Below are 72089 nucleotides of genomic sequence, written 5' to 3'. Positions count from 1 at the left end.
TCTGTAAAGTCCACAACTGTGGTGCGGTGCCTGATGATACAGAGGCCCTCGATTTTCTCCACTGTCCTCTCATTTGTCTTCTTTGTCCTCTTCGTTCTTTTCGTTCTCTTCTTAAGAAGAGCTTGCAGAGGGAAACGTCAGGGTGAAAATCTACCTCAATCTCCCAAATTTTGCCAAAATCAGTCCATTACAGCTCGAATTTTTCTCTAATATGGCCTCCTCTCGTTCTTTTACCCTTTTCCATGACCTCAACCAAACTCTAGACAAGGTACTTGACATGGTTCCTCAGAGCCTCCTTAGAGTGCCCCTACCCTTGTTTTCAACTTCCTGCATTGTCAGTCAAGCAACTGCTGGCAACAAAATCCGATGTTGATGCCAACTCCACACATTGAACTCGTGTGGAAACCGTGACCGTGGTATCTAATATATCGTGTTGGCTGCAGAGAAAAACAAATGAGGTGTAGCGGTTGAGTGCACAACTCTCCCTTTACAAGTGTATGTACGAAGACGCTCGATAGGAGATAAGCCAGCTGAAGAAACAGAACAAGGAGTTGAAGTGGCAAGCAACGACTATATCCAGACTAGTGTTGCGGATCGTGGGCACACCAGGGGACACTCACAAGCAAAAACACAAGAGTTTTAACGTGGTTCGGCAAACCGGCCTACGTCCACGGGAGCGATGTTGTTATATATCAACAAATGGAGGAGATTACACACTCTCAACTCACTGTCTCTCTATATAACACACTCACTCACACTCTCTGACAAACAGAAAATAGCTCTCACTAGCTCTCTCTGTTTTGTGCCTTCCTCTCAGCAATGTGTTTTGCCATTTGCCCTGTCTACAACTCACCATCACCATTCCATTTTTATACACCTTGGAGTAGGTGGGAGTGCCATTGGGTAGCCTCCATGCTTGACTTCGGCAGCCTCCTTCTTTGACATGGTTGGTAGCCTACTTCCTTGTTGACCAACCAAGGTGTGTTCACAAGACAATTTCCCCTTCACATGGGGTGAATTCAACAAATCACCCCCTCAACCCATGTGAGGTGATCCACTGCACACACTGCTGCTAATCTTGTCACGCCCAAATTCAACAAAGTCTGCATCTCTTCACTGAGATGCTTGCACCCCCTTGCCTGGAGTGCCCGGCACCCCCTCACTGGGGTGCCATGCAAAGCTTTACTTTGCAACTCTTTGAGATGGCATCTCTCCCTTCCATCCAGTCTTGGAGAGATCCCAATATGTCTCTAATTCAGGAGCAAAAGAAACTTTCTTTCCTGGGACATGCTTTGCTGTCTTGGTCTCTTTGCTCTGAGCTGTCTTTAGAATTGGCCGCAATGGCTCCGTCTTGTGCACCTCCGAACTGCCTCCATGCGTTCTTGTACACTTTGGTTGCCATGTCTGCTGGGCCCTATGTCTCTTCTGTGCATGTCTTGTACGTCTTGCCCGGTAAGTGACAGTAGCTCCGTCTGTCACAACCTTCTCCACAAGCCTGTACAGATTCCCCTCCAGTCGTCCATGTAGCATCACCGTATCTCCATGGATGACTTTGAGATTTCCTTTGCTAGATGTGAAGCTATAACCTTTCATGTCTAGCATACTTAAGGAAATTAGATTCTTCTTCAGTCTTGGCACGTGTCGGACTCCATCCAACGTGAAAATTTTTCCATCTTCCATTCTCAGCCGTACTGTTCCCATGCCAACAATCTTACTCACAGTGTTGTTAGCCACTCGAACAATACCTCCATCCTTGGCTTGGTAGGTAGAAAAAAGTTTCTTATCCATGCATATATGATATGTGCTTCCGGAATCTAAGATCCAGTCAGGTTTCGTCATACTCGACGAAACTGTAAATGCATACTCATCCTTAGCATTTACTGCAGCAGCGACATTTGATGAGCTTGCCTGTTCCTTTTGTGCTTTGTCCTCCTTGAGCTTTGCACAGTCTTTTATGAGGTGATCCTCCTGATCACAGTAATAACACTTTCTCCTGAAGCCTGACCTTGATTGCGAACGTCCTCTTGATTTGGATCTACCCCGTCTATCATTGGACCTACCTCTGCCTTGCTCATTTTCTGAGGCAACCATGGCATTTCCTTCTGGGTGTTTGCTACTGCTACCTTCCTGTTTCTTCATCGACTCATGAGAAATGAGCGTAGCAATCACCTCATCCAGTCCAAGAGCATCCTTCCCGTATAATAGAGTTGTCCTGAGATGCTCATATGATGCAGGTAGAGAGACCAGCAAGATCATAGCCCTATCTTCCTCCTGGGTCTTGTCTCCAATGGTGTCCAATTCCATTGTGATCCTATTGAACTCGTCCAGATGTTCTGTGAGGTTCGCACCTTCTGGCATTCTAAGTGTATATAGCTGCCTCTTTAGAGATAACCGGTTTGTCAAAGATTTTGACTTGTACCTCATCTCTAACTTTGCCCATAGCTCCGCCGGATCTACTTCACTGATGACTTCCCGGAGTGTGTTGTTCCCGAGATACAACTGAATTGTACTGTTTGCCAATTCCCTCAACTCCTCCCACTTGTCATCCTTTATGTCTTCCGGTTTGTTGGACTTTTTGAGAAGAGCTTTCACCAGACCTTCTCGTGTTAAAATGTTTTTCACCCTTTGCTGCCACAGGGTAAAGTCATTACTACCATTAAAAGGCTCAATCATGAAACTTGCGCCTTTTCCTGCCATTGTAAATTTCTTCCCTTTTTAAAGAAATTTCGATGTAAGAATCTGACCGTACGGATGGGTCCGGAATATTTCAAATAGTTGGAACGCACTATTGGGTCGCCAAAAACGGACTCCGAATGGCCTAGATCTAGCCAAAAGAGTTTGAATGCCTCCGATTCAAAAACTAACCGTACGGATGTGTCCGGAATACTCCAAATAGTTGGGACTCACTATTGGATCGCCAAAAACGGACTCCGAATGGCCTAGATCTAGCCAAAACAGTTTCAACGGTTCAGATTTGCTGAATCTGGTGCGCCTGAGAAGCACCAGATAATTCCTCCGGATTGGCAGGTCAACGGCTCGGTCAACGGCGCAGGCGGTGCGGTCAACGGCGGCTTGACGGCTGGTCAACCCGGCTTGGTCAGCGGCTCAGGCTGACTGGGGCTGACACGTGTCTGACACGTGTCTGACACGTGGCTGACGTGTCGGCTGACGTGGTACGCGCGTGTATTACACGCGCCTTCCCCCACTCGTCTTCTTCCTCCGTCAGCGCGTGTGGCGCGTGGATGAGAGTGGGACCACGCGCCGGGTGCCTTACGGCGCGTGTGGGCGCGTGTCGAGACTGTGACTCACGCGCCAACTTCTAGGAGCGCGTGAGGGCGCGTGGAGAGGCTTCTGGGCTCTGTTTTTGCTGTTCTGGACTCCTCTCCTCCTGACCTTCCTCCTGGTATGCTCAAAAGTGGATTTCGACCACTTCGAAATCTGGACACTTTCGGAAAAAACTCGATTTTTCTCCACCCGGGCTCTGATACCAATTGTTGCGGATCGTGGGCACACCAGGGGACACTCACAAGCAAAAACACAAGAGTTTTAACGTGGTTCGGCAAACCGGCCTACGTCCACGGGAGCGATGTTGTTATATATCAACAAATGGAGGAGATTACACACTCTCAACTCACTGTCTCTCTATATAACACACTCACTCACACTCTCTGACAAACAGAAAATAGCTCTCACTAGCTCTCTCTGTTTTGTGCCTTCCTCTCAGCAATGTGTTTTGCCATTTGCCCTGTCTACAACTCACCATCACCATTCCATTTTTATACACCTTGGAGTAGGTGGGAGTGCCATTGGGTAGCCTCCATGCTTGACTTCGGCAGCCTCCTTCTTTGACATGGTTGGTAGCCTACTTCCTTGTTGACCAACCAAGGTGTGTTCACAAGACAATTTCCCCTTCACATGGGGTGAATTCAACAACTAGCCCCCTAGTTCCTCATTCGATGGCCAATGGGGAATGATTTCCTTCGGAAATCCAGCAAACTTTGAGGCAGGGCCTTCTTGGAGTTCCCCAGAAGGAACTCCAAGGCGAGGCAATCGGCAATAGAGGTGAGCAGTGAAGCCATCGGCAAGTGAGATTGGCCTAGGATCTTTGTCACCGTGATCTCACACGTTGCCAGAAGTTGAGACAGACCCTCTGTTTTCTTTTTCTTTTTTTTTTCCTACGTATTTTTTTGTATTGTAAATCTTTGATTGGGGTTTCACCCTAAATGAAATAAATTTTATCACGGCATAAATAGCTCAGCACTTGAGTGTGAAAATTTCTATTGGTTTTTATTCATCAGTTTTCCAATTATTTTAAGTCTTGCTCACATTCTTCTAATTTTAACAATCTCGGATCAAGTTGCAAATATCCAAGTAAATGGATCCTATATTTATCAATTGTTGAACAAATTTAAATAAAGGCATATATACACTTATTATCCCATACATATACTTGTAATACCCGTATTAACTTCGTTACATATATAGGTAGGTTAGATATTAACCTTTAAAGAGACCAAGTAATTTGATATATACGTATAGCAAATGTAGGGGGATTTGGTGATAGCCCCCTCATTATCTAATTTGTCTTTCAAAAGAACAAGAATTATATAAGTACTTTCAAAACTCCCTAATATTTTAAAACTTGTTTCTTTTACTATATTATCCTCATATCTATCAGCTCTCCTATTAAGTCATCTTCACTATATATTTCAGAGTAAAATTTTACTCTGTATGAAAGTAAAATTTTACTCTGTATAAAAGTAAAATTTTACATTCTGAAACTAAAAGTAAAATTTTACTCTGTATGAAAGTAAAATTTTACTGTATGAAAGTAAAATTTTATTCTGTATGAAAGTAAAATTTTACATTCTGAAACTAAAAGTAAAATTTTACTCTGAATAAGAGTAAAATGTTACACTCTGAAACTAAAAGTAAAATTTTACTCTGTATAAAAGTAAAATTTTACTCTGAAAAACTAGTAAAATGTTAGACTCTACACAAAAGTAAAATTTTACTTTGTATAAAAGTAAAATTTTACTCTGAAAAATGAGTAAAATGTTAGACTCTACACAAAAGTAAAATTTTACTCTGTATAAAAGTAAAATTTTACTCTGATTCTGTCAAATGAAAAAAACAGAGCAATAGAACCAGAGTAAAATTTTACTCTGGTTCTGTCAAATGAAATTAGATACAAAACAACAAAAATAAATAAAAAACAAACAAACAAACAAAAACAAAACAAATTAATCAACAAATCAACATATCTAATTGAGAAGAAAAACTTCTAAAACTCGATCAACAATCACAAATCTCAATGAAAAGAATACATGTGTTCAACAACACTCATACACACAAATATATATATATATATATATATACATATATTCAAAACTCAAATCTGTGTTTAAAAAAATATGTATAACCAAACAACTCCACCCGCACTCTTCTCCACGTGGTCATTGCGAACTTGATGGATCTTCAAATTGCAATAGAAGCTTCAAATTGAGTCTAATTTCCCTTCAAGATAGCAAACACAAGTCTGATTTCGATTCAGTTAGCGAAGTCGATCTGCAAGTCGTTCGAACTTAGAGTTTGCAACCTTTAAGCCAGATGCAAACTGAAATCGCAATTCCAATTAGAACTTGAAATCCAAAGTTCTCATCGAAGTTGAGTCAAAGAACAACGAGTCACAAGAGAGAACCCAAGGTCAGATCGCGAAGGACTCCAGTTCGTAATCGCGAGTTCCAGAAGCTTGAATTTGGGTTGATTGTCGAATCGGATCAATTTTGCGATGAAGTCATTGGTTTCTTAACAGACGCAAATTAGATTAAAGCTTCAAACTAAGCTTCAATTTAAATGCACAGGTCAGATTGTGATTGCTTGAACCATGTCAGTGTTCTAGGTCAAAGATTGAATGAATTTAGGCTTAGATGAACTCGATTTTGGCTGGCCAGAGTCATAGAGACCAAGAAGGTGGAGAGAGAGTGGGTGGAGAAGGTGGGAAGATTTAGTTGAGGGTATAATAGTCTGAAAAAATATTTAAATAATAAATTTTGTCCTTTATGCAAGATTTTATAATTACGAAGGGGTTTAGAAAATTTAATTTTTTTTCTTAGTCCTTTTAACAATGAAAGGAAGGTAAATGAGATTTATAGCCAAATTTCTCAATAATACCAGTTTAGAACATAACACATAACACATATACTTTCACAACTTTGGTAGGAAAGCCTATTCATTCCCAAGGAATTTACCCAAATTTCGATTCGAAATTACGCCGGTCAAATGTGATTCCAATCAGACTTTTATAGTCATTCAATATGGGTATAAAACTCTATGGTTCAACATCCCAAACTATAGATCACTTACCAAAAACAATAAACAATTTTACACACCAAACACTCATCATACCTCACAATCACCACGACTCCAAACACTATCTATACTGATTCGACCTTTTGAAAAACAATTTGATTAGCAAGATAAAAAAAAAAAAAAAAAAAAAAAAAAAAAAAAAAAAAACATACCCTCAGCTTTTCTTTACTTTTAACAAAGTAGTGATTAAACGAGAACAAAAACATTCATATATGTCAACTTTTAGCATTGTCCACGTGGTTGAGGTAGTAGCCGAGGTGCCACGTGGATGGACTGAGATGTCGAGATATGATGCTATCATATCGGAATCCGAGATATCTGGATGGAGGACAAGAGTCCTAGATGATTTGAAGTTTTTTGTTTGGATAGAGATGACACTCTTGAGGGAGTTCATTCTAATTTGAATAGGGGGAGTCCTAGATGAATGTTATCCTTATAAATGATAAAAGTCCTAGATGAATGTTATCCTTATAAATGATAAAGTCCCACGAAGTAAGATTTCTAGAAGATGAGGGCACTATTAGCTATAAAAATAAAGCACCCTAATATATCTAAAGTACACTTTTCTTTATGAGTGATTTACTTTTATTATCTTCTTATATGCAGATGTTTGGCTTAATCTATTCTTCCGTGTGCTTTACTGCTAAGTTCCCTAGATCTCAGCAAGAAGATCTATTTGGTTATGAGGCCAAAAATCAAACACCCATAGGTTTCAAGTTTCAATTTTTTTTTTTTTTTTGTTCATCAACTCAAAAATAGTATTTTCATTTGATGTAACGACTACAAAATCATAAATAGATCACTTTTTTTTATGTGATGTATGTTATTTAATCACACTTTTTAAGTTTTATTAAAATGTGATAATTGAGAGTGTGATTAAAAAATCATTTTTAACACACCTTTTAAGTGTCACTAAAAAATGATTTCATCACATGTTTTGAGTGTGATAATAAATATTTAAATCACATATTTTAAGTGTGATTAATAACTACTAAAATATGTGATAATAAATATTTAGATCACAAATTTTAAGTGTGATCAATATCTAATAAAATCAGCAATTAATAATAAAATATGATCACACTTTATATGCATTTCTCATCACAGTTAATGCGTGTGATAAAAAAAAAAATTCGACATATTTGACTTATAATCAATATTATTTTTGTACACACATTTTAAGAATATAATGCACACTATATACTATCTTTTGAATCACAACCACATATTGAATGAAATAACGTCATATATTTTATAAATGAAAGTTGAATGTTCAAAAGTATACAAAAAAGAATTAATAAAAAGTTTATAACTGTAATTACATATATTAAAAAATGAAAAAACTTGAAACACAAAGTTCTTGAATTCTTTGACCATATTTTGTATCTCTCCAAGCAATTTCTGACTTGAAAAATAAAAAAACAAATTAATTCAAAAGCCGCTAGAAGCATATGAATAAGCTTACTATTTGTGAGGCTTAGCCCGGCTTGGCTCAAATACATTTGTTTCTAATAGTTTGACTACAAGATGTATTTTTTTTAAAAGGAAGCATTACCCAAGATGAACAAATGGGAAAAAATTCCTATATCATGAAAATTAACCCAAACCCAAGCCAATTTAACCTAAGCTCCCAAAAAACCAATCACTGAAAATCATTACCCCTGCCTCCTAGCTGCAAAAGAATTCAGCAAATAAAGCATATTTTACTTCTTTAGCAACAACCTTTATAGACCATGGAAAAACCTGAAAGTACCTTGTCTAACTACAAGAACTTTAAAAATTGGTCACTAAACCAATGCCTGAAGCAGAAAATTTAGGACGTATATAAAAAATTGAATGTGTAAGATAATCAGACATGAAATAAACCCATATTCTCATTTTTCGCTATCATTTGACTACATAAGATAAACCAAGCACCAAGCACCGAAAAGTGTTCTTCACTCACTGTCATTTTCCATTGTACCACATGTAAAAAATGTTTTCCACCCTAACAAACAAAATGCAAGTTATTTGTTAATCTCTAAATCACGTAAGCTCTGGCTAAGCTTCATGTTCCCATTTTATTATTCTCCAAACGCATGAAGTACAACTATATATCACTACAACAAAAAAGGCCTTTGGTGACAGACTGATTTTGTCTCCAAACATCAAAATTTTGTCACTAAAGTGATCTGTGACGAAAAAAATTTGTCACTACGTTCGTGGTCTATACGTCGTCACAAAAAGTACCTGGTGACGAAAAACAGTTTCGTCACCTATTTTTCATTTTTGGCGACGAAATGTTTCGTCTCCAAATGTTGAATTTTTCGTCCTTTAAAACACCAATTTCGTCACCAAAACTAAATAATATTTTATTTAATTGTTTTTTGTGACGAAATATTTCGTCACCAAATATATTTTAGTGACGAAAGTTTTCCTCACCAATGATATGCATTAAGGTGACAAAAAAATTCGTCACTAAAATGAGCAAAAAAGAAAATTATTCAATGACAAAAAAAATTGTCACCAAATATTTCAATTTAGCGACGAAATATTCAACAAATGTGACGAAATTATTTGTTTCGTACTATATCATTAGTGACAAAATTATTCGTCATGTTTTTTGAAAACTAATAGCGACATTTTTTTATTTCGTCAATAATAAAAATTAAAAATTTTGAAAATGGGAGTACTATTTTCTTCCGAAATTTTTTCTTTTCAGTAACAAGTCCCTGCGCATTTCAATAACCTGTTCAATAAAATATCTATTACAAATCAATACAAAAATCTGTTCATTTTCATAAACATCACAATCGAATTTTAGCACTATCCACAAAAATACAATATGAACTGCATGCGGATTATAAACATGTCTCCTAATATCCTCAAAAATATAATATCAACCGTATGTAGACTACCAAATACATCTTCTAATATCCAACAAAAAACATGTCTACTAATATCAACAAAAATAAAATATCAATGGCGGATTACCAAACATGCCCCGTAATACTAACAAAAATATAAAATTTACAACACAACCAAAATACATGTAAGGTAATATGAACAAAAACACAAAATGAGCTACCATCAACCCCCCAAATTACCAAACACGTCCATATCAAATCTCGAATCTGCAAAAAAATGAAACAAAAAAAAAAAAAATGTCAGTTAGACAATTATTATCTTATCCATAACATATACAATTTAACATGCATTTTTGGACATAGTCTTCAAACCGGGAGTCTCGTGCTAGTTCCGTAAGTTTTCATAACTCACATTGGTCCATCCCGAGGTGTTTGAGGTGTTTCCCGGGCCGTCTCGTGGCTGTCGCACGATTTTGGCCCCCGAAGACCTATTTTCAAGCTTAAGTGTAAAAAAGTGCATTTTTGGACTTAGTTTTCAAACCAGGAGTCCCGTGCTAGTTCTGTTAGATTCCACAACTCAAATTGGTCCCTCCCGAGGTGTTTGAGGTGTTCCCCGGGCCGTCTCATGGCTGTTGCACGAGTTTGGCCCCCGAAGGCCTATTTTCAAGCTTAAGTGTGGAAAAGTGCATTTTTGGACTTAGTTTTCAAACGGGGAGTCCTGTGCTAGTTCCATAAGTTTCCACAACACACCTTGGTCCATCCTGAGGTGTTTGAGGTGTTTCCCAGGCCGTCTCGTGGCTGTTGCACGATTTTGGCCCCCGAAGGCCTATTTTCAAGCTTAAGTGTGGAAGAGTGCATTTTTGGACTTAGTTTTCAAACGGGGAGTCCTATGCTAGTTCCGTAAGTTTCCACAACACACCTTGGTCCGTCCCGAGGTGTTTGAGGTGTTTCCCGGGCCGTCTCGTGGCTGTTGCACGATTTTGGCCCCCGAAAGCCTATTTTCAAGCTTAAGTGTGGAAGAGTGCATTTTTGGACTTAGTTTTCAAATCGGGAGTCCCGTGCTAGTTCCGTAAGTTTCCACAACTCACATTGGTCCGTCCCGAGGTGTTTGAGGTTTTTTCCCGGCCGTCTCATGGTTGTTGCACGATTTTGGCTCCCGAAAGCCTATTTTCAAGCTTAAGTGTGGAAAAATGCATTTTTGGACTTAGTTTTCAAATCGGGAGTCCCGTGCTAGTTCCGTAAGTTTCCACAACTCACATTGGTCCATCCCGAGGTGTTTGAAGTGTTTCCCGGGCCCTCTCATTGTTGTTGCACAATTTTGGCCCCCGAAGACCTATTTTCAAGCTTAAGTGTAAAAAAGTGCATTTTAAGACTTAGTTTTCAAACCGGGAGTCCCGTGCTAGTTTCGTTAGTTTTCATAACTCACATCGGTCCCTCCCGAGGTGTTTGAGGTGTTTCCCAGGCCGTCTCATGGCTGTTGCACGATTTTGGCCCCCGAAGGCCTATTTTCAAGCTTAAGTGTGGAAGAGTGCATTTTTGGACTTAGTTTTCAAACCGGGAGTCCCGTGCTAGTTTTGTAAGTTTCCACAATACACATTGGTCCGTCCCGAGGTGTTTGAGGTGTTTCCCGGGCCGTCTCGTGGCTGTTGCATGATTTTGGCCCCCGAAGGCCTATTTTCAAGCTTTAGTGTGGAAAAGTGCATTTTTGGACTTAGTTTTCAAACCGGGAGTCCCGTGCTAGTTCCGTAAGTTTCCACAACTCACATTAGTCCGTCCCGAGGTGTTTGAGGTGTTTCCCGGGCCATCTCATGGCTGTTGCACGATTTTGGCCCCCGAAGGCCTATTTTCAAGCTTAAGTGTGGAAAAGTGCATTTTTTGACTTAGTTTTCAAAGCGGGAGTCCCGTGCTAGTTCGGTAAGTTTCCACAACTCACATTGGTCCGTCCCGAGGTGTTTGAGGTGCTTCCTGGGCCGTCTCGTGGCTGTTGCACGATTTTGGCTCCTGAAGGCCTATTTTCAAGCTTAAGTGTGGAAAAGTACATTTTTGGACTTAGTTTTCAAATCGGGAGTCCCGTGCTAGTTTCATTAGTTTCCACAACTCACATTGGTCCATCCCGAGGTGTTTGAGGTGTTTCCCGAGCCGTCTCATGGCTATTGCACGATTTTGGCCCCCGAAGACCTATTTTCAAGCTTAAGTGTAAAAAAGTGCATTTTTGGACTTAGTTTTCAAATCGGGAGTCCCGTGCTAATTTCGTTAGTTTCCACAATTCACATTGGTCCCTCCCGAGGTGTTTGAGGTGTTTTCTGAGCCGTCTTGTGCCTGTTGCACGATTTTGGCCCCCGATGGCCTATTTTCAAGCTCAAATGTTAGAAAAGTGTATTTTTTTACATAGTTTTCAAACCGGCAGTCCCATGCTACTTCCGTAAGATTCCACAAATTACATTGGTCACTCCCGAGGTGTTGGAAGTGTTCCCCATGCCTTTTCGTGACTGTTACACGATTTTGGCTCCCGATGGCCTATTTTCAATCTTAAGTGTGGAAAAAGTGCATTTTTTGAGTTAGTTTTCAAACCGGGAGTCCCATGCTAGTTCTGTAAGTTTCCGCAACTTACATTCATCTCTCCCGAGGTGTTTGAGGTGTTCCTCAGTCCTTCTCATGACTATTACATTATTTTGGCCCCCGATGGCCTATTTTCAAGCTTAAATGTGAAAAATGTGTATTTTTCAACTTAGTTTTCAAACCGGAAGTCCCGTGCTACCAGTTGATCTCTTTCAAGCATTTAAATTGATACTCACATCACTAATTGAACTCACAAGGCAGGACCATGCTGTCATGTCAGAGTGTCTTCCATGAAAATGGAAGAATGAAGATGTTCATCTAGTATAAATGAGGACATAAAAACATTTCATTAATAAAAGAACCATTTAATATACCTATCCTATTTATATCCATGAATACAAACACAAACAAAAAGAACATAATATTTTGGTTGAATCCAATCTGAAAATGAGATGGATGCATATTGGCAGAACCAAAAATACCCTACAGTATTCTTCTCTTATCAACACCCATCCTATAGTAGAAGTGCTAGAACAGAACACTTGGTACATGCCAATGAGACTCAACACGATGGAGTGAAGGTTAGGTCTTCAGTTTAAGTCCTCCCTATGGATAATGCCAAATGGAGATGAAAAGAGAAAAGACATCATATATTTCACAAAGTACCTCAGAAAGACATCATGCTAAGGTTTTACCATTGAACCAATGGTCACTCCTAAACAATGTAAATGAGAAAATGTAAAATTCAGTAAGACTTACTCTCGCTTTGCATCAATATCTTTGCCAAAATCAATGTTTGGTTCGCAGTCCAGAACCAAAGCAGGAACCTGTCCATAATCAAACCAAGTTAAGCAAAACATTTTATATGTTTTCCCAAACATAAAGTAAAATGATAATGAGTAATACCTTTTGAATGCTCAAAAGCATATGATCACCCTCCAAATAGAATACACGGTCCCTTACATCAGGATGTAAGGAGCAGTCCATATGGTGAGGTAGCTTGACAGAAACTACCCCATGATCTCCACTCTGGAAAGGGAAAAGCCAACTCTCATGTTTTTCATGCAAGTCGCGAAGATACTCAAGGGAGACTCCACCTTCCTCTGCTCTCTTCCGTAGCAACATCCGTTTGTGGCAAGTATCAGGGGTTGCTCTAAGATAGATAAAACCATTAGGAATAAGCCCAGGTAAACAAGAAACAACTGGATCAAACCACGAGTCATAAATACTGATCTCCATCTCATTCATCCAATTAGCTTCATAAACAGCTCGCACAAAGACCTTAAATCAAGTAATGAGATAAATGTATCAGCCTTGAAACTCTCATAACATCTTCTTCTTTTCTTTTTTCTTGAAAAAAAAAAACCAAGTAATGAGATAAATGTATCAGCCTTGAAACTCTAATAACAGCTTCTTCTTCTCCCCCCCCCCTCCGAATGGCATCAACAAAATGGAGAGAAGGAGAGAATTGCAACATTTTAGTCAATCGGTTTCAGTCATGGTCAAAATCAAAACACAAATACCAAATAAATTTGCATTTTACTGAAATTTTATAACTTGCAATCAAGACAAAATGTGGAACTTTATGAAGCCACACCAAAGTTCAAAATATTAAACACTTCATCATTATTAAAAAAGAAACTAATACATAGAGGGATGCATACCATCCTATCGCTGAAAACACTCATTTCCATCAATCTGAGAGGCTTAATTCCACCAGAAGACTCCCTTTCCTGCATAACTCTTATAACAAAAACATAGTTTTGGAAGGTATATGCATATCTTTGTGGCTCAGCATAAAAAGCATCCAATATGTTAAAATGATCTGGTCCAACATCCTGCCACTTGTTAATAGGTTCTAGAACAATCTCAACAAGATCCTGCCACTTGTTAATATGTTAAAATGTCTTCCTGCATGCTTCAAGTAATTCTTTGTTCACTATTAACCCTTTAAAAGAAATGTGTACAAAACCAAGTTTAAAAAGAAAATGATAAGGTGGAAGAAAGTAACAATAATCATAGTTTCAAATGGAACATGGAATTCAGTCTAGATGTATTATGATTTAACATTAGATTTATAATATTCAAAAGAAGATACTTATGTAGATGTCACACACACACACACACACACACACACACACAAATGTGTGATATTTATGAAATTTAAATAGTAGAAGGATAGCAAAGAGAAAGTTCTTAAGTTGTAGTTGTGTCTCAACTAAAATTTTCCCCCCATATAGTGAAATTACTTGTGACCCTGTGGTCCAAACACCCTAATCCTCTTAATTTATCTGTCCAAATCAAACAAGATCTTAAGTCAAATGCATATACTTTGAGCTTACTCTTCCAAGTAGAAATCCTTCATGAAGAATGGAATATGACTCAATTGAAATAAGATAAATTGTTAGTGGCCACTACTTGCATATTATAGCTTTGTCAATTATTAGAACATATTGTTGTACATGTTTACATTGTTCCCATCCTCGATATTCACAATCACACAACTCAGCAGGTAAAGAAAGAATTACGTTTTAACTGGTTGACAGATAAATAAATGTTACACAGCAATGATTATTTCTAAAAAATCATAAATGAAGAACATTTAGACTTCTGCAAATACAAAGAACAGAAATTTGTTATAAAAATGAGAAGTTATACAATCGAAATAATACCTTCAAAGAGCAACACATCACAGCAACTGAGTGATGCCAAAGTGTCTTGAGAATCGATTCACGTCCTTCATTAACAAACCTAAAAAGCACCTGCCAAAGAAGCAATCAATGAACCTAGAATGTAAGAAATTTGTTAACTGGTGTCCTTAACTATCATGTACACTAACACTTGTCATGTACATCGAATGTCCAAAGTGCATCTATAACTTAAGTATCAGAAGATATGTTGCTAGTAAGTCCAGTTCACTCACAAATAATAAGTTGCGTCAGAGGTGGTCAAATGTACCAAAGCAGTGTTGTCCAAGCTTCTAAGAAAAACTACGGAGATTTGATAAGGATGGTCTAAACAGTCCTATATTATTTTAGTGTTACCTTAACAACATATTTTCTTAACCACATATTACCAATTCAAATTAAAACATACTGGAATATTTTTCTGAATAAAATTATCATTGCTTCCACATAAAAACCAAACCAGCCTCTTCACGTATACATGTATATATCCATCATAGAAGTACCAAAAAAAATCAATAAACTCCAAAGAAAGGAACTTTATAACCAAAAAATAGATTTGATCTAATCTTTCCTTATTGAATCTAGCATGACTCAACTTAATTACGAAAGTCAAACTGAAATTCTCATCACCATAAAATAGCTTCCATGCATGATTTTATAAAGGACTGAATATCAGTTTCCTTATGGTAAATTTCACTATTCTGGTCAGCATGCATAATGTCAATTGTAAGCAATGTTTCTCACCTCACACTCATAGGAAAATGTATTCAAATATGAATTATAATTATGACATGGACTCCAACATGTTGGACTCAAGTAAGAACCATTTCTAAGTTGCAAAATAAATGATCTGAAAACACACCTGTAGCTGAGACAGATCCAACGAGCAAGTGTGGGTGCTTCTGGAGGGACTGGGGTGGCCACAAACCAACATCATAAATAAAATGAGAAGGGTAGAGTGCCAATGCCACCCTCTGAACAGATGCTATGAGTGAATATAAAGGACGGAAAGGTGTCCTCAAAGTCGAAGACCAAATGGAGTCTAGAGAAACTACGAAATGGATAAAATAAAATAAATTTTTTTTTTAAAATCCTAGATAAAAAACAGAGTATATGGGTGTAGTGAATACCTTCACGAGTAATCAATGGTCCAAGAGAGCCCGACGAGCATGCGAACTCAACCACCACAACCATAGATGAGAGGACAATAATCAAGATAACTAGTTAGTTGTGCAAGGTCATCAAAGTTACGGAAAAGAACATATGATTTAAATTTCTCAAATACTAGATGTCGATAAACGTGTACAGAATTTGAACCACCATAAAAAGGTATTTGGTTGTCCATCATATTAACAATCATTCAGCCTCACAATAGTAAAACCAAGCAACACCAGTAACAAACCAGCCTCACCAAACTTGGCATATGGAGACCAACCAGTTGCATTCCCATTTTCTACATAAAACCAAGCAACACCAATAACAACAGAGATAACCACCAAGCCTCACAGTAGCTAATCAATTAAACCACAACCTCAAAACAAAGTAGGAACAAATCGCATTCAACAATTTACCCAATTGGAAATCGAAAAAAAAATGAGGGAAATCGCATACAAATCTTTATTCACAAAAAGTGTACATATATATTTAGAAAAGAAGATACCTGGTGCGAAATTGATGGAGAAGAGCACTTCCGGTGTTGCCGCATCAGTGAAGCAAAACAAATGGAGAAGAGGGCTTTCGGTGGTGCGATTCGAACGAAGAGAGAGGGCTTCCGGTGGTGCGATTCAGACAGAGAGAGAGGGTTTTCGGCAGTGCTCGTGTGCATGTGAGAGGGCAAGGAAGAGATCAGTGAGAGGGTTTCACGAGCTCAGACCAGAGAGAGAGACAGACAGACAGACTGGGTGAGAGAGTGAGAGAAATAGCGCGAGAGAGAAGAATGATTTGGGTAGAGTGATTTGGGAAGACAAAACGGCGTCGTTTATAGGTGACGAAAATAAGTTTGTCCCTGAAAATTTTTATAATAGTGACGAAACTTTTCGTCTCTAATATGGACGCCAAAATTTTCCCACAAATTTTTAAGGGTGGGAATTTGTTTTGTGACGAAAAATAAAATTTAGCGATGAAAAAAAATTTCGTCACCTATTATTTTATTTATTTTATGCATTTGGTGACGAAATTTTGTTTTCGTCTCTAAAAATAGTATAATTAGAGACGAAATCTTATTTTCATCACTAAAACATGTATATTTGGAGACGAAATAGTTTTTGTCATAAGTTTTCGTCACCATAGACCTTTTTTGTTGTAGTGTATATAACTATACCAAACATATAGAGAGATAGAGAAAATGATAAAAACATACTTGAAAGTAGTTCTATGGCAAAACCCAAATGGTCTTTGTCAATTGCCATTGCAACCACAAGAACCAATTTTGCCTTCGAAAATGTCATCTGAATTGTATCAGCCAAAGCTTTGGCAGATTCCTTGGTATGTGCTGGAAAACATAAATCATATAAGCTATAACCCTTAAAATTTCGTTTATAAAAGATTGAGGCTGTGTTTGGATCTTTGATACTAGCCTCAAACCAACCCTTACAAATTTCGTTTATAAAAGATTGAGATTGTGTTTTTGGATCCTTGATTTGAGGAGGGATTTGTGAAGGGAAAAGAAAAGGCAGGGAAAGTGAAAAAAAATAATCTTATATTTCTTGTTCTTTTTGTTCTATAAATTCCTCTGCAAATCCAAGATCCAAGCATAACCTGGAAGACAAAAATGTTTATATGGGCCACATCCCCTTGATGCTCGTTCATACAATTGTTTTACTTGACAAAAAAGAGAGGCAAAAAAGAGAGCAACTTGGATACAGCAAAATTTTATGGTAGTATATATAGCAATTTTGTTCTAATGTTCTAGGGAAAATGGAAAATAGAAACATAAGGTCCGCACCGCAGTTGCAGCATTTTCGAGTTGGTAAGATCCAAGCATTGAGAGTTTTACACCAAACAACTCAATGACCTGCATAATTTGATAGAAGTTCATAGTTCATATAACAACCAAATATATCAATGAACATTAGACATATAAGAAAGCAAAGCATTAAACTACTTGGAAAAGATACCGTATGGCGGGTGGCAGATAGACAAAATTGACATTAGAAATTATTGTTTTGTTTATCAAAAACCGACGGTTCGATTGACAAATAATAGCGGGTTTAAGGGAGTCTCACAGTTAAAGAGAGCAATAGCTGCATATCTATTTTATAAATCAAATAAGGAACAAAACAATAGAAATAAAGGAGGAAGAGGAAGATAGGATATAAGAAGATGATAATGAAGAAGAAACTTTGTTTCCTACCTTTATCATCAACAAAGATAAGGTTTTTTAGGCCTCCTGTTCATAAATGTCCAAAGGGAAAAAGATATGATCAGCTACTGAGTTGCAAATTTTGAAAATAAACAAGGTAACATAGAATTCACATATCTTCAACGAGAAAAATGTGATGAAACCAAAAAGTCATTTGCAATGTCACCAAACCATTCCAAACATCAAATCTAGAACAAGCAAATTATTTTTCAATATGATGCAACAAAACCTCACTTTGCAATCAAGTCTATATTATTTAAAAACAAAAAATGAAAAGTCTTAAGTTTCGGACTAATAAGAATATCTTGTTTCATTAGCGCATACAGTGCATATTTCTAAGGCAAGGGATCTGCTTAAGGAGTGCCGAGCCTCTAGGTGTTATGCTGGGATGCAATTTTGAACTCTGATCCAGAAACAAACCAGAGCAAACCAATGGAAGAAAATAAAGATGCGTACGGTAAACAAGCTGTAAACCTAATAAGATGGCATAATAAACAAAATAATTGACAGTTTCTCACACTTGATTCGGGGATGAAAATTACATCTCCAGCATAAATAAGCCTTGGGTTGTCCAACTTATTCAACTCTTATATTTTCTATTCATATAAAAATAAAATAGATTAAAAAAATTAAAAAATTTATTTTTTACTAATTTTTCAAAACACCACATAGATTTGAAAAAAAAAAAATTTAAAAAATAATATGAACTGAATTGTGCTGTGTTGTGTGTGTGGGGCTGCTCTGGTACTGTGCAATAAAAATAAAAAATGTAAAAGTTATGGCCGGTTTGAATTTTTACGGATCAGAGAATCTGAAATTATTTTATATAAAATCAAAATTAAAAAAATACATACAATCACACTTATTTAGAAAATATGGTTTAAAAAAAAAATATATAATCACACTTATTTAAAAAATGAGATTAAAAATAAATATTATCACACTCACTCAAATTAAATGTGATTAAAATATCAATCTAATTTTTTTATCACACTTTCAATAAAAATGAGATAATTTTATTTGTAAAAGTGTGATCTTTAACTGTTTTTATAGCAGTATATTTTATATAAAAGAAAAAAACAACATTTGTATCATTAAAATATAATTATTTAATTATAAAATTTTGACACCAGAATATATCATAATTGAATTTTTTGAGATGTTCTAAAAAAGTACACTTTTTGACTTATTGGCTTATATGGGTTTGGTTTGAGTTGGGTTTGATGTAATGTGTTAGGGAGGTGATGTGATTTAAATAAGATGATGTGACTTAAATACGATAGTGACTTTTTGACTTTTTGTATTATTTAGGTCAAGTTTGACATACTTCAAATAATCCATCTTTTTATCTTTTTTCTATCACATCACCTCTCTACTTTTTTACACATTATTTTGTAAAAAGACAAAAAATATACTTATTTAAATCATCCCAAACAACCCCTTAGTGTACCCCAAACCAAGCCTTAATATTTTGTCATTTTTGCATGACGCTGTTAGCGATTGAGACTCTTAAATGTTAGTTCAATTCTAACAATTTTATCCCTCTCCCTTCTCAAGTCTTGTTCATAAGCATTGCATGGGTATTAGTTAATAAAATTTAAAATAATTATACATTTTTTATGACACACATTTTTATAGTTATTAAAAACATTTATTTATGTCAACTTTATTAACAAACGCCAATAATTCATAAAATAATAGAAATGTCAATTATTATTTGAAAAATGTGGATGATATACTATGAGATTGTCTTTAATCTCAATTTATATGTAAAAAATATAGTTATTTTTATGGGATGTTCTTTAAAATTATTTTTATTTTATATTTTTTGAAAAAATATTTTGTTTATTTTCATTTTTGAAGAAAAATGGTTTTTATTTTTTTATTTTTTCAAAAATAATTTTTGCAATTTTTTTAACTATTGGCCAAATAATTTGTCATGATTTAGATATATATGGCGATCTAAATTTTTTAAAATATAAAAAAATTAAATATTTAAAAAAAGTAAAAAAATATTTAAAATACTAAAAAATTAAAATAAAAATTACATATCTAACATAAAAATAATAATTTTAAAAAAAAATTAAATATTTAAAATATTTTTAAAAAAAAAGGTTAATTGGTGATAAATTCAATATAAGAAGGGTATAAAACATTAAGTCCCAGAGATATTTTTTTTATTGATGAGAGGTCCGCACTTTGCGTAATAATTTGGTAAAAAAATCCTAGAGAACAGTTTGTTTCCAATTTTACCCTTTGACTTTTTTTTATCTGTTTCACTTTTCGTTGACTATCTGTTGAAATTATTTTTATCTGTTAAAACCCCTATCTGTTCAAATTTTTTTTTATTTAAAGTTTTTATCTATTGAATTTTTTTATCTGTTCAAATTCTTTATTTGTTAAAATTTCTATCTGTTCAAATTCTTTTATCTATTCATTTTTTATTTGTCCAACGAAACCTTGTCTTCCCTCTCTGGCTACCCCTTGTAAAAAAATTGCCCACAAAATTAGGTTCCACCAAGTCTTATCAACCATTTTAGAACACATGTTTATTCAAATCCATTAACAATTCCCAACATATATATATATATATATATATGTGTGTGTGTATATAGTGTATGAATTTTATCCACGCACTCATACAGTTGCACATACATATATACACTTACAAATATACATACATACACTCACACAAGCACCTATCTGTTCCAAATCTGTCTCATACATACATACACTCACAGATACACATACATATACCAACACCTATCTGTTGCAATCCAAACCAAACCCTATATGTTCTAATTTTTTTTCTTCTCTCTCTATTCAAATCCAAACCAAACCCAGGGGCGTAGCTATCTTGATGGCAGTGGTGTCAGTTGACACCACTAAACTTCAAAATTTTGTTAAAGAATATATGTAAATTTCATATAAAAGTTTTGAGTATTAACAAATTGAACCCAATAGATCTAGAAATAAAATACCAAGTTTTGAAAGTTTACAAATTGACTTCAGTGGAGTTAGAAACAAAAATCAAACCTTATGCTGCATTTTTAATCTTCTATAAATAAATTCATAATTTGTTCATGTTAGACACTTATTCCATAGCATTTTTTTTTAAACCATTTAAGTTGAGTTCATATAATCTAGCAACTACTCCATTTATGGCCAATTAATGTCATAACGCAATCTAATTTGTTTGTCTTTGTACCCTTTATTTGTTGATTTGTTGGCCTATTTATTTGAGATTTCTCCCACATCACTTTTCTAAACTATCCAAAATTTGATTCATCCACATCTTTTGTAAATCACCCAAGTTCGAATTACATAATTTAAAGGCTACTCTACACATAACCAATTGATTTTATGTTTGCTGTCTCAAATAATTCTGAGAGTTAGTTATGTTGCATTTATCCTCGAATAATTCTAACAATTTGTTCTCACTCAAGTCTCAACAATATAGTTCTCTAACGACCATTGTAGTGTCTATTCTTATAATTTTTTTTTTTGGTTGAAATATTAAGATTTTTTTAAATTAGTAATTTGAATTATTCTTTTCAATGTAATCGAAAATATATATGTAATTTACAACTATCATGTGAATGCTAATATTATTAATAGGTTTTGTAGAACTAAAAATACAAAATAATAACAATGTTGACTGGTTAAATGACACTACTAACTGAAATTCCTAACTACGTCCCTGCAAACCTTATCTGTTTAGATGTACAAATCACGAACACCACAATCCAAAACAAATAGCAAATAAACCCAAACACCACACAGACCACCACAATAACAAACAAACCAAAACAAACAAATCACAATCCATCTCTCTCACCCTACCTTTTACTCTCTTTCTCTCTCTACTCCTCCGCACCACCACCACTGCCGTGACACTAGCGTCGTTGTCCGTTTTGCGCCGCTATCTTCTTCCATTATCGCTGTAGCCCTTCGTCTTTCGTTGTTGTTATCATCGCCGCCGAAGGCCACTCAGATTTGCAGATCGATCGTCGTCAGTCCTCCACTCCACAGATCCGTCACCGTCTATCCTTGTCAAATCTACAAATCAGCGAGAGGACTGCTCTGTGTAGAGCCGATCTGAGATCTAGATCAAACAGTTATGGATGAGGTGGAGGCTAAGGTTTTTGTGTGTGTGTGTAACGAACCCATCACCTAAAATGGTTAACACTTAATTAATTAAGGAGATTTGGATTTTAATTGCTAATTATTTTAATTTAATCCGAGATTTATGAAAATTATGGAGACGGATTCGTATGTGATTCTATTGATAATTTATTTTGGAATTAGAAATTGAAAGCCTAAATGGCGATAATACAAATGGTGAATTGAATTATTTTAATTTCGAGTATCAGACCATATGGGAGTTCAATTAAATTTTCGATTTAGATTTATAAAATTAAAGATTTGATCAATTGGGTCCGAATTGGAGTTAATTAAGTTATGAGGATTGAGAATTAAGATTATTATGAATTAAATTTATTAATGAGACACTCAATTTTTAATATGTAATTTATAAAGCGAAGATTTTGAAGTTTAATCTGAAATTAAAGACCTTAATAATTTTAGGAACCAAAATTGATGATGAAAATAAGTTTAATTTGATGTTTAGGGCCTTTTGGGAGTTTGATTAAAAATTTGATTCAGACTGATAAATTTAAATATAATTAATTGGGCTCTAATGGAATTCAAATTAGATTAATTAAATTATGAGAGATTGTGATTAGTTGTAACTAATTTAATTATGTGTTAATTAAGATTTATTAAGACTAAGTGTTATCTAAATTAAGCTAATCTTATTCATGAATTAAATTAAGAAGGAATCTAGAATTGTGAGTGTGTGGGTGTAGAGAGAAACCTGTGTGGGTGTGCTGAGAATTCTGGTTATACCAGTGTGTGTATACACGTGTGATGTTGAGACAAAGGTGTGTGTGTGCTGGTGAGTTTTAGAATCAATGAAAAAAAAAAAAAAAAAAAAAAAAAAAAAAAGTGGTGAACTCAATATATATGTTGAGTAGGAACGCAATGGAAGCAAAAAGGACCAAGAGAGAGAAAGAGGAGGACCAAGAGAGAGAGAGTTAGCTGCTGGAAATCCAACTCAAGAGTTCAAGAAGAAGAAGAAGAAATAAGGAAGGAAAAGCAAGGAAAGGTGTGGAATTAAAGGGGAGTTTAAGAATTTATCAAAGATTCATCAAATTCAAGAGTTTAGGTAAGAAATTCAAGCTTAATCCTTATAGATTGATTACTTAACAACCAAAATCAAGAAGCAAACGGGTTGAATTTCATGGAAATAGAAAGAATTAGGAAAAGAATGAAGAAAATTTGAGTTAGGTTTGATAATTAAGAAATTGATGTTGTAATTTAATTTTTGAGTTTGATATTTGTCATCCTTCATAAATTTGAAGTCTAACCTTACATGCATGTGGATTTCCAAGATTCTAGACTTTAATTCATGATTTAAAGGTTTATGAGCTTAAATTAAGTTTGATATGAAGAAAAGTAATAAAAACCTAAATTAGAACAATTCAAGAAATAAAATTATGATTTGAAAATATAAAATAGTTAGTTTTGATCTTAATTTCATACATGCAAATGATTATTTATGAAGTTTATAATTTTAATTTCATGTCTTGAAGGAAGATAGAAAAGGGTTTGAAGTCAATTTTATATAAACAAAAAAATAAATTAACAAGAAAATGAGTTTGGTTCATGATTACGAAAATTAACTTAGAAATTAATTATTTTGAGTTTGATTTTGAATATCTTATATGAATTTGAGCCTTATTTTTACATGCATGTAATTTGGAGAAATTAAGGAATTAATTAATGAACATGGTTAAGGTTAATCAATATGAAAACAATTATAATTCTTCAAATGAGCTTGGGTTTGGAAACCTTGATATATATGAGATGTAAAATCTACATGCATCATAGATTTCTTGGAATTGATTTCATGTTTTGATGAAATAAGAACTAAGCTTTGGAAAATTATTAAATTATGAACAAATGAGTTCAATTTTTAAATTAAAGGAGTTTTGATGTAAATGATTTAAAATTGATCATATTTTCTTAATTCTTTAAGAGTTGTATGTTTTTAGATAAGCTATGTCTGAACCCAAGTCTTGAAATTATTTTGAAAGCTCAATTCAAGTTTTAGAATTGTGAACTTGGAGTTGGGCTTGATACGAAGAACATGAATTGAGTTGAATTTGATGAATTTGAAGTTGTGTGTACATGGATGTAAAGGATTGTCATGAGTTTCATATTTGAGTACAGACATGCATTTCATAATGATTTGAAGGCTATTTGGCACATGCAAGCATGATAATGTTGAATTTCATGAAATTGGTCATCAATTGTACTATTTAAGATGAAAATGAAGCCTATATTTCACATGCATGTATATTTCAAAATGATATGGAAATTAATTTGCATGAGCTTTGAAGTTATGAAGTGAGCTTGATATGATTCGAGTTTATGAGATGGATTTATGTAAATTTGAGATTCAAATCTTGTAAAATTGGCCCTTATATTCATGTTAAAAGTTATATGGTAGAAATATGAGTCTTATGATATTACTTACATTGGTTGGAACCAAGTTTTGAAGCTCAAACATAATCTAGGAAAACCTAGAATTCAACATGTCCGCTCGAGCGTGGAGACTCTCGCTCTAGCGTATCCTGTTTTACTAGACTCCTCGCTCGAGCGTCAAAAGTCTCGCTCAAGCGTAATTTGCAAGCAACCAGTACTTTTGCAGACAAAAGGGGTTCGCTCGAGCAAACAAAGCTACGCTCGAGCGGAGCGCCTTGTTTCAGAAATTTTGAAAAGATGTTTTATCCTTCTTTTTCCGTTCTCTTTCATTTCTAAGCACTCTTAGGCATATATTGAGCATTATAAAGGGATTAAAAGAGTAGGAAAGAAGCCTAAGAGAACTAAACAAGTTAAGAATTGAATAAATTGTATTGTGACTTGATTTCTATGTGTATGATGAATTGTGTAGGGTCAACCACAAGGGCGAACCAGGCATTTGAACACTGTGAGTAATAACTCTGTCAAGCTCTGTTTACAAGTATTTTCTGATTGATATGATACGATCTGTTTTCTGAAATGCTATTTTATGAATTATGAATGAATGCCCATTTTTCTGAAATGTATTTGTGGCATCCTTAGTTCATGTGGCCCTCGCTCGGGGGTAACAATACCGTAGCCAATATATACGTGGCCCTCGCCCAGGGGTAACAATACCGAGGCCTATATTCACGTGGCCCTTGCCCGGGGGTAACAATACCGAGGCCTATATTCACGTGGCCCTCACCTGGGGGTAACAATACCATGGCTACTTGCATGAAGGTCGTCGGTACCGACTATACTTGTGGGTCTCAGGACCAAGTTGATATGATAGCTAATGGGTGTACCACGTATGATCTTATGCAAAATATGAGTATGAACATGCATCTGAATCTATTTCTGATTTGAAATCTAAATATGCATAAGACTCTGTTTCCGATAAGAATATGTTTATGATATAAACTCCAATTTTCTGACTCTGTGATAGACATCATTCATTAAAACCCTTTATTCTGTTATTATTCACTGGGCTCTAGCTCACTGTATTATTTATGTATGTAGGTGATCAGGTGCGTGACCAGGCTTAGAGGCATCTGCTTGGAATCTGTTTTTGTCAACCAACCTGTGTGCCTCTCATGGAGGTTCCGGAAATGTCAAGTGGTTTTGGGTATGTGATTAAAGTTCAAGTTTTGTTTTCTTGTTTGGTTAAACAAGTCTTTGTTTATTTTGTAAATAGGGCTAAGTCCCTTTTTGTCTAATCTGTATTTATAGAATGACGTAAAGATGATGTGTATATATGTATATAAAAAGTTAAAAAATTTTCTGTCTCATATAAGTCTGCACAGTTCAATGGACGTTGTATATTTGTTATTTGCTTCCGCTAGCCCCTAATATTATGTTAATTTGTCTCAGAGGCCTTCGGTAATCCCAGGATTACTGGCCGGTTACAATGCTAAATGTCACGACCCCAAACCGCCCTTAGTAGGATGGTGCCGTGATGGCCTGTAATCCGAGATTACCGAAGGCCAATTTCCAAAATTCACACACAACAGAGTATAAATGTATGGGGCTCACGAGTACGGAAGCAATATATTAAATCAGATTAGTCCATAAGAGCTGTGCGTAAGTCAAATGAAATGGCAAACATCTTCACATGGGTTACAACTTAATTACAATGAAGCAAAGTACAAATTACATCTTGGTCAAAAGGCTTCTCAAGCCGATGTGTGCAAAATACAAGTATTACAAATCGAGAAGCATAATTTTCAAGACTGCCGACGTGAATTACAAGTCAAGCCGACATAATCAAAAATCCAAAACAAGCTCCAGAATCACATCTAGGCGTCATCGCCTTCTTACTCATCACCTACATATATATAGAGAGGGTGAGCTTGGACACTCAGTGAATGATACAAATAATAAAGGGGTTTGCATGAATAATAAGCCAAAGTCTTTTCAAAACAATGCAAGTCAAAACTTATATAACAAGGGATGGACCTCGTCCATCTAACAAATCATCAAAGCTTCGAGGGATGCTTACTAGCATCAACATATTACAATCGATAACATTCCGGCAGGCAAATCCACGCGGTAAACCGTCAGTGGCAAAACAAAACGAAGCAAGAGAGATATTTCGAATAAGGGTGCTACAAAAGTTTAGAGTCCTCTAGCACAAAGGACCTATGTTACGAAGGCCCGTAGCCCCCTAACACGAGAGTACTGCGAAAGTTTAGAGTCCTCCAGCACAAGTGACTTTCAAAACAAGATGTGCTGTGAAAGTTTAGAGTCCTCCAGCACAAGGGACTTTCAAAACAAGGTGTGTTGCGAAAGTTTAGAGTCCTCCAGCACAAGGGACTTTCAAAACAAGGTGTGTTGCGAAAGTTTAGAGTCCTCCAACACAAGGGACTTTCAAAACAAGATGTGCAGTTGCATTATAGTCCCCTAGCACTAAGGACTTTCCGAGAAGGTCATCAAAACAAGACAATGCTTGATATACAAAATAGGGACAATTATTCATGCTTAACAAATATTTTCAAAACAAAGCAAAGCAAAGTCTTCATCAAAACATATAACATAGCTTTATTAAAAATACCACTCATATAGTTCTGCAAACGTCGGGGTCAAGGCAAGTCCAAGTCCTACAAACACATGGCAAAGTCTATTGAATGCACTTCTCAAAACAAGTCTGGCATGCATGCAAATGACCTCGGCATTCTCCAAAAGCTAAGTCAAATCAAATCAAAACATAGTTTTTCATCGCTGGAAAACAAGCTGGGCAACTACTAGGTCTAGGCCGAGGTCCCACACCTCCTTGCCGAGGTGTGGCCTCGATGGCCACAGTCAAAGAAATGAAGTCGGGAAAAATCTGGGTTTCCCTCTCTTGAAGAATATGACGAACATGAAGAACATGAACATGAGAAAGATGAATGCAAAGATTAAAACTTGCTATTACAAAATTTGAGATTTCATGCTAAGAATCCGAAATCATGGACCTGGGTACCCATATTCAAAGATCTTGAGAGAACAAACATAAAAACATAGTTATAGATGCAAACTTTTCGGATCAAACAAGGCTTTTCTTCAAGAACACATGAAGACCGTTTTCTCTTTCTAAAGCCAACTTTAAATCAATGCATGACGTGCAAAACAAGTTTGATCGTGCAATGCAGCTAGATGATCGATAAGAACAACAAGAGTAGGTTAAGATTCTAACCTCAAAACTCGAATCTAACGGTTCAAGCTCCAACGATCAAGCTTGGAACTTCACTCTCTCTCTTACTCAAAACTTCTCCTCCTCCTTCGTAGAGCTTATCTCTCTAAAAGACAAGATTTGATACAAAAATGATATGTTTTCTCGACAGTCACTGACTTAACCCTCTGCTGGGACACGTGGCATCGGCTGATTGGCTCTACTAAAAAAGGTGACTGACTTATAAGACAAGACCATGACAAAGTGTATCTAACAAGCTACCCGGCAAGGCACTCCGGCAAGCGATGACATCGGCTAACAACAAGACTCCGCCAAGCAAGTGGCAAGAACATCGGCTTGGAAGGACATCACTTGACTAAGCTGTGCCACACCTTGGCCTAGATGTGCCACACCTCGGTCTAGGTCATACCATTCTAGGAACAAAATTGCTAGTGCAAGGATCAAGGATCTAGAACGCCTAGATAATAACATCTCGGCCTAGATGAAGCACATCTCGGCCTAGGCAACGAGCACCTCGGCCTAGATGGTGACATCTTGGCCAATATGCCAGGGTGAAGATGGAGGTCAACCGAAGGGGTTCCAAGATAGTTCTAAGTGTGGAAAGGTTCCAAGGTGTCTAGGCTCAAGATTACCTCGGCAACACACCAGGCAAGAACAAAGCATGCAAGCAACATTCGAGCAAAACAAGACAAGATTTGCAAATGCACATATCAAAACAAGATCATACATGAATGTATGCAAGTATGACTAAGTTGAAATGAGGGTTGTTACATCCTACCCCTCTTAAAGAAGTTTGGTCCCCCAAACTTGAGTTACCTTGTTCCGAAAACAATTCTGGATGTCGGATTTTCATTTCCTCTTCCATTTCCCATGTAGCATCTTCACCGTAATGCTCCTTCCATTCAACTTTCACCATTGGTATCGACTTACTTCTCAACTGTTTCACCTGCCTATCGACAATCCATATCGGCTTCTCTTCGTAGCCTAAATCTTCGTTAATTGCAATTCCGAAATAGTCGATCACATGTAGTGGATCTCGAATATACTTCCTCAACACCGAAATATGAAAACATTATGAACTTGGCTCAATCCTGGCGGCAAAGCGAGTCTGTAGGCAGCGAGGTTAACCTTCTCAAGAACTTCAAAAGGCCCGATATAATGGGGTGCTAACTTACCCTTCTTCCCAAATCTTGTAACTCCTTTCATCGGCGAAATCTTTAGGAACACATGGTCCCCGACTTCAAATTCCAACTCTCTTCTTCTCTGGTCGGCATAACTCTTTTGTCGACTCTGTGCGGTTTTGATTCTTTGCTGGACGAGCTTAATCTTCTCGGTTGTTACTTGAATTAACTCGGGACCAAACAGAGCTTTGTCTCCTACCTCGGTCCAACATATCGGCGACCTACACTTCCTTCCATACAACGCTTCATACGGCGCCATGCCAATACTAGCTTGATAATTGTTGTTGTAGGTAAATTCCACCCATGGGAAATGTACTCCCCAACTTCCCTGGAGGTCCAATACGCAGTCTAAGCATATCTTCAAGTGTTTGAATCGTCCTCTCTGTTTGCCCATCAGTCTGGGGATGAAAAGTTGTGCTAAACCTCAACTCGGCTCCGAAAGCTCTTTGTAGGCTCTGCCAAAATCTGGAAACCAACTTCGGATCTCGGTCTGACACAATTGACATCAGCACTCCATGAAGTCTAACAATCTCATTCACATATAACAAAGCAAGTTTATCGGCGTTGAAGGTGGTCTTAACAGGCAAGAAGTGTGCCGACTTAGTTAGTCTATCCACGATAACCCAAATCGAATCCATACCCTTTTGTGTCTTCGGCAAACCAACCAAAAAGTCCATGGAGATGTGCTCTCATTTCCACTCAGGAATCGGTAAGGGTTGAAGAAGTCCTGCTGGCCTTTGATGTTCTGCTTTCACTTGTTGACAATACAAACACTGCGACACGAATTCGGCTATTTCTCTTTTCATATTCGGCCACCAAAACGTCTGCTTCACATCCTGATACATTTTGGTGTTCCCTGGGTGAACAGCAAACTTGGAACCATGAGTTTCCTGCAAAATTTTCCTTTTTAACTCTGGGATGTCGGCCACACACAATCTTCCTTCAAATTTGAGCACTTGATTTTCTATGGTGTACCTTGATCTCGGCTTTGTGATAATCTCATCGGCTACCTTCTTGAAGAATTCATCCTCCATCTGTCTTGTCTTTACTTCATTAACAATAGTCGGCTCCACTAAGGTCGTGGTTAGACATGCCAGATTTCCAACCATCTTTCTGCTCAAAGCGTCGGCTACGGTGTTAGCTTTACCTGGATGATATTGAATCTGCATATCGTAATCTTTCAACAACTCAAGCCATCTTCTCTGCCTCATATTCAATTCCTTCTGAGTGAACAAGTACTTTAAACTTTTATGATCTGTAAAAACCTGACAAGAAGCTCCATACAAGTAGTGGCGCCAAATCTTCAAAGCAAATACCATGACTGTTAATTCTAAATCATGGGTGGGATAGTTCTTTTCATGTGGCTTCAATTGACGAGATGCATATGCTATGACCTTACCTCTTTGCATTAATACACAACCCAGACCCTTATGCGAAGCATCACTATAACACATGAAACTCTTCATTACCTGATGGTAGTACAAGAACTGGTGCTGCGACTAACCTCGTCTTCAACTCCTGGAAGGCTGCTTCCCTATCCTTAGTCCATTTGTAAGTTGCTCCCTTCTTAGTCAGTTGTGTCAACGGAATTGCAATCTTTGAGAAATCCTTCACGAACTTCCTGTAATAGCCTGCCAATCCCAGAAAACTACGAACCTCAGACACATTGGTCGGCCTCGGCCAATTCACAACGGCTTCAATTTTACTAGGGTCGACCGAAATACCATCTCCATCAATCACATGACCCAAAAATGAAATAGTGGAAAGCCAAAACTCACATTTGTTAAACTTAGCATACAATTTCCGATGGCTCAAAGTCTGTAAGGTAAGTCTCAAATGACCCTCGTGTTCAGCTTTACTCTTAGAGTAGATCAATATATCATCGATGAAGACAACCGCAAACTCATCTAGTTATGGCTTAAAGACTCTGTTCATCAAATCCATAAATGCTATAGGGGCATTGGTCACTCCAAAAGGCATTACTAAAAACTCGTAGTGGCCATACCTCGTCCGAAAAGCGGTCTTCTCAACATCCTCGTCTTTGACTTTAAGCTGATGGTAGCCCGACCTAAGGTCAATTTTGGAAAAGACTCATGCTCCTTACAACTGATCAAACAAATCATCTATCCTCAGCAACGGGTACTTATTCTTAATGGCTACCTTATTCAGTTCCTGGTAATCAATACAAAGACGAAGTGTACCATCCTTCTTCTTAACGAACAAGACGGGTGCTCCCCAAGGTGAAGTACTCGGCCTAATAAAACCCTTATCTATCAACTCTTGCAGTTGAAGTTTCAATTCCTTAAGCTCGGCGGGGGCCATCCTATAGGGTGTTTTAGAGATGGGCTGGGTTCCCAATATGATGTCAACAGTAAACTCTACCTCTCTATCAACTAAGTGACTCGGCAAATCATTTGGATAGACGTCGGGGAACTCATTAACAACTGGGACATCGGCTAACTCAACACTTCCTTTCAGATTACTTAGTACAATACACAAATAACCTTGCCACCCTTTTTGGATCAACCTATAGGCTTTCATGGATGAAATTAAGTATGGTGGGGATACTACCCCTTTACCCTGAAACGTGACCTCGGCTACGTTTGGGGGCTTTAACGTGACACTTTTAGAAACACAATTTATGGATGCGTGATTTGTCACTAACCAATCCATCCCCAATATAACATCAAAATGAGTTATGTCCAATGGCATTAAATCAGCTAAAAATTCAACATTCCCAATCACAACGACACATGCTCGATAGATGGATGCAACATTCATAGATCTCCCAGATGGAGTAGATATAGATAACATATAATCAAGGGGTTTTAGTTTCCTATTAATCTTCTCGGCAAACTTAGCAGAAATGAATGAATGCGTAGAACCCGAATCAATCAATACATATGCATTTTGAGAGCAAATTGAGAGTATACCTGACACCACTGTCTCAGTGTTCTGAGTGTCTCCTAGTACTAGTGCAAAAACTCTGCCTTGCCTCATCGGTCCTTTCCCAACGTTACCTTTCTGCACGGAACCCGAGGTATTCTCATCCTTCTTACCATCATCAGCCCTTGTTTTAGGACAGTCCCTCACAAAGTGACCTATTTCTCCACATTCATAACAAGCTCCAGACGCCCGACGACAGACTTCGAAATGTGGCTTCCCACAACTTGAACATGTCGGCTTAGTTCCACTCTCTTGTCTTGGGTTGCCCGAACTGCCAACATGCGCTTTCTTCTTGGTACCAAACTGTGCTCGGCGATTGTCATAATTCTGTCTCTTCCTCTGGCTCTCTCCCGAACTCTGGTATCTGTTCAGGTTAGCTTCGGCCAGAATGGCTTTGTCCAATACTCCGGCGTAAGTCGGCATGTTGAGCATGTTAACTCGGTCTTGTATCGGTCTACGCAGCCCACTTTCAAACTTTCTAGCCTTCACATATTCATCATTAACCATGTGGGGTGCATACCTTGCCAACTCAGTAAAGGCGCGGTCATATTCAGCTACTGTTCTACTACCTTGCGTCAAAGTCTGAAATTCGGTAGCCTTGCGATTTCGAACACTTAAGGGAAAATGCTTGGTGTAAAACAACTCCAAAAATTGGGTCCAGGTCAAGTCTGGATTGCCTTCTCGAACCATCATCCACCATCTGCGGGCGTCGTCATCTAGTGTAAAAGCTGCTAATGTCACATTCTGGGTGTCGGTGCTGGGAAAGATCTCGAACAGCTTCTCCATTTCCAAAACCCACGCTTCGGCTTTCATTGGCTCTATACCCCCTTGGAATCTCGGTGGCTTCATTTTCTTGAACTCTCTGATCAAAGCTATCGTGCCGTCCCCATATAAAGCTGGCTGTGGGGGCACTTGTGGTACTGGAGGAGGTGGGGGTGGAACTGTATTTCGGCCGTTTGTCTGCTCGGCCTGAGTCGACGTAGCAGTAGCGTACTGCTGTCTTGTCTGCCTTAACTCGTGGGCCAAACCTTAAACTAATCTTTCCAGTCTGTCTAGTCTGTCCTCGGACTGATCTCGGCCAACTGGAGGTCTACCTCTACTCATGATGCCATGAGTATGCAAAATATGACTTTAAAACAAAATGAACAAGTAATCACGTAGGCAAGTAACAGTTAAGCATGCCGAGACAATGCACACCTTGTTCACATAGCAAGCAATATGATGCAATCCTAACATCCTTCTAAGGGAAAATCCTATGCTCTTTAGGACTCAAAGTGTGTGAATAACGTATACTAAGGAACTTGTGCTCTGATACCATTCTGTCACGACCCCAAACCGCCCTTAGTAGGATGGTGCCATGATGGCCAGTAATCCGAGATTACCGAAGGCCAATTTCCAAAATTCACACACAACAAAATATAAATGTATGGGGCTCACGAGTACGGAAGCAATATATATAAATCAGATTAGTCCATACGAGCTGTGCTTAAGTCAAATGAAATGGCAAACATCTTCACATGGGTTACAACTTAATTACAATGAAGCAAAGTACAAATTACATCTTGGTCAAAAGGCTTCTCAAGCCGACGTGTGCAAAATACAAGTATTACAAATCGTGAAGCATAATTTTCAAGACTGCCGACGTGAATTACAAGTCAAGCCGACATAATCAAAAATCCAAAACAAGCTCCAGAATCACATCTAGGCGTCATCGCCTTCTTGCTCATCACCTACATATATATAGAGAGGGTGAGCTTGGACACTCAGTGAATGATACAAATAATAAAGGGGTTTGCATGAATAATAGCCGAAGTCTTTTCAAAATAATGCAAGTCAAAACTTATATAACAAGGGATGGACCTCGTCCATCTAACAAATCATCAAAGATTCGAGGGATGCATACTAGCATCAACATATTACAATCGATAACATTCTGGCAAACAAATCCACGCGGTAAACCGTCAGTGGCAAAACAAAACGAAGCAAGGGAGATATTTTGAACAAGGGTGCTACAAAAGTTTAGAGTCCTCTAGCACAAAGGACCTATGTTATGAAGGCCCGTAGCCCTTTAACACGAGAGTACTGCGAAAGTTTAGAGTCCTCCAGCACAAGTGACTTTCAAAACAAGTTGTGCTGCGAAAGTTTAGAGTCCTCCAGCACAAGGGACTTTCAAAACAAGGTGTGCTGTGAATGTTTAGAGTCCTCCAACACAAGGGACTTTCAAAACATGATGTGCAGTTGCATTATAGTCCCCTGGCACTAAGGACTTTCCGAGAAGGTCATCAAAACAAGACAATGCTTGATATACAAAATAGGGACAATTATTCATGCTTAACAAATACTTTCAAAACAAAGCAAAGCAAAGTCTTCATCAAAACATATAACATAGCTTTATTAAAAATACCACTCACATAGTTCTACAAACGTCGGGGTCAAGGCAAGTCCAAGTCCTACAAACACATGGCAAAGTCTATTGAATGCACTTCTCAAAACAAGTCTGGCATGCATGCAAATGACCTCGACATTCTCCAAAAGCTAAGTCAAATCAAATCAAAACATAGTTTCTCATCGCTGGAAAACAAGCTGGGCAACTACCAGGTCTAGGCCGAGGTCCCACACCTCCTTGCCGAGGTGTGGCCTCGATGGCCACAGTCAAAGAAATGAAGTCGGGAAAAATTTGGGTTTCCCTCTCTTGAAGAATATGACGAACATGAAGAACATGAACATGAGGAAGATGAATGCAAAGATTAAAACTTGCTATTACAAAATCTAAGATTTCATGCTAAGAATCCGAAATCATGGACCTGGGTACCCATATTCAAAGGTCTTGAGAGAACAAACATAAAAACATGGTTCTAGATGCAAACTTTTCGGATCAAACAAGGCTTTTCTTCAAGAACACATGAAGACCGTTTTCTCTTTCTAAAGCCAACTTTAAATCAATGCATGACGTGCAAAACAAGTTTGATCATGCAATGCAGCTAGATGATCGATAAGAACAACAAGAGTAGGTTAAGATTCTAACCTCAAAACTCGAATCTAACGGTTCAAGCTCCAACGATCAAGCTTGGAAGTTCACTCTCTCTTTTACTCAAAACTTCTCCTTCTCCTTCGTAGAGCCTCTCTCTCTAAAAGATAAGATTTGATACAAAAATGATATGTTTTCTCGACAGTCACTGACTTAACCCTCTGCTGGGACACGTGGCATCGGCTGATTGGCTCTACTAAAAAAGGTGACTGACTGATAAGACAAGACAATGACAAAGTGTATCTAACAAGCTACCCGGCAAGGCACTCCGGCAAGCGATGACATCGGCTAACAACAAGACTCCGGCAAGCAAGTGGCAAGAACATCGGCTTGGAAGGACAACACTTGACTAAGCTGTGCCACACCTTGGCCTAGATGTGCCACACCTCGGTCTAGGTCATACCATTCCAGGAACAAAATCACTAGTGCATGGATCAAGGATCTAGAACGCCTAGATAATAACATCTCGGCCTAGATGAAGCACATCTCGGCCTAGGCAACAAGCACCTCGGCCTAGATGGTGACATCTCGGCCAATATGCCAGGGTGAAGATGGAGGTCAACTGAAGGGGTTCCAAGATAGTTCTAAGTGTGGAAAGGTTCCAAGGTGTCTAGCCTCAAGATAACCTCGGCAACACACCAGGCAAGAACAAAGCATGCAAGCAACATTCGTGCAAAACAAGAAAAGATTTGCAAATGCACATATCAAAACAAGATCATACATGAATGTATGCAAGTATGACTAAGTTAAAATGAGGGTTGTTACACTAAACCTATAGGGACGGGTTTGGGTCGTGACAATGTATGCGTGTGTGTGTGTGTGTGTGTGTGTGTGTGTGTGTGTGTGTGATAATCCTCACCTCTGATTAGTGCTAAACTGTGTTCGAGCATGATAAGTAACTGATTAGAATGATATCCTGAATTGATTGTATGAGTGTATTGTTTTGAATGCATTTCTATCTGTTTGATTTCTGAATGAATCTGTTCGTGTTTTAATTTCGAACTAAGAATTGAAGATCTTATTAGCGACCGAATCAGAAATTGATTAGTATTTTATGCTAATTAGAATTTATGTGATTTTATAGTAGGTTTAATTAGAATTCAATTTGGAATGATTAAATTAGTATTATTGTTAAATTAATTGAACCAAGGTTTATTACATTTTTGCCATTGAGTGGAGTGACTCAAAAACCCACCCTCATTATGTCTTATTCATATTTGATGCATCATTTTGCTCATCCTCTAGACCAAACCGAGTGAGAAAGGGAGAGTGAGAGAAATTGAGTTCATCAAGAAGGATTTTGCTTGAACTTAGAAGAATTGAAGGGAATTTGCATATTTGGGCTTCCATACCTAGAATCCAAGACCTAAGGTAGGAATTCATCTTCTTACTTGTGAATTTAATTTGTTTCATGCCTAGTTCATGGAAATTTGGAGTTTAAAGTCAAGAATTAAATTGAAGAGTTGAATTGTGAGCTAATTCATGAATGCATATACATGTTCTTGCATTTTGAGGTTGTTTTCATGAAAATTCTTACATACATGTCCATGTTTTGGTTGTAGTCCATGAATTCACCATGATTTTGAGTTCAAACTTGCATTTGGTTATGTTTTGGAGCATTGGAGTTCTTAGAGACTCATGCATGTTATGTTTTTACATGATTTATGAAAGTTTCTTTGAAATTGGTGTTCAATTGGATTACCTTTGGGCTTGATTTTACAAAATTGATCTTCAAAACATGTTTTCAAGTGTTTTCCAGAAAATGGGCCCATAAGGTTGAGTTTTGTTGTGTTGAATGCTTGGTTTGAGCTTGGGAGGCAAATCTGAAAATTTTAGATTTTGGCTTCCACGCTCGAGCAAAGGATTCCACGCTCAAGCGACCATCTTTTGTTCAGAGCTCTGCTCGAGCGAAGGAATGTTGGCTCGAGCGTAGATTGCAAGCTGTCAAATTTTTTGGTGCACGCAGACGCACACTCGAGCGACGAGATCTACGCTCAAGTGAAGAGCTGTGTCTCACGCTCAAGTGAGCATCGAACGAGCATCGAGCGGGGATTTTCAACATCTAGCACTTTTTGCATTTTTGCAGACCGCTCGAGCAAGGAAGTCCACGCTCGAGCGACCCCTCTATTTTGGTAAGCTCGCTCGAGCGTAGAAATCCATGATCGAGCGAGACCCCTTGTAGACACCCCATTTTTGACCGACCTTAAGACTCAGACGTCACCGATTGGGCGCTTGGTGATATCGCATATTGTGCTCGTTCAGAAGTTTCAGAGTCTTGGCTGCGAGCCTTGCCTTCGGACTTTTGGACTCTTTCACGCCTTATCTCGGTTTGCGAACCAGGCTCGGTTTTCTCTGTTTTCTCTTCGCTAAGGGAGGGAGCGGTCTCGTAGATCATCTCTCAGTGGCCGTAGGCTACGTTTCGTGGTTGTAGGCCATTTTGCCCGTTTGGAGTCCGGTTTCCGGTTTTTCGGAGCCGTTGGCCGTGTGCCTCGGTTCGGGACCGCTTAACCACCTCCATTTGCTCCGGTTTTTGGTATACTTCTTATTTGCTCCCTTTTAAGGGACACTGTGGCCCGGGAAACCGACTTCGTGGTCGAACATCACTCCCGGTGCCTAACAGCCAGTTTTCGGGGCCTCGAACTGCACGTTTTGACCCCCGAACCTTCGTTTTGCATTGGTTTTGGTTCATTTTTGGCAGGGACCTCTGTTTCATTGGTAAGAAGGCCGTAGAAGGGTGGGAGGCTAGTAATTGTTCTGTCAGCCAACTTTATCCCTTCATCGCCCTCCGTCGCCCGATTTTCCTCACTTCAAAGCCAGTGTTGACCACCCTTGGGCCATTTTCTTGAACCTTTAACCACATATTTGTGATGCACACATCTGGGAGGCCACCACTATTTGGTGGCCGGCCAGTAATTACTGCTGACCCTTTTGAACCCCTTTGAAAAGTAGGTTGTTCTCTCTCCTGGTTCACTTTTTCTAGTGTTCAACCACAGTGTTGTGTTGTGCACACATGGGAGGCCCTCTTTCTGTGGTGGCTGGCCACTAATTCACTTGAACCTTTTGACCCTTGGCCGGCCAGCCATGGGGAGTAGCCGGCCGGCCACCTGCATCCTAGATAAGCAGCCGGCCATGCTCCTTGCATCAGCTACAGTGCTGATATGCATCTGTTTTCCCCCAGATTCTGTATCCGGAGGGGCTGCTTTTTGGGGGGAAACTTGATGGTTTTCCCTCCATTTCCCCCCCCTTTCTGTCTATATAACAGGAGCCCCAGCTCTGATTTTAGGGTTACAAAATTCGCCCCCAAGCCCTTGCCTTGTCTCTCTCTTTCTCCATACTTCCAAGCTCCAAACCTCTCAAGCCCTACACCCTTTTCTTCACCAACACCTAGCCCTACCCTTCCATCCTCCATTCCAGCAGCTGGAGGTTGTTTTTCAGAGCCTAGGAGTGCTGCAACTCAAGCCAAGAGGCTGTCAAGACTTGGTCTACTAGGGTAAGCTCCATTTCCCCCTTTTTTGGTCCATATTTTGTTCAATACATAAGCCATACTTTCTTGCTGTTTTGGGCTCCGACCCTAACTGGAACTAGGCTTATTTTGAGCCATTTTTCATGTTTGTTTAAGGGCCTCTCACTGTTTGAGGCCTCCTTGTTGCACTTGCTTCATTATCCCTCTTGTGTGCCTATTCCTTGTGTAGTATTTTTGGCCTACGTGTAGACTGTTTTGAGGCACGTCATAAACTGTGAAGTTGCTTATTTTGAGCCTTTCTTCAACATTTTTGAAGGATTTATCACTGTTTAAGGCTTCTATCTTCCACTTGCCTTTATATCTCTCTTTTGGCTCCTTTTTTGCATGATTTGCTAGCCTCTTTTGCTTCTGTTTTTGGGCTCTGGTCCAAACTACAAATGACCTTATTTTGACCCCCTATTCATGTTTAATTAAGGGTTTTTCATTGTTTGAGGCATCTTTTTTATACTTTGTGTTATATCTCTCTTTTTGGCCTTATTTTGCATAGCATTTTGCGCATATTTGCATACTGTTTTGGGTTCGGCCATCAACTGTAAAGTGCATTATTTTTGGCCCTTCTTCAACATTGTTGAAGGGCCCCTTTGTGTTTGAGGCCAGAAACCACCACTTGCTTCTTTGTCCATCTTTTGGCCCTTTTCTTGCATGAGAGCTTAGCTATACCTGTGTTGGTTTTCGTGGTTTGCCATAAAATGTAAAAGGTCATATTTTGGGCCCCTCTTCAACATTGTTGAAGGGCCCTAATCTGTTTGGGGTTAGCAGCTGTGAGTTGCTTCTTTATCTCACATTTAGGGCCATTTTTGCATGCTAGTTTTTCCCTATTTGTGTTTGCTGTTTGGCCTTGCTTAAAACTAAAAATGTTCTTGTTTTGGGGCTCCCTTGAATCTTTATTCACATGTCATAAGCAAATAATGCATGCTTGATGTAGCTACAAGTCATTTCATGTGCTTAATCTTGTATTTCGGGACCATTTCATGCATCGGGAGCCATGCTTTTATGATTCGGGACTGTTTTGGGTTATATTTTAACGCTGAAATTTGCATGCTTGTATGCCATATTCCATGCCTTGCCATATCTTGTTAGAGTGGCATTCGTGCCTTAGGTACGGTCCTCGGTTTGCGTGCATGTGTGCATGCATTTCGAGTGTCTCATTTTCATCTAATGGCCTCTTATGCGAGTGTGGCTGAGGTCCACTTGTGTTAGTGTAAGTCCATTTATGCATTGTGTATGCCATTTTATTTCATAGCATTGCGTATGCTAGGTTGTATGTTAGCGCATTGTGTATGCAATGTTACCTCGTGCATTGTGTATGCCATTTCATAGCATTGTGCATGCTAGGTTGTATATTAGTTGCATTCATGCATGTCATGCATATTACATTGTGTTTGGGATAGGAGTTAGCCCGAGCACGGGAAATGAGGTACGTTTCGTACTCCGAGTGACGGAACGTGTCTCAATTCCCAGTCACCGACACTCCGGATTGTCCATGATGGAGTTAGGTTTTAGTTGAGTTTTCATGTGCATTCATTCTATATTGAGTTGCACATTTCGACTCCTCGGCCATCATGCATCGAGATGCGTGATTGGTGGCACGAGAATCGAGGCATGCATACATTTGTGAAAATACATTGCTATGCCCCTTTCCTGCTCTCTGTTGCAGCAAATCAAGAATCAGCAAACTTTCGGAGCTTGGCGCGCTTTCCAAGAATAATTGTAAAATAGAGGCTAATCGGGGCATCCCAGTGGATTTCCGCACAAGGCAGCCCAGACATGCATCATCCATCATCAAAAGAAGAGTCAAGGCAGTCCCTGGCTTGTATGCCAATTTATTGTTTTCTTAGTTAATTCGGTAATTAATTAGGATTTTCGTACATATTTGGATTGTATTATTTATTCGGACTGTATTATTTGGGACTGTATTATTCTTTCGGACTCTCTGCGCGAGGGCAATGTTGTAATAAGTGTGCGTGTGTGTGATGTATGTCTTCCAACCCTACGTCTTTCTCCCTTTTATTTATCCGCTTATGATGGTTAGATTAGGGCATATTTCAATTAGCATACAGTATGATAGCATGTTTGCATTCATTCATCTGTATTGCATGCACCGGGCTCGGCGCATCATACTAACTGCATTGTATTTTCAATTCCAAGTTGAATACATGTTAGTTGTAGCATTTCATATGCCATGTTTAGAATAGCCGAGCCTGCTATAGTTGCATTTTTGCATGTGTTGCATTAGGCATTTCTGTATAATTAGGATCATGCATGGATTTCTAATAAGCTTCTTTTTTGGCTTGGAGTACTCGGTGAGTTTTATGCTTTAGCATCCTTGCATGCGTATGAGTGACTACCATGAATAGCATGCTTACCATGAGGCTATTTGCTTATGTGATATAACTGCCTGAATGCCTGTGGGTGAAGGTTGGGTTATTTGGATTGGAACAAATCATCAACTGTGAGTTTTAAGCCCACTAGATAGTGGCAAAACCATCTTTTCTTAAGCCCACCTGAGGGTGGCAAAATCTGCATTTTAAGCCTACTTGCGAGTAGCAAACCATCTTTCAAAAACAAACATGAAATGTTTTGTTCCAATTCAGGCGATCTAGTCTATACTTGTATGCTGTGCGCATCACATAGTAATCTAGGCTAATAACCGGATTAAGAACACATAATGTTTTCAAAACTTGATATCATGGTTAGTAGAGGCCGATCTTTGATCGGGCGAGCGGGGGTGCTCACGAAGTGACCTTCCCCTATCGTACCCAAGTTCCCGAGCCGAGGCAACTTTGGTGGTGACGGACACGTGGCCTTAGGCAAGCGAGTCAGGGTTTCCTAAATTTCCCCAAAATAAAATATTTAGGTGGCGACTCTATATCTGGAAAAGCAGTCCATGTTTGGCACTTCTTTCAAAATCTGTTTTCTCAAAACGATTTGCCGGATTTGGACTCTTTGGTTCAGATTACGAACCGTGACAATTTGAGAGTCCTGAGCTGTAGTGACCCCAATATCGAACAGAACGGGAGCTCACCCTCCCGAGGCGTTCGGGGGACGTCTACAGTTTTTGGCGACTCCACTGGGGATTTAGAGAACTTGACTCGAACTCATGATATCTGTTTTTTACTATACTTGTGTGTTTCTTTGCATTGCATTTGCATTGGTGCGCCTAGGACACCGTGTTGCCATCTGCTATTCCTGAACGGTTTGCCGGAGGATTGTCTTGTCAAGGCATGACCATAAGGCTGACCGGTTGTGGGCTCTGCCAGTATGGGAACACAAACCCCGGTTTTACCGGGGCACCCTTTTTGACCATTCGACCTAGTGCATATTCGGATCCATAGTGACCATTCCAAACTAGGACAGGTTGCTTACCCGTTTATAGGTTGTTTGAAACCGCTGCGTGCGTAGTGAAACCCTAGCTCCTGACAAAATAGGACAGGGAAACCTTACCCCAACATAGGGGTGTTTTGGCTCTCATTTATCTGTTATGTGCTTTAGAGTGCGTCTCTACAGGGAATGCATGCATCAATGTATGAGTTTAGGCATCAGGCCTGCGGGCACCAGTCAGTATTTGAGAATCAGTTATCTGCGGGTATCAGAGATTCAGTTTTGGGGACAGTGATTTAGGGATAATAATCAGTGTTTGAGGACAGTGTGTATTCAGCTTGTCGACCGTGTGTTGTTATGCCCGGCTGTGTCATGCATTTATTTTATGTTGTTATGCTGTCCATTTATCTGTTTATTTATTTCCTTATTGCTTTATTTATCTTTTTACTAGGGCAGTTCTAGCACAATTGCTTCCAACCCAGTAGATATTCCCCAAGCACTTTGGACACGAGGTCGTCGACTCAATCGATTCGAGGATCTAATTGACGGACCGCCAGTGTTCCATTCTCTACCCCCCGTCGTCAGAAGAAAGCCAAGGAAGTGCAGTGTGTCAGAACAGAGGTTGCTGGAACAGTGGGTTACTCCATCAGAGGACAATAGTGCTGAGGTCTCGATTGTTGCTATAGAAATAGACATACCAGTTAGTCGGATGGATCAGCAAAATACATCAGGGATGGAAGCCTTGATGCGCCAGATACAGGAGAGCATGAGACAAATGCAGGAGGACGCCGCCCGTCAAGTGGAATTCTCCAAACAGCAGGCCGCGGTCATGGCCCAGCAGGCCGAGCTAATTACCAGACTGCAACAGCAGAATGCGGCATCTGCTTCACATCATGTTCCTCCGCCAGGGGCTCCATTACCCGAGTAGGCACCTACTGTCCAGAACGCTCTGCCGAACACCCAGAAGACCGTGCCAAATATCCAGAACATACAAGAGGACACGAACCTTCCAACGGGGCCAGCTCCGCCCCCGCTTCCGCCTCAACTGTCCAAGACCCATACACCCAACCATCCGGACTCTCCCTTCGAGTTCGAAATTGACCATACAGCTCTGAAACTGAGCAAGCTTGAGAAGCTCTTCAAGAAATCACAAGGGGTAAAGGCTATTCCGGATATCGAGGATGGATATACCGATGTGGCCGTGATATTGCTCGATAGGTTCAAGATGCCGCAAATTGACCGTTTCGACGGGTCGGGGGACCCCATGGTCCATCTTCGGCTATTCTCTGACATCCTGCGGCCAATGGGCCTAACACGACCACAAAAGCTTTCGCTGTTCGGCCGAACCCTGTCGAGTGTGGCCGTTATCTGGTACGCAAAGTTAGAGGATGAAGTAAAAAGAAGCTGGGATGAAATGGCTGAGGCCTTTGTCGCACAGTACTCGTACAATACCCAGATTGAGATTACGACTCGTGATCTCGAAACGACGAGGCAGGAGCCCAAGGAAACTTTCTCAGATTTTGTAACCCGGTGGAAGGCAAAGGCGTTGATGATGACTTTGAGGCCCACTGATAAGGACCAAATCCGGATGATTGTGCCCAATCTCCAACCAAAGTTGATGCAGAAAATGATTGTACTCCCCTTCCCCACTTTCTCGGATCTACATGAGATGGGGGTACAAATCGAAGACGCGATGAAGCAAGGTCTGATCGACCAGGATATGGAGCAACCTCGGAGGACATTCAACCGTAACAACAATGTAGGTCCGAGTGGCACTGCAACCGCAAGAGCTTCAGAGGTCAGCATGGTCGCCATTCCCCCTCCTCTTCCAAGGCCCATGGCAGCCACACCCTTCTCCGGTGCATCCGGAAGCAATACTCAAACCTCTAAATACCAGCCCAGAGGCCAAAGAACCTTCACCCCACTATACATGCCTTTGTCTAAGGCTCTGGGGGTCTTGATCAGAAAGGGGCATCTAAAACCCCTAGAGCCGAGGCCATTGCCGAATCCACTCCCTCCCTCTTACAACCCAGCCAAGTACTGTGCATATCACCAGTAGCACGACCATGATACTGACCAATGTTTCAGGCTGCGTCACGAGATTCAAGACCTCGTTGACAAAAATGTGATTTTGCCGCCAGAAAAACCCAACGTCATAACCAACCCCCTCCTTACACACAACCAAACTCCACCTCCCAAAAGAGTCAATCTTATCCAGACTGGGGTCGTGTCTTACGATCCTAGCATCTATATTACTCCTACCCACCTACCTAAGCTGGAGGTGTTCCTCCCCGACTGCACTGACTTCTTGTGCATGTTGGACATCTCCACAACCCAACCAGAGCCGACGGTGGTGGCCATCGAAGATGGGGCAGGGCAGACTTCAGGAGAGAATGGGATTGTTGAGTGTGGGATTGAACAGAGTTTTGCTGGGGGAGCCTATGATCCAAGTGAGTACATCTTGTCAACAAGCCAGATTGGGCTGGGTATAGAATTGCCGGAGAAGGAAGAGCTATGTGTGATCCAGGGGGATGGATTTGAGCAAGGGGGAAATGATCTGACAGCTATAGAGGAGGACTTTGCCAACCTACAATTTTTCGATGATCAAGAATCAGGGGATACAGCAGTCAACTGGTTCGACTATGAGGAATCGGCAGAGGCCACTGGATGGCTCGATGATCAACCAGATATAGTGGGAGAATCCCAACCAGAACAGGGCCCGGCAGGGGCGAGAGTATCAGCTGTGGCCGGAAGGGCCGGAAGTAAGGTTACATTGCCGGAGAGCGCTGCTACGAAGAATTTCGCTCTGGACGGAAGCATTGTGAATGCGGGGAAGGTTGAACAACAAACTGCACTGACGCAGGTGGAACAACAGGGTTCTGAGAGAACCAGGAAAGCCAAAATCCATGAAGGGATCAAAAGTGCTGCGGGCACAAGAACAGAGGATGCTGTGGGCATACAGACTGAAAGTGCTGTGAGTACAAACATGTCCGAACCAGACAGGTGTCTTTTGAATGCCAGCGGAATGTGGTGGGAAGACGATGACTTATGTCTTGCCCACACAGACGAAGACTGGGGAAGCAATCAACCGGATAACACTTGGTACCTTGATGAGGTTGATCACATGACAAGAAGTGGGCGGTACTTCAAGCCCCCGCACCTAGACCAACTCGAGGCATCCGGGAAGGATAAAGAAGTTGAGAAACAGAAGGAGAAGCAGATCGAAGAGGAAGCTGTGCTGAAACAGTTAAAGAAGATACAAGCAGACATCTCCATCTGGGGACTGCTTATGGCGTCGCAAGTACATAGACAAGCTGTCTTATCTGCTATGGACAAGTCCAAACTCTCCATAGATACTATACCAGAACAGCTGGTTGGGCTGGTTTTTCCGGGAGGAGGTTCCCCGGCATTAACCTTTTCAGACAAGGAACTACCGCCTGAGGGCACAAATCACAACAAACCCCTCTAAATTTCCATGGAATGTAGAGATAAGTGGATACCGATGGTACTTGTTGATACCGAGTCCGCTATCAATGTCTGCCCAACCAGAACAGCATATGCAATCGGGTTGAAGCCCGCGGACTTCGTACCGACTACTCAAGTGATCAGAGCATACGATAATACTAGCAGGGAAGTGATGGGGATCGTCAAAATTCAGACTCAGGTTGGTCCTGGACAACACAACATTGAATTCCATGTCTTGGACGTTCCCGCAACCTTCAACCTACTTTTGGGGCGACCGTGGTTGCACCAGGTCAGGGCAGTCTTTTCCACTTTACATCAGATGTTGAAGTACCCTCACGGGAAGGGGGTGGCTATTGTCTTCGGGAATTCATCAATCCATCCGCCACCGGAAGTGTCCACACCAGTCTTGGAAATCGAGCATGGCACTGAGGATGTGTTCTTATCAGGGTTCACTTTGGCTGAGGCTCGAGTGGTGCAGAATATTATGGCTGTGAATGAGGGGGTGTACGTCAGTGCTCAATCCGTCTACCTCATGAACAAGCTACAACACATCCCCAGAATGGGATTGGGAAGAAGCGGCGGGAAGGGCGTCTCAGCATTGGCCGAAGTGCCACACAACCCTCACACCTTTGGATTGGGTTATCTGCCCACCAAAGTGGACTGGGTGAGGAAGGGTAAAGAGATGGCCGGAAGGGCCAAAGCAAAGCAGGCTGGGAAGCCTTTTGAATTGATGCATAGGCCCATTCAGGGTACCCTAAACGGACGCTTCGTCCGGGAGGGGGAGGACTTTCCGTTTTGCGGCTTCCCAGAACCATGGCTGAACGCGGAGAGGAAGCGCGTGCCTGGTTTCGAGATCTTCTTTGACTTGCAACTACCCGGGGATGACGTTGCCGAAGTGCAGACAGACCCATCAGCTGAGGTTGAACAGTGTAAGGCAGTGGATTCCGAGGGCACCGAACTTGAGATGGGGGTAGCGCTGGCGTGTCTACTTTCAGATCCTTCGATCGACCAAAAGTGCTTGGGGGATAACTACTCGGTTTCCATGATTGAGGATGAAACGGCTGCGGGCCTTCCAGCGACTATTTTGGATGCATCGATCGCACCCTCTCTCACTTGGCAGTACGAGGAGGGATTTTTGTCCAGTAACACCGGGTCAGGTAGTGAGCCGGAATCTGATTCCATCGAGTCCTGTGAGTCGGAATCAGGTTCCAGCTCGACTAAGTCTGAGTCTGGTAATCCTGGGGATGATAACCCGGATGCCACAGTTATGTCCAGGTCGTCTTTTTCTTTCTCATTTGAGTTTGTTGTAACCGAGAATTCGGGCGATTTGGATGAGCTTAATGAGAATCAAGTGACTGTGGTTTCTGAGTACTTTTCTGTGCCCTTAATTTGTTGCATAAACTCAGACTTTCAAAATTTTGATGAAAACGACGAGGACGAAATTCCTCCGGTTTTGCAACGTTTAATTGAGCAGGAGCAGGAGAGATTTGTCAAACCCTTAATAGATGAAATCATTACCGTGAACATTGGTACTGAGAAGGACCCGTGGCTGGTCCTGATCGGGTCCACGTTGTCTTCGGAGGAACGCGAGCGCTTAGTCGCTTTATTAAAAGATTTCAAAGATGTTTTCGCGTGGTCCTACGAAGACATGCCTGGGATCGATCTTGAGATCGTACAGCACCGGATCCCCCTTGACCCCGAAGCCCAACCTGTCAAGCAGAAACTCAGAAGGATCCGCCCGGACTGGGCTCTCAAGATTAAGGAAGAGGTCACCAAGCAGATCGATGCAGGCTTCCTACTGGTATCCGAATACCCGACTTGGTTGGCCAACATCGTTTCAATGCCGAAGAAGGATGGCAGGATCCGGGTATGCGTGGATTTCAGGGATTTGAACAGAGCTAGTCCGAAGGACGACTTTCCCTTACCGCATATTGATGAGTTGGTGGACTTCACAGTAGGGCATGCTTTGCTCTCATTCATGGATGGCTTCTCAGGGTACAATCAGATAGTAATGGCGCCCGAAGACAGAGAAAAGACTGCTTTCACCACCCCGTGGGGGACTTACTGCTACAGAGTAATGCCGTTTGGGTTGAAGAACGCCGTAGCTACTTATCAACGGGCCGCGACCACAATATTGCACGACATGATCCACAAAGAGGTTGAGGTGTATGTGGACGACATGATTGTCAAGTCCAAAGAAACAGAGGGCCACTACACTGCCTTGCAAAAGTTCTTTCAAAGGATCAGAGAATTTCGGTTGCGGCTAAATCCTCAGAAATGTACTTTCGGTGTTACAGCGGGAAAAATGCTGGGGTTTCTGATTACACAAAGGGGCATCGAGGTCGACCCTTCAAAGATCAAGGCCATCTTAGAAATGCCACCACCAAGGACTGAAAAGGAGGTGCGAGGCTTTCTGGGTAAAGTGCAATTCGTAAGACGGTTTATCTCAAAATTAACCTTGACTTGTGAACCACTTTTTGGTCTCCTGAAGAAAGGCAAGAAGTTCCAATGGGACGGCCGATGCCAAGCTGCTTTTGAACAGATCAAAGAATATTTACAGAACCCGCCCGTGTTGTCGCCACCAGAGCCGGGGAAACCATTGATATTGTACCTTTCGGTGACTGAGACGACAATGGGCTGCATGCTCGCACAGGAATCAGAGGATAAGGTGGAGAGGGCCATCTACTATCTGAGCAAGAAGATGTTGGATTACGAGACCCGCTACACTCCGCTCGAGAAGGCTTGCTTAGCTTTGGTATGGGCCACCAGGAAGCTGCGGCACTACTTGTTAGCTCACTCCGTAATGTTGGTTTCACGACTGGATCCCATCAAATACCTTTTCGAGAAACCAACACTTACGGGTAGGCTAGCTCGTTGGCTGCTGTTGCTCTCCGAATTCGATCTGAAATACGTAACACACAAGTCAGTCAAAGGAAGAGTAGTGGCAGAGTTCTTGGCCGATCATCCAGTCGAAGAAGGTGAAGCAGTGGAGTACTTATTCCCAGATGAAGCCATTTTGCACATCGATGACGAACACTGGACGATGTACTTTGACGGAGCATCAAATCAGTACGGGTATGGGATAGGGGTGTTACTGATAGCACCCGACAATTCCCGTATCCCTCTAGCCTTCAAACTCCGGTTCAAAGTCTCGAACAACGAAGCAGAATATGAGGCGTGCATTGCCGGCCTAGAAGCGGCCTTGGAACTAGGGGCAAGACGTTTAGACGTCATCGGGGATTCGAACCTTGTTGTATCTCAAGCAAACGGAGACTGGAAAGTCAAGGAAGAAAAGATGATGATGTACCACCAGACCTTGGACTTGCTAATCCCTCGATTTGAAAAGCTAAACTTTGCTCATCTTCCAAGAGAGAACAACAGGTTCGCAGATTCTCTAACAACTCTATCTTCCATGATAGACATCCCGTTTGGAATCCGGATGCGTCCAGTCGTCATTGACCAGAAATTTGTGCCAGCCTACGAGTCGATTGCTACTATAGATAAGGTTTAGGACCAAAACCCCTGGTATTATGACATTTGGAATTTCTTGGAAAAGGAAGCATACCCACCAGGGGTAAATGCCAAGGATAAGAGGGCAATCAGAAGAATGGCCGTTCAGTTCATCATCTGTGGGGGTAAGCTGTATAAGAGAGGTCATTTGGGAATGCACAAACTGTGTGTTGAAGCCGAGGAATCGAAGCGCCTGATGGAGGCCATCCATGGAGGAGAATGCGGTGCGCATATGAACGGAGTAATGCTAGCACGGAAGATCCTCAGACAGGGTTATTACTGGTCCACCATGGAGGAGGATTGTATTGGTTTTGTTCGGCGATGCCATAAGTGTTAGATTCATGCAAACCGCATGAACATCCCGCCGTCGAAGCTGTACAACATGACTTCGCCATGGCCATTTTCAGTTTGGGAAATCGATGTGATCGGGGCTGTCACTCCGAAGGGGTCGAATGGGCATGAGTTCATCCTGGTTGCAATAGATTATTTCACGAAGTGGGTCGAGGCCCAATCGTATGCGGTGTTGAAGGCGTCACACGTTGCAAAGTTTATCAGAAACAACATCATTTGTCGCTATGGGGTCCCGAACTAGATCGTTTCAGACAATGGTTCCCACTTCAAGAAGGAAGTGATAGACTTGTTGGAGAAATACAACGTGGCTTTCCATAAGTCATCTACATACCGGCCGCAAACCAACGGAGCGGTCGAGGCCGCCAACAAGAATATCAAACACATACTGCAGAAGATGGTGGAAACCTACCGGGATTGGCCAGGTAAGCTGCCATTTGCTTTGTGGGGCTATAGGACTTCAATCAGAACTTCTACCGGAGCGACTCCGTATTCATTGGTTTATGGGATGGAGACCGTTCTACCTATCTAGATTGAGGTTCCGTCATTACGAGTATTGGCTGAGTGTCAAATAGCCGAGGCAGATTGGCAGCAGAGCAGATTTGAGGAACTCATGCTTTTTGATGAGAGAAGACTGAAAGCACTGTACCATGTTCAAGGCTATCAACACAGAATTGCCCGGGCTTTCAACAAGAAGGTTAAGTCCAGGAATCTAAAGGAAGGAGATTTGGTGCTCAAGGACAACCGAGCTCCCATCTACGACCCAAGGGGCAAGTTCAAACCCAATTGGACTGGTCCCTACATCATCAAAGCTATCTGGTCAGGTGGAGCTGTGGTTCTGATGGATCTAGATGGCCTAGAGTTCTCCCAACCGATCAACATGGACAAGTTGGAGAAATATTACCCTTGAGAGGCTCGCTAGGCCGAAAACCCGAAAGGGCGACCTAGGCAAAAGTTAGAGCACAAAAAATTAGGAAATATAAAAACTGAGCTCGCAAGGTTGAAAACCCGCAAAGGGTGACCTTGGCAAAAGTTAGAGCGTAAAAGGAGAGTGAAATACCCGAGTGAACCTAAGCCTGAACTACGTAAGGATTGATTCCCATCTTTGGGATACGTAGGCAACTTCACCTTAAAGTTCAGCCATAAACTTTTCCCCGATCAACTTTGTCCATTTTGACCATCTCGGTCATCTTTATCCATCAGCATTTATCGTGATCTCCGGTGCAGTGCTATTCAGACAAGGGGCAACTTTCCGTTGCCACGACGGTGCAGCGCTATTCAGACTAGGGGCAACTTTCCGTTGCCATGTAGCGCCGCGGTACTCTTCAAACTAGGGGCAACTTTCCAGTTGCAAGGATTCGGGGTTGTGCATCTCAGTGACAGATCTTAGGCGTGTCCAGTTATGATCCATATCGAAAATAGTTTTGAAAAGTCTTAATAAAAGTTGACTTTGTTCAAATTAATCTTTTTACAACTAAGACCATTTTTGGACCAAAGCGAAACATTTTCAGTACCACAACCTTCAATTTCATTGATTTCAAAACAGAGTTCTCCTGCTCTTGCATACAATCGAAGTTGCTTTTTATTACATTCATAAAGAAAACTTGAAAGTACTAATAAAGCAATAAATCTGGGGCATAGTCGAGTCAAGTACCCCTGCGCCCCCTCCCAGAGCTGGTCGAAGCCTCTGACGCCAAGATAGGCCCAACCTGTGCCTCCTCGTTGAGCCAATCCAAGCACTCGTCAGACAAAGTGCAACTGAAAGTGGGAGCAGGAGCCAGGAGCTCTCTAGTCCTCCATGCTGCGGCATATCGGGCAAGCTGTGCACCTCGGACCGGGAAAGTAGCCGGGTACTCGATCCCCTCTGGTGGGCAAATCTGATCATGACCGAACTGGCGCAAGAACCGGAACGGAAAGTAGAACACACAGTGGGTCAGACCAATCAACTGGATCCCGATAAGCCGGGACATGTTATAGCTCATCGCCGGGAGATTAAGCCAGGGACAACGCCAAGCAATGCGATCTGCGGACAGATTGCACATCCAGTCAAACCACCACCTTTCATCAGGGGCATCGACTAGACGTTGTCGAAAGAATAGCCTCGCGCTGAGTAGGCCGGGCAAGAGTCCACAACCTGCAATTTGTCCATTAACCATACTTGGGGAGGGATGAAAAATGAGAGAATAAAGAATAGAGAGATGTACGGTGAGAGAAAAGTGAGAAAATGGTTTTTGTGAGAAAGACAGAGCCTGAGGGCCGAGTGATGTGAGCAAATACATATGTAAGATTGGGGGGGAAACATTACCTGCAGCAGCAGTGGACTCCCAGCAAATCTAGTCGTCTCCCGGCGATAGACAGAATCCAAGCCCATCAGCGTCTCGGCCAAGGTCATGGTGATATAGCCCTTTCCTTCTTTCAAGCCTTGAGCAACTTCAATCAGACGAATGCTAAATCCGCCAAAGCCCAGGGAAAGCAGAAAGTGAGACAGCAGGCACAAGCAAAGGGCGTGTTGCTGGAAACCTTGCCAATAATGGTTGCTGCGGTCACCGGCGTCAGAAAAGCGATGAATCAAACCAAGGATGTCCAGTTCCCCATTACAGATCAGAGACTGAGCATCATGCGCAGTGAGTCCACACATCCGCCCTAAAGCCTGGGCGTGGCCAAAGCGGAATTGGGGCAAGATCTCTTCATAGCATTCAGACTCCATCAAAACCTGAAAATCTTCAAAAGTTGGACATACCTCTTGACCGCCGAAGCTAAAGACGTGTGTCACTGGGTTCCAAAACTTTGCCGCGGCATGGAGGAAAGGGAGATGTAGCGGAGTGCGACTCAGCGTGAATAGTGCATTCAAGCCGAAACCCTGGAAGTTCAACTTTTCTGAGCCATCTAGAGAAGCGATCCAAGCTGTGAGATTTTCAATGAGAAGCGCCTCCATCTTTGTGCAAAACTAAGATGAATTGAATCAAAACATGGAGCTAAGGCTTTTAAAGAGGGAAAAACACTATTCAGGGGGACAAGTGTCAAAAATTGGGCGGCTACAGAATTAAGTGGCCGGCCGGCCATCTTTTCTGGCAGGCCGGCCATATATTGTTTCAAAACTGGCCGGTGACCCCTAAATCTGGCCGGCCAGCTCCCATAAGTGGCCGGCCATGCTCCAATGTGTGTCTCTGGCTCTGTTTTACCCTCCGAGAGAAAGTTTCAAGCATTTCCATGCAACGGATGTGTCGAAGGCCTCTATTTCCCTCTGTTTCGGATGCGCTTCGTTGCCCAGATCGCCCGAAGTGCACTTCATTTTGTTTATCGAGTTGTTATTTTGCTTATCGAGTTGTTTGTCGAGCTGTCGTGTTTCGTGTTTTTGAGTTGTTACTCTTCGTTTAAGCTTTTTGTTTGAGTTTTGTTTATCGAGTTGTCAACATTATTGTGTTTTGCTTATCGATTTGTAAACTTGCTAAGGTTTTGTTATATCTTAGAAAGTTAAGTTGTTGCGTCGGTTCACTACCTGACTGGGCAGAATGCACAATACACATTTCCATTCAATCTCGTTATGATGCAGAATGATGCGATATGATGCTAAACGTTTAAAATACAATACTTTTTTCAAAAGCTGTTTCATCTCATCATGCCTCGCTTGTTACAACATTTTACAGACTAAGGCACAAGTTTTACAGAGAATAAAACTGCCCGATAATGTACAATGTGCTACAACTACTAGCAAAAAGATAAATAAAACAGGAAACAGCCGCATCTGTGCTCTCAAGAGCAGTGATAAGAGGCCCTCTTCGTCCTCTTCTGCGGAATGGACTCTCCGCCACCATCGCCATTGCCATCATCTGAATCGGAGCCGTCATCCTCGGGATCCCCCTCAGCCTCGCCTCCACTCCCGGAACCAAGGCCGGAGCTGTCATCTCCATCAGTAGATGTCTCCGACTGACGGTCTGCAACCTCCTCCTCCTCATCCTCATCAGGCTCCTCCTCCACAACATGTGCTCTGCGTCTGCGAGATGACCCCTCCCCTCGGAAAGGCCTGGATGGTCCAGCTCCGTGAAACGGCCTGGATGGCCCAGCTCCGTGAAAAGGCCTGGATGGCCCAGCTCCCCGAGAAGGCCTTGGTGGCTCGGCCTGCGGCTGAGCATATACCGGAGGCATCTGAGAACAAAGAATTCAAATTAAATACATTAGTCCAAATATGTACATCAGATGCAGATGCAAACAAAAACTACATGAAGTAGGTGCATGTAAACACAATGTACAAGTGGGGTGTGTGTCAGATGTGCTCTACACAAGTAGCCTGTCAATGCAGTAGAAGTCAGCATGTCATTAGAAGTATGATAAATGCCAGAAAACTGAAGGGTACCTGAAAGCCCATGATAGACAACTGTGCCTCCCTCCGCAAGACCATGCCCTCAAGTGAGGCCACCAATTCGATCACCTCCTCCATGTACTCTCTGGGTGGCTGTAGATACAAGCTCAAATCATCAACGAATAAAGGAGTGTCTAAGTATTTGAATGATAGATGAAAAGTAGTAGAGCATACCGGCGGTGAGTCAGGATCAATGACATATCGATGACCGGGCATCGGAGGCTCTATCGGAATCGGAATCGGAGAGGTAGTTCCATACTGCCACCCCATCAGCTCAGTTGGCATGTCCGGCCACCCAGGATGAGGAAAAGTCGGAGGAATCGGGGGAACCAATCTACCCCCACCTCTAGATGTACCAGCCCTGCTGGTGGAAGGGGCGTCTGCAGCCCGAGGCCGGGCCTGGCTCGAGGATGGCATACCAGCAGACCTCATCATCGGAGTGCGAACTCCCGTCAATGGAGGCATCAGATATGTGTGACGGTAAGTGGCGTAATCCCCCTCCTCAATATATAGCAGAGCATCAGTGCCCAGCATAGCATTGACAATATCCCGGGAAATGAGTACATCAGCAATCCGCATGTCGGCTGGGGGTGCTGAGGGAGGGTCCTGAGAAGTGTACCCCCAGACCTGACGCAAGAAACGCTCCCCCAAAAAGAAGGCCCTACCAACCGGCCCTTCGAACAGGAGCCTGTACCGGGAGGCACCCCACTCTCCGGCAAACTGGAATCGGAGACCCTCACCTAAGGGCACCTAGGGCTGCCATGTAATCTGCGGATAACTGGTGCATAAACCAAGCAGAAATCGAAGATGTATAGGACAAATCAAAGATGAAAACAGAAAGAACTGAGAGTTCTGAAGTACCTCCGATGGGCGCACTGTGTCGAACTACTGTCGTAGGTAAAGGAGAAACTCCCGAGGTCTTGGCTGGTGCCGGCCTTCAAATACAAGTGAGTACGGGGTCATGAGAGGTCCCGCTACCATCATCTCTGGGGCCAATGTCGGGAAATATACATAGACCCACAACTGTAGAAAACAAAGCAGAATATGAAATGCTGAGGGCAAAATGCATGATACGGAGTATAAAGTGTGCCGTGTGTGCAATGTGCAAGTAATGAGGAGCAGAAATGTAAATCAAGAGGGCAGAAAGTACCTCCCAGGCTCTCCAGTAGCCACCAAGTAAGTCCCCTCGTTCGCGGGAAGTCGCGCTCATATAGCAATAAAGGGTGGCCAAGCCGGCACCACCCCAGTCGTATCGTCTGACCTGTGATAGGTCCACCAAAGCACTCAGCAGATAGAGCCCAACGGTGTTCCCTCTATCAGCAAACAGGGTGGTCCCGAACAGGAACATCAAAAAGCCGCGGGCATACTGTGCCACCTCATCAAGAGTCCCGGGCTCCATCTCCACCCGCCGAAAATGGGAAGAGAACCAGGTGTATCAGACTCTCCCCGAGGCTCTGTCAATAGGCGGGCGAGCCCCCAGCAGATATATCCAAGCGGCCTCCTACTCGCCCATGTCCTCATCATATGGGATCGCCCATCCTCCCACATCAAGGCCGGTCAATACAGCGAAGTCAAAAGGGGTCATGGTCATGTCCCCAGTGGCAGAGAAATGGAAAGAGTTGGTGGTGTCCCACCATCTCTCCACTAGGGCCGCCATCAGCGTCCTCCTAGCAGGACAACGGGATAGCCCAACGCAGAAGGGCCCAAACCCCGTCAAGTCGACCAAATCCCGAACGGCCTTCGGGAGCTCAGCATACCAGTCTCTCGTCGTAGTAGAGCCATATCCCCGCACATTGCGAGAAGTCACCTGCATTCAGAATGAATAGGTGTTTCAGCATAAAATGAATAAGCTGTGTGCTAATGAAATGAATAAGCTGCGTGCTAATGAAATGAATAAGCTGCGTGCAAGTGAAATGAATAGGCTGCGTGCAAAGTAAAGTAAGTGTGTGCCGTGTGTTCACCTCAAATTGGGCTGTGTGTTTAGAAAATCAGTGTTTGGGCTGCGTGTTCAAATCTCAATCAGTCTGGGCTGTGTGTTCAGAAAATCAATTTGGGCTGTGTGTTTAGAAAATCAGTGTTTGGGCTGCGTGTTCAACTTTCAATTAGTCTGGGCTGTGTGTTCAGAAAATCAATTTGGGCTGTGCGTTCAGGAAATCAGTGTTTGGGCTGCGTGTTTAAATCTCAATCAGTCTGGGCTGTGTGTTCAGAAAATCAATTTGGGCTGTGTGTTCAGAAAATCAATGTTTGGGCTGTGTGTTCAACTCTCAATTAGTCTGGGCTGTGTGTTCAGAAAATCAATTTGGGCTGTGTGTTCGGAAAATCAGTGTGGGCTGCGTGTTCACCTTCAATTTGGACTGTGTGTTCGGAAAATCAGTGTGGGCTGCATGTTCACCTTCAATTTGGGCTGTGTGTTCAGAAAATCAGTGTTTGGGCTGCGTGTTCAACTCTCAATCAGTGTGGGCTGCGTGTTCACCTTCAATTTGGACTGTGTGTTTGGAAAATCAGTGTGGGTTGCGTGTTGACCTTCGATTTGGGCTGTGTGTTCAGAAAATCAGTGTTTGGGCTGCGTGTTCAACTCTCAATCAGTGTGGGCTGCGTGTTCACCTTCAATTTGGACTGTGTGTTCGGAAAATCAGTGTGGGCTGCGTGTTCACCTTCAATTTGGGTTGTGTGTTCAGAAAATTAGTGTTTGGGCTGCGTGTTCAACTCTCAATCAGTGTGTACTGCGTGTTCACCATCAATTTGGGCTGTGTGTTCATAAAATCAGTGTGGTGGGCTGCGTGTTCAACCCTCAACCGATGTGTGCTGTGTGTTCACAATCAATTTATGGACTGCGTGTTCAGAAATTCAAGTGATTGAACCATGTGTTCAGAGTGCAAACAGACTACAAGAAAAATTCATGATACGTTACAGAAAAGGTAAAAACGAAGTAAATACCTCTCGTGCCTCGTGGGAGAGATGATACTCAGGCTCCCGCAGGAGGAGATCCCCGGGTGCTCGCGCGTCGAACTCGGTGAAATGATGAAAAATAGCCCGCGGGAGAACATGTACTGGTGGATCATACCTCCCGGGGATGAAGGGGCGAACCCTCAGAGGCAGAGACATAATGTCAGGCTCGCCTTCGGCGCCTGGAGAACCTCCGCTGTTGGGAAATTGACCCGCCATTTCAAGAAATCTGCAAAAAGGGGCAAAAATGAGCAAAATGAGCCAAAATTGGAAAAAGTCAACAAAAGTCAACTCTCGAGAAATGAAAAAGTCAACAAAAGTCAACTCCCGAGAAAATCTTCCAAATATTGAGACAAACTCACCTCAAGTGGCGAAAATGAGAAAAGAAGGCCCGAAAGCAAAATTTAATCGGTTCAAAGTGCTTGAAACTGAAAGATTTCACGAAAACAACTTGCGTGGGACGTTGGAAAACGCGTATAGAGCCCGGATCTGAGGGAGAAAATGGTTTGGGAAGCTAGAGAGGAAGATTTTGGAGGTACACTTATGAGCCCGAAGTGTTTGGGTGGATGTATTTAAAGAAAAGAGGCCGAAAAGACAAAACTGCCCCCGGATTAGGCAAAGTGGCCGGCTGGCCACTTTTTCTGGCAGGCCGGCCATTTACTTTTCAAAAAAATGGCCGGTGGCCTCCCTCTCCCAATAAAACTGGCCGGTGGTGCTCCCCACATGCCCTCCAAGGTCCCTGCAAATTTTGAGGAAGATTGGAGTCCCCGAGACCTGAAAAAGTACAATAGAAGTACACTTTCTGTCGCGAAACTGCTCCGCCGGAACTTCAGCTTCAACTTCCAATGCATGTCTCATTATTTACTCATCGAAAGTGAGATGTATCCTTTTGAACATGTTGTAACCTCTCCGGGAGGTGGACCGGAGGTCGCGATCGAGTCACCCTCGCCGAAATGCGCGTTTCTTCCCGCATTGCGATGCACTTTTCTATCAACACCGTGATTGTCTACATTCAATATCACCTTGAACGTATGCTGTTAGATATGTTGTGCTTGTTGAGTTTCTTTATTTTGCAGGCACGATATTGTATGTACGGTTCATTTGAGGCTGGTGCGACCAGACGAATCGCGCAGGTATCGTATCTTCTCCGTGTGAGACGCGATGAGAATTGAATAATTCTCCGCATTCTTAACTGCATGAAGTGTAGTTGTTGCTTTGCATTCTTGCTTAGAACTGTTGCATCTATTTGCGAATACTTGCTTCATTACAGCTTGCTGCATTTGCGCGATCATCAAGTTACTTTCGGCTTCTTGCATTGTCAGTTGCATTTTGCCCCTGCCTGCGGGCATGCCTACGGGCGCATCTCTGTTTATCACGCCTATTTGTCTAAGTCTTCGGCCTTGTCAAAAATAGGTCGTCTCTGAGCTTTGACATTCACTCCCGTCACTTATGACTTTCGAGTTCTGTCAAAGAGGGGCAATTGTAGACACCCCATTTTTGATCGACCTTAAGACTCAGACGTCACCGATTGAGCGCTTGGTGATATCGCATATTGTGCTCGTTCAGAAGTTTCTGAGTTTTGGCTGTGAGCCTTGCCTTCGGACATTCGGACTCTTTCACGCCTTACCTCGGTTTGCGAACTAGGCTCGGTTTTCTCTGTTTTCTCTTCGCGAAGGGAGGGAGAGGTCTCGTAGATCATCTCTCAGTGGCCGTAGGCTACGTTTCGTGGTCGTAGGTCATTTTGCCCGTTTGGAGTCCGGTTTCCGATTTTTCAGAGCCGTTGGCCGTGTGCCTCGGTTCGGGACCGCTTAACCACCTCTATTTGCTCCGATTTTTGGCATACTTCTTATTTGCTCCATTTTAAGGGACACTGTGGCCCGGGAAACCGACTTCGTGGCCGAACATCACTCCCAGTGCCTAACAGCCAGTTTTCGGGGCCTCGAACTGCGCGTTTCAGCCCCCGAACCTTCGTTTTGCATTGGTTTTGGTTCATTTTTGGTAGGGACCTCTGTTTCATTGATAAGAAGGCCGTAGAAGGGTGGGAGGCCAGTAATTGTTCTGTCAGCCAACTTTATCCCTTCATCGCCCTCCGTCTCTCGATTTTCCTCACTTCAAAGCCAGTGTTGACCACCCTTGGGCCATTTTCTTGAACCTTTAACCACATATTTGTGATGCACACATCTGGGAGGCCACCAATATTTGGTGGCCGGCCAGTAATTGCGGTTGACCCTTTTGAACCCCTTTGAAAAGTAGGTTGTTCTCTCTCCTGGTTCACTTTTTCTAGTGTTCAACCATAGGGTTGTGTTGTGCACACATGGGAGGCCCTCTTTCTGTGGTGGCCGGACACTAATTCACTTGAACCTTTTGACCCTTGGCCGGCCGGCCATGGGGAGTAGCCGGCCGGCCACCTGCAACCCAGATAAGCAGCCGGCCATGCTCCTTGTATCAGCTACAGTGCAGATATGCATCTGTTTTCCCCCAGATTCTGTATCGGGGGGCTGCTTTTTGGGGGGAAACTTGATGGTTTTCCCTCCATTTCCCCCCCTTTTCCCCCCCTTTCTGTCTATATAACAAGAGCCCCAGCTCTGATTTTAGGGTTACAAAATTCCCCCCCAAGCCCTTGCCTTGTCTCTCTCTTTCTCCATACTTCCAAGCTCCAAACCTTTCAAGCCCTACACCATTTTCTTCACCAACACCTAGCCCTACCCTTCCATCCTCCATTCCAGCAGATGGAGGTTGTTTTTCAGAGCCTAGGAGTGCTGCAACTCAAGCCAAGAGGCTGTCAAGACTTGGTCTACTAGGGTAAGCTCCATTTCCCCCTCTTTTGGTCCATATTTTGTTCAATACATAAGTCATACTTGCTTGCTGTTTTGGGCTCTGACCCTAACTGGAACTAGGCTTATTTTGAGCCATTTTTCATGTTTGTTTAAGGGCCTCTCACTGTTTGAGACCTCCTTATTGCACTTGCTTCATTATCCCTCTTGTATGCCTATTCCTTGTGTAGTATTTTTGGCCTACGTGTAAACTGTTTTGAGGCATGTCATAAACTGTGAAGTTTCTTATTTTGAGCCCTTCTTCAACATTGTTGAAGGGCTCATCACTGTTTGAGGCTTCTATCTTCCACTTGCCTTTATATCTCTCTTTTGGCTCCTTTTTTGCATGATTTGCTAGCCTCTTTTGCTTCTGTTTTTGGGCTCTGGTCCGAACTACAAATGACCTTATTTTGACCCCATATTCATGTTTAATTAAGGGTTTTTCATTGTTTGAGGCATCCTTTTTATACTTTGTGTTATATCTCTCTTTTTGGCCTTATTTTGCATAGCATTTTGCGCATATTTTCATACTGTTTTGGGCCCGGCCATCAACTGTAAAGTACATTATTTTTGTCCCCTCTTCAACATTGTTGAAGGGCCCCTTTGTGTTTGAGGCCAGAAACCACCACTTGCTTCTTTGTCCATCTTTTGGCCCTTTTCTTGCATGAGAGCTTAGCCATACCTGTGTTGGTTTTCGTGGTTTTCCATAAACTGTAAAAGGTCATATTTTGGGCCCCTCTTCAACATTGTTGAAGGGCCCTAATCTGTTTGGGGTCAGAAGCTGTGTGTTGCTTCTTTATCTCACATTTAGGGCCATTTTTGCATGCTAGTTTTTCCCTATTTGTGTTTGCTGTTTGGCCTTGCTTAAAACTGAAAATGTGCTTGTTTTGGGGCTTCCTTGAATCTGTCTTCACATGTCATAAGCAAATAATGGATGCTTGATGTAGCTACAAGTCATTTCATGTGCTTAATCTTGTATTTCGGGGACCATTTCATGCATCGGGAGCCATGCTTTTATGATTCGGGACTGTTTTGGGTTATATTTTAACGCTGAAATTTGCATGCTTGTATGCCATATTCCATGCCTTGCCATGTCTTGTTAGAGTGGCATTCGTGCCTTAGGTACGGTCCTCGGTTTGCGTGCATGTGTGCACGTATTTCGAGTGTCTCATTTTCATCTAATGGCCTCTTATGTGAGTGTGGCTGAGGTCCACTTGTGTTAGTGTAAGTCCATTTATGCATTGTGTATGTCATTTTATTTCATAACATTGCGTATGCTAGGTTGTATGTTAGCGCATTGTGTATGCCATGTTACCTCGTGTATTGTGTATGCCACTTCATAGCATTGTGCATGCTAGGTTGTATATTAGTTGCATTCATGCATGTCATGCATATTACATTGTGTTTGGGATAGGAGTTAGCCCGAGCACGGGAAACGAGGTACGTTTCGTACTTCGAGTGACGGAACGTGTCTCAATTCCCAGTCACCGACACTCCGGATTATCCATGATGGAGCTAGGTTTTAGTTGAGTTTTCATGTGCATTCATTCTATATTGAGTTGCACATTTCGACTCCTCGGCCATCATGCATCGAGATGCGTGATTGGTGGCACGAGGATCGAGGCATGCATACATTTGTGAAAATACATTGCTATACCCCTTTCCTGCTCTCTGTTGCAGCAAATCAAGAATCAGCAAACTTTCGGAGCTTGGCGCGCTTTCCAAGAATAATTGTAAAACAGAGGCTAATCGGGGCATCCAAGTGGATTTCCGCACAAGGCAGCCCAGACATGCATCATCCATCATCAGAAGAAGAGTCAAGGCAGTCCCTGGCTTGCATGCCATTTTATTATTTTCTTAGTTAATTCGGTAATTAATTAGGATTTTTGTACATATTTGGACTATATTATTTATTCGGATTGTATTATTTGGGACTGTATTATTCTTTCGGACTCTCTGCGCGAGGGCAATGTTGTAATAAGTGTGCGTGTGTGTGATGTATGTCTTCCAACCCTACGTCTTTCTCCCTTTTATTTATCCGCTTATGATGGTTAGATTAGGGCATATTTCAATTAGCATACAGTATGATAGCATGTTTGCATTCATTCATCTGTATTGCATGCACCGGGCTCGGCGCATCATACTAACTGCATTGTATTTTCAATTCCAAGTTGAATACATGTTAGTTGTAGCATTTCATATGCCATGTTTAGAATAGCCGAGCCTGCTATAGTTGCATTTTTGCATGTGTTGCATTAGGCATTTCTGTATAATTAGGATCATGCATGGATTTCTAATAAGCTTCTTTTTTGGCTTGGAGTACTCGGTGAGTTTTATGCTTTAGCATCCTTGCATGCGTATGAGTGACTACCATGAATAGCATGCTTACCATGAGGCTATTTGCTTATGTGATATAACTGCCTGAATGCCTGTGGGTGAAGGTTGGGTTATTTGGATTGGAACAAATCATCAACTGTGAGTTTTAAGCCCACTAGATAGTGGCAAAACCATCTTTTCTTAAGCCCACCTGAGGGTGGCAAAATCTGCATTTTAAGCCTACTTGCGAGTAGCAAACCATCTTTCAAAAACAAACATGAAATGTTTTGTTCCAATTCAGGCGATCTAGTCTATACTTGTATGCTGTGCGCATCACATAGTAATCTAGGTTAATAACCGGATTAAGAACACATAATGTTTTCAAAACTTGATATCATGGTTAGTAGAGGCCGATCTTTGATCGGGTGAGCGGGGGTGCTCACGAAGTGACCTTCCCCAATCGTACCCAAGTTCCCGAGCCGAGGCAACTTTGGTGATGACGGACACGTGGCCTTAGGCAAACGAGTCAGGGTTTCCTTAATTTCCCCAAAATAAAATATTTAGGTGGCGTCTCTATATCTGGCAAAACAGTCCATGTTTGGCACTTCTTTCAAAATCTGTTTTCTCAAAATGATTTGCCGGATTTGGACTCTTTGGTTCAGATTACGAACCGTGACAATTTGAGAGTCCTGAGCTGTAGTGACCCCAATATCGAACAGAACGGGAGCTCACCCTCCCGGGGCGTTCGAGGGACATCTACACCCCTGTTTTCAGCAAACTTTGAAAAATGTTTTCAAATGTAATTTTTGCATCCTCATTCCATCCTAGACATTTCTAGGCCAAGTTTAAGGCATCTTAATGAGGATAATGTTATAGAACCACACCAGTATAATTAGGGGCTAAGTTATTAATATCGAGTGTGTGTTCGCTCTGCAACTGTAGGGTTGGCATCCGAGGACGCTCATTAGCCTGTCTGTAGCCCAGTACTCTGTGAGTAACAATGTTGTAAAGATACGTTCAATTATGATTATTTCTAAACAATTGATTATACTGCTTCCTGAAATGGCATTGTTTACTGAATGAATATTTGTCCTATTTGTGAACTGTATTCGTGGCATCCATAGCAACTTACTGTTACTGTACTGTTACTACTACTGTTACAGAGATCTCTGTCAGTTCCTATCCTTGGAAGTACTATTACTGTATTGATGGCCATTAACTGACTGTTCGGTCTGTTAAGACCTACTATACTGTTTTGCTATTGGATGTACCACATATGACTACTATGGTTCTAAATGACTGATTTACTGATGCAATTGACTGTTTTAATTATTGAAAGGACATTCATTCTTAACCCCTTTACGCATATGTTATTCACTGAATTTTAACTCACTGTTTACATTTATATGTAGGTGTCCAGGCACTGGACCGATGCTAGGAGCGTCAGGTTAAGTTATTGTTTTGTCAAGCCAACCATTGCGCCTTACTTCGAGGTTCCAAGTTCGTTCAAGCTAAGGCTGTTTTGGGGTGTCTCAATTTCATCCTCTTGTCTCTGTTCTGTAATAAATGTTTAAGACTTGACTGTACAATTTTAGTTAGGGATTTGGTCCTTGACATGGATGTTTGTGTATATGGCGCATGTACAGATGTTTTGGTTATCAATGTGGCATGTTTATAAAAAGTCTTTTATAAAAAGTCTTTTGCATACAGATTGTCACAGCTCATTGGACATCTTTTATTTACTGTTTTCGCTTCCGCCAGCCCCTTTACTCTGTATTATTGTTATTATTGTTAAGCAGGCCTTCGGTAATCACAGATTACTGGCCGGTTGCGATGCTAAACTCATAGGGGTGGGTTTGGGTCGTGACAGTGAGAGAGAGAGAGAGAGAGAGAGAGAGAGAGAGGAGATGAAGAAGCTGATAAAGTGTTTGCCGGAGTCGGAGTCGTGGAAGTGGCAGAGGTCGACGGTAATTGGGGGAAGCGGTGGGTGTGTTGGTGGTGGTGAGGTCACAGAGGAGAGAGAGAGAGATGAGTGACTCACTCCGAGTGAGATAGAGGTTTGTTGAAATGGGGTTGAACGTGGAGAGAAAGGATGTATATATTGTATGGGTATTGTGGTCATTTTATGAAAGTTTGTCTTTATGGACAAAGAAAATCAACGGGAAATTTTGTTTTCACACACTTAATTAACTCAGTACACATCTTTTCTCTAATTTTTTTTTAATTATATTTCTGTCCTTCAATCAAATTACCAACACAACCCTCTCTTTTTCCCTCCCTCTCAACCCTAACCTTTGCCATTGTCGACCACCGCACTACAAGAAAAAACACTTTCCGTGACCAACATTTTGGTCGCGAAAAGTTCCATATTTGGTCGCTAAAATCTTTTCGCGACCAAAATATGTTGGTCGCGAGTTTGTCGCTAAAGCCTCGTCACAGATAGTTTTCTGTGACCAAAAAAGCCTTTGGTCGCTAAAAGTGACCATTCGCGACCAACTTTTTTGATCGCGGAAAGTCCAATTCATATTAGCCAAAAGTAAACTTTTAGCGACCAAAGACAAGTTGGTCGCCAAAAGTCAGCACCTTGACCCAAAAAAAATAAATTTTTTGTGCTGTCTGGGACTTGAACTCCTGACCAAGGAGTCACCATGCACCCAATCCACTCTGCCAATACCACACTTCTTGTTCATATTTGACAAAAAATATATATAACCCATAAAAATTGGGTTATATATTATTTTATAAAACTTTTAATGCCTAAACAGAAAAATAGCATGTAATTACAGTAGTATCATTTTTTAAAAAAAATTTATCCCGCCATAACTTTCTGTGACCAATTTTTTTTTTGGTCGTCAAAGGGTAATCTTCCGCGACCAAAAAAGCCTTTGGTCGCTAATAGTATACTTTCCGCGAACAACGTCTTTTTTTGGTCGCCAAAAGGTGATCTTCTACGACCAAAAAAACCTTTGGTCGCCAATAGTATACTTTCCGCGACCAACTTTTTTTTTTGGTCGCCAAAGGGTAATCTTCCGCAACCAAAAAAGCCTTTGGTCGCCAATAGTATACTTTCCGCGACCAACTCTTTTTTTTGGTCACCAAAGGGTATACTTTCTGTGACCAACTTTCTTTTTTGGTTGCCAAAAGGTGATTTTCCGCGACCAAAAAAGCCTTTGGTCGCCAATAGGTATACTTTTCGCTACCAACCTTTTTTTTGGTTGCCAAAAGGTGATTTTCCGCGACCAAAAAATTGTGGTCGCCAAAAGTTAAATTTTGGTCGCAGAAAGTGGACTATTTGCGACCAAAAAAAAAAGGTGGTCGCCAAAAGTATTTTTTCTTTTAGTGCCGGCAGCCACCTCCCTTCCTTTCGATCATCATCACTGGATTAAATTTGACTTATCCATGTGTTCTGCATATGTTAGACAAATATATTTAGGAGGCATACATTGGTATGACTACATTTTCACCATTTTTTTTTTCTTTTTCAGGTTGTTATTCCAGCATTATCTGGGGATGCCTTTTGTCTTACAATTTATGGAAGCAACACGACATATTGGATGAATGCTTTGCAGACTTTTAAATTTCGTGATGAATTCTAGTCAACTTTTACAAAGAAATTTTGAGCTTTTTGATAGTTATGCGTCATTTTTTCTCTCTCCTAACTTTGCGTTTATATTTTTAGTGAACTTTTTTGTGGAATGCTCCCATGGATTATTTTTGAATGCTGCAGAAATTAATGATGATATATATAGTAGTATCAGTTTTTACTTGGCTTGATAGAATTACATTCCATTCTGTTATTGCTAGTGCCTTTACTGCTACACATCAGATTTTACATTTAAGCTGGAATTTATTTTGTTTTATTTCTTGTATTTTACGTTGAAAATGCCTTTTTTGATTCAATCTGCACTTTGATGATTATACATCTAATGTAATATGACATGCCAGGCTTAAATTGTTATGGGAGTAAGAACTATTAGGGTTATGATTTTTGGAGAAGATGAGGGTAGTTTAGCATTATCTGAAAATTATTGGTGTGCATTGAGACAAAGTGAAAAGTTTTAATTTGTGTATGGTGTGAACTGAGTAAATGGTGTACACTGAGGTAAGTAATGGTGTGTAAATAAAATTACCCAAAATCAACGCCTAGACTGTTGGACAATGAGAATCTAATTTTGGATTTTTGACCCAAGCGCCTTTAAAAATAATACAACACACAAATATATGAAATACAGTATATATTAAAATAAATAAATAAATATTTTAAAATATAAAATATTTATCCTAAAAATATAAAATTAAGAAAATGTAACAACCCACATTTTTGTCCTAGTCATGCTTGCATGCATTTGTATGTTTTGCCATGTTAAGCTGCTGTAACAACCCATATTCATGTCATAGTCATATTCAAGTTCATTTACATAGCTTGTCTTGTTAAGTTTGCATTCATGAATCTTGTCTTGCTTTGTGTTTATGCGTTATGTCTAAGTGTTGCTTGCATGCTTTGCCCCTTCCCTGCTATGTTAAGCCGAAGTTATGCCATGCCTAGGTTACGTTACGCCTAGATCATTCCAAGCCGAGGTCATCTTCAGTCTAAAAGTATCTTGGAACCCCTTTGTTTGACCTCCACCTTCGCCCTGGCATATTGGCTAAGATGTCATTATCTAGGCCGAGGTGTGAATCACCAAGGCCGAGATGTGTATCATCTAGGCCGAGATGTTACCTTTGCACCTAAGTGATCTTGTCCTGGAGTGGTATAATCTAGACTGAGGGGTGGCACATCTAGGCCAAGGTGTGGCACAGCTTAGTCAAGTGTTGTCCTTCCTAGCCGAGGTCATTCTCACCTTAGTTGCCGAAGCCTTGTCCTTAGCCGATGTCACCACTTGCCGGAGTGCCATATCGAGTAGCTTGTTAGATACACTTTGTCATAGTCTTGTCTTGTCAACCTATCACCTTTTTGAAGAGAACCAACCAGCCATTGCCACGTGTCCGAGCTGAGAGTTAGGTCAGCCGATAGAGAGAGAAAAAACATCATTTTGTTTCTATACTTGTTTTGAAGAGTAGAGAGAGAAGCTCTAGAAGAGGGAGAGGAGTTCTTGAGGGAGAGAAGATTTCCAAGCTTGATCCCTAGAGATCGAACCGTTAGATCCGTGTTCTAAGGTTAGATTCTTGATCTGCTCATGTTGTTCTTTATGTTCATGATATTGCATTGCATGATTGAATATGATTTGTAAGCCATTCATTGCTTTGAAGTTCGGTTTTAGAAAGAGAAATAGCATTCATGTGTTCTTCAAGAAAAGTCATGCTTTGATCCGAAAGCTCATGCCTAGATCCATGTTTTTGTGTTTGTTTTCACATGATTTTCAAGTATGGGTACCCAGGTCCATGTTTTCGAACTCATGGCATGAAATCCCAGATTTTTGTAGTAAAGAAGTTATGATTTTAGCATTCATGTTCTTCATGATCTTCATGTTCATGTTCTTCTTGTTCTTCACGGGTGGAAACCCAGATCTCCAGACCTCACTTCCCAAGGTGTAGTCGCCGAGATCACTCTTACCTAGGCCTCACACTTAGGCCAAGCATCGTATCTCACCTTGGCCTACCTTGTATGATCACTTACACCTTTAGTTTGTCTTGTGCACACCTCAGCATGCAGCCGCACGCCAAGAAGCCTAGGTAGCCACACCTCGGCCAGGAGGTGTGGGACCTCGGCAAAGACCTGGTTGGTACCTAGCATGTCTTCCTGACATGTAAAACAGTGTTTTGACTTCTAGCATGTTTTCCGAGATCATTTGCATGCATGTGAGACTTGTTTTGAGAGGGGCATTCAGTATGCTTTGCCATGTGTTTGTAGGACTTGGACTTTTGCCTTGACCCCGACGTCCCAAGAACTAATGTGAGTGGTATTTTTAATAAAGTTATGTTCTTAAGGTTTTGATAAAGCTTTGCCTTGTTTTGATAAAAGTATTTGTTAAGCATGAATGATATCCCTATCTTATGTATCAAGTATAAGCTTTGTTTTGTATGGCAATGTACCAAGTAAGCTTTGTTTTGACGACATTCTCGGAAAGTCCCTCGTGCTGGAGGACTCTAAACTTTCGCAGCACCTCTTGATTTGAAAGTCCCTCGTGCTAGAGGACTCTAAACTTGCTCAGCACCCAAGTGTTAAAGGGCTACGGGCCTTTGTAACATAGGTCCCTTGTGCTAGAGGACTCTAAACTTGCGCAGCACCCAAGTGTTAAAGGGCTACGGGCCTTTGTAACATAGGTCCCTCATGCTGGAGGACTCTAAACTTGCGCAGCACCCAAGTGTTAAAGGGCTACGGGCCTTTGTAACATAGGTCCCTCGTGCTGGAGGACTCTAAACTTGCGCAGCACCCAAGTGTTAAAGGGCTACGGGCCTTTGTAACATAGGTCCCTCGTGCTGGAGGACTCTAAACTTTCGCAGCACCCTTGTTTGGGATATCTCCCTGGCTTTGTCTTGTTTTGCCACTGACGGTTTACCGCGTGGGTCTTGTAAGTAAGTTTTGAAGGACCAAGGTTATGCCGAGGTTATGCTTTAGTTTTGAAGGACCAAGGTTATGCCGAGGTTATGTTATAAGATTTAACGTATGTTAAGTATGTAAGTTTTGAAAGACCAAGTTTCGAATGATGTTTTATTTCAAGCCAAGCTAAGCTATGTTATGTATGGTTTTGACAAGATATACTATGTATTGTTTGAAAAGGTCTCGGGTATCATTCATTTAACCCCTTTACTACTTATACAATTCACTGAGTATCCAATCTCACCCTCCCTATGTATATATGTAGGTAACAACCAAGAAGTCGGCTACGCCGAGATGTGTGTTTTGCAAGATGTTTTGGAAGCATGTTTATGTCGGCAATCCGGTGTATTTTGTTTATGTCGGCAATTTGAAGCTTATGTATTTTGAACATGTCGGCTTGAGAAGCCTTTTACCAAAATGTAATATGTATTTTTGTACTTCATTTCTATTTGTATTCAAGTTGTAAAGCTATGTAAAGATGTATGCCATTTCATTTGACTTATGCACTGCTCTTGTGGACCACTTGTATTTTAGATTATTGCTTCCGCACTTGTGAGCCCCCTATATCTATACTCTGATTGTGTGTGAATTTTGAAAGTTGGCCTTCGGTAATCTCGGATTACTGGCCATCACGGCACCAAACTACTCGGGGCGGTTTGGGGTCGTGACAGAAATTTTTTAAATATTTTTAAAAAATAAATCTAAAAAATTTCAAAATACAATTCAAAAAATATATATTTTTTTCAAAACTCATAACTAAACAAATTTTCTCTTTCAAAACTCAACTTAAAACTCATAACTTAAAATATGACTCAACACTGAAATCATGATTCTAAATCATGATACTCAAAAATAATTTAAAAAAATAAAATCGAAAAATATATATTTTTATTTTTTTTAAAAAAAAATAGAGTTTTGAAAAGAGTTCGGTTTTGAATTTTGAGTTTTGAGGAAAGTTTTGAATTGAGTTTTGAGTTGTGTGTTTGGTTATGAGTTTTGAATTTTTTTTTTATTGGAATCGCAATACCAAAATTAAGCCAAACACCACCTACAATTAACATAAAACACCCCCTCCCAAAAAAGGAAAAAGAAAAAAAAAAAAGAGGATAGTTTTGGATGGGAAAGTTGCATGAAGTTGCAGTGACTTTGTCTCAGTTAGAGAAAACGTTATTTACACGAAAAACTTCTTCAATTATTAGTAGTTCGGGAAGTTAGGTTGGGGTAAGTTGGGCCTAAAATTGTCACAAAAAGATAAAATAAAATTTTTAGTCCTAGGTTAAAAGTTGTTGCATCCAAATCATAATCATTTTATTTTTTCTCTTACAAAAGTTTAAAAAGTCAAAAACATCCATCCCAAACAAGACCTTTCAACCCTATGCCAAAAAGCCGAAAATCCAAAAAGTCAGCCCACTGTTGGATATACCTCCTTAGTAGAGTATGGGACCCAATTGTTCATTAAAAATATTTAATTTGGTTTGGTGTTGATTATAATATTTTTTTTTACGTATTATATATGAATTTTGAAGGCCCAATGGATATTTAAAAATATATTTGGTAGTATCTAGGTTTTTATAGAAAAACTCAAGAATCAATAATTTTTTTTTTTTTTTTTTTGGTATTGTCTTTGTTTTTTCGAAGAGTTGGTGCAACGGCTGATTGTTATTCTTCGGTGGAAGTAGCCGTGATTATCATTGGTGAGATAGTGCCTTTGGATCAAAACTCAATTCGATGGGTTTGTTCTCAAAGTATAGCTTGCTGTGTCCATGATAGTGTTGCAGTTGATTATTTAGAATTAGCAACAGCTTGCTCAAGTTATTGTGTGGGTTGGTTTGTCATGACCCAACCCCCGCCCCAAGGGATTAGCGAGGAGACCGGTCAGTAATCCTAAAGATTACTGAAGGCCTCTTAAACAGAATCATAATATTAAGGGTTAATGGAAGCAAATAAACAAACATACACAATCCAATGAGCTGTGCAAACTTATATGAGACAGAGAAAATCTAAACTTTACATATATATTCGATGACATCATCTTTGCATCATCACATAATATAGATAAGTCAAAAAGAACTTAGCTCTATTACAAAATGAAACTCGTTCCAACTTAACAAAAGAAAACAAAGCCATAAATTTATAATCACAAAAGCCTTCTTCACATAACATTTCAGGAACCTCTACGTGAGGCACATAGATTGGCTGGAAAAACCGACTCTAGGAAGCCTAGTCACGCACTTGATCACCTACATACATATATACAAAATAGTAAGCTGGAGCCTAATGAATAACAACAGAATAGAGAGGTTTATGAATGATGTCCCATTACAGATTCAAAAATCAAAGTTCATATCATATTAGAATCAGATTTGTATTTAGACTTATAATCAATCTACGTAGTACATCCATTAGCTAATAAAACAGAAGGTCTTAAAAAACTTGTATACATAGCAAAAGGTCATATAAGACTTGTTCAGATCAGATAGATAATTATGCATAATCAAACAGATAACCATCAAGGTTAAACAGATAGTTCTATGATTGGAACCTACATAGATCTCTGGTACCAGGTAACAGATAACAAATAGTAGATATCAAATAACAGAAACTAAGGATACCACAATTACAGTTCAGAAATTAGACAATCATTCATTCAATTCAGAAAATAACATTTTCAGAAAAACAGAGTATAACTTATAATCAAAAAATACTTATAACAAATATATCTTTACAAAGTTGTTACTTACAGATGGTTTCTGAGACGGATTGGACAAACTGTAGTTCATGACCTACACAACATATAACAAACACAGATTGAAACACACATTTTGTATAAGGCTTAACTTAGTTCAATTCTTTCTTAGTGTGTTTCTAATTCATTTCCTCATTATTGTGGTCTAAACCATGGCTTAAGAATGCCTAAAATGGAATGAGGATGCAATTGTGCACTTAGAAATGCATTACAAAATTTAAAAAAACAGGGCAATTCGCTCGAGTGCATATTTGGTCACTCGAGCGGTCTACAAAGTTTGCAAAAGTACTAGATGCTATGAATCTAGGCTCGAGCCAACTTTTGGTCGCTCGAGCCAAGTGCTATGCAAAGAGGGATTGGCTCGAGCGAACACTTGGTCACTAGAGCCAACTACAAAAGCCTGCAAAAGTACTGGGAGCTCACAAAGTGCGCTCGAGCGATTAAACCTTCGCTCGAGCAATGCAACCAGATTCTGGAATTTTTAAATTTGCATTCCAAGTTCAAAACACAACTTCAAGGTACCAAAACTTGTTCCATTGAGCCAAAACTTTGGAAAACACTTAGAAACTCATTCAAAATCATGAATTCAAAGTCAATTCTCAAAATCCAAGTTCAAAACCATGTCAACTTTAAAAAATCATGTTCCAAACTTTATGTTAAACCCATGCATGTAAGAATTTGAAGTCTTTGCTTTGAAAATATGAACAAATGAAGTGTTCTATGTAAAATCATGTTGAACTCTCTAAGTTTACCAAGTGACATTGAAGTCTTTGCTTTGAAAATATGAACAAATGAAGTGTTCTATGTAAAATCATGTTGAACTCTCTAAGTTTACCAAGTGACACTTCATGCATGTAAGACTTCTTGGAAAATTACACTAAAAATGGGTGAATTATGCATGTATGTATAGATTGTTCCTCAAGTCCAAATTGTTAGTTCAAATCATATGCTAAATCTCTTAATTCTCTAGAATTCTTACATTTGATGTCCTAATTTCATAATTTGAGTTGCAATTACATACCTAGAATCTCCAATTCCTTCAATCCTAGCAAAATCTTTGAAGTTTCCAAGGCAATTCTTCAATTTCCTACAAATTCCTTCACAAATCACTCTTCTTCTCCTCAAAGGTGGATGATCTCTCACTTACTCATTCTCTCTCTCTCTGTCTACCATTTTGTTGCTCAAGAAGATGATAGAAATTTGTTTTGCTAAGCATATATCACCTATTTATAGGTTGAATTAGCTTACACTAATTAAATGTGATTAAGGTTAAGCAAGCTAACTTAATTCTATTTAATTTATTCTAATTATTTGGCTCCGAATCAAAATCTAATTAAACTTATCATAAAATTCTATAAATTCCAAATAACTTATTGACCTAGTCAATTTCACGTTCGGATGTCGATAAGCCTTTCATTTTTCAT

At 40.8% G+C, this 72089-nt stretch overlaps 1 protein-coding gene and 1 long non-coding RNA gene across 4 annotated transcripts; one reads left to right on the top strand and one right to left on the bottom strand.

The window, feature by feature from the left end:
• Nucleotides 1-12532: 12532 nt before the first annotated feature.
• LOC145823633 (uncharacterized) lies at nt 12533-14848 on the bottom strand. The gene is made up of 5 exons (XM_082923118.1): nt 14822-14848; nt 14450-14539; nt 13442-13663; nt 12684-13058; nt 12533-12604 (listed from the first exon to the last, which is right to left on the bottom strand). Exons 1-5 carry the CDS (start codon nt 14846-14848, stop codon nt 12533-12535), a joined length of 786 nt encoding a protein of 261 aa, XP_082779244.1.
• A 6577-nt stretch (nt 14849-21425) lies between these two features.
• Nucleotides 21426-63078, top strand: LOC145824520 (uncharacterized). 3 transcript variants are annotated; one of them, XR_014366104.1, is made up of 4 exons: nt 21426-23052; nt 24844-24879; nt 25473-25578; nt 62791-63078. It is a non-coding gene; the product is annotated as an uncharacterized LOC145824520 (long non-coding RNA). The 3 variants fall into 3 exon arrangements; XR_014366105.1 differs by lacking the exon at nt 62791-63078 and adding an exon at nt 39957-40217; XR_014366103.1 differs by lacking the exon at nt 62791-63078 and having other exon boundaries at nt 25473-25765.
• Nucleotides 63079-72089: the final 9011 nt, after the last annotated feature.

The sequence above is a fragment of the Camellia sinensis genome, chromosome 4 (assembly GCF_055761805.1).
Source record: "Camellia sinensis isolate YWXY chromosome 4, ASM5576180v1, whole genome shotgun sequence".
NCBI lineage: Eukaryota > Viridiplantae > Streptophyta > Magnoliopsida > Ericales > Theaceae > Camellia > Camellia sinensis.
This window is presented reverse-complemented; position numbering and strand designations above follow the sequence as displayed.

Bases quoted from the DNA above. Each gene is read 5' to 3' on its own strand.
- LOC145823633 (XM_082923118.1), bottom strand. From the start codon at position 14,848: ATGTGGTTAAGAAAATATGTTGTTAAG. The intron at 13,664-14,449 runs GTATTATTTCGA...CATATTAACAAG, and splicing joins TGATGTGTTGCTCTTTGAAG to TGGCAGGATCTTGTTGAGAT. The intron at 12,605-12,683 runs GTATTACTCATT...GATTATGGACAG, and splicing joins TGCTTTTGAGCATTCAAAAG to GTTCCTGCTTTGGTTCTGGA.